We start from the raw sequence: 72,089 nt of genomic DNA, 5'->3' as shown, positions 1-72,089 counted from the left end.
GAAGATTCACCAAATCCAAGCTGACTTAGTGGTTACATTGAATTTTGTGAATGAGTTCGAAGATAAGGATGATGAGTTGTTGGCATAGAAACCTATGTAAATTGTTTTGGGCAAATTCTAATGGATTATTTAAAAATTTTCTAGAGGAAATAGATTATGGGTTAGATACAATGTATCTTACCTAATCCATGTGAGTTGAAATTGAAAAATGGAAGAATTGAGTAGGAAAAGGAACTCCAAGACTTCTATTTAAGAATTCATAGACCAAGAAGCAAGGAGTTGTTGATACTATTGTTACAAAAGTGCCAAATTTGTGAAGTGGTTGAAAGGGTGTCAAGAAGGAGACATCTAGGAGAAGGAAGAGCACAGAGGCTCTACTTCTACAAGTGGTCATGAAGAGATGATTGCACTAGTACATTGAGTATGGAGACTCAAGGAGACAAAGCTTGAAAGATAAGGCAAGCAGTTAAGAGTTGCAAAGATAGAAGACAAGGCAAGGGTATGAGCTAAGAAGTGATCTAAGGTCTACAAGATAAGTTGTATGTTGTAATCAGGTCAAGATTTTCTAATGCTCTCTAGAAATTGTATTAGTTTTGAAAATCCTATGGACTTAGGTTGGCCTAACAGTCATTTGTAAATCCTTTAATAGGGTGACATTCCAAGTGAATGTTCTAAATTCCTTTAACCAGGTCCACTTTTAATAGGGTGGTTAAATCCTCTAACAAGTTCACATTTAACAATGTGTTGTAAGCTTTTAACAGGGCAGGCCTTTCATAGGGCATCACTTTCGAAGGGTGAGAATTGAGTAGCATGTTATTGGTGGTTTTTTCCAAATTAGATTTCCACGTAAATCATTGCGTCATGTGTTGATTTCTTATGTGTTATGCGTACATGTTGATTTACAGTAACTTGTAAATTAGATAAGTTAAAGTTTGGATGAATGAATGATTGAATTGGTTCACTACACTTCAAGAAAATTTTGAATAAGACATTTGGACCTAGAATAACTGATTCACCCCCCCCCCCCCCCCCGCTAGTTATTCTAAAACAATTTTAACATTACCAACAAGGCCTCTTATGGGTGCCTTTGTTGAGATTATTTTAGGTTGCATGAGGATTCTAATTTTTTCGATTGCATAAGTTTTAAAACTCAAGTAGAACATTAGTTGTATTTTGATTTGTTTTGAATCTTTGATATGCACATGTACAACTAACATTTTCTTGTTTACATGTGCTCCCGATAGGTTAGGTTTTCTTGCATACAAATAATGGATGAGGCACTGATCAATTAATTTTAGCTTCAAGTTGATGGTTTATACAGTTGCAATATATATATAGATAGCAATCAATATCAATTTACCATGTTTGTGTAATGAAGAACTAAAATTGTTGGTCATTATTTATTTGCTTCTACCTTTTGGTTATAGCTAGCTATTGTGATCAGGAAGTTTATATGAAAATTATAGAAGAGCATTGACCATTTTCTGCTATAAGGGATAAGGTTTTAAAGAAAGATATCAATGAGCAAGTGTTTTTAAGAAGAAGATAAAATAACCTATCATAGTTATATCCCTTAAGTTTTCCCACCTTGGCCCTATAGAGTCTAAAGTGAAGGGAGTCTTGATAACTCTGTTGAAGTTGGCTAAGTGTTAAGATAAACCCAGCTAAATATAGGTTTTAGCTATTCCTCAGGCTTGGTCTTTGTCTTGTGCATCCTGGTATTGGGTTTAACTTCACCTAATATGTTCCTGACCAAAAAGAACTGTAACATGTCATCACAATTATGACATCATAAGCTCCAAGCCCACCATTGCAATTGTGACAATTGTATTATGGAAGCAACATTCATTAGTCGGGACTAGCCATCATAATTGCAATGTTATTGTGATAGATGTGTTCTACAAGTGATGGTTAGCCATCAGAAGAGGTCGTCATAATTGCAAAGGCTAGTCAAATTATTAAAAAAAAAATCTTTTAATGCTTAGGTCAACCTAATGAGTTGTTCTTGTATCCTCCTCAGCCTCTTCGTATTTTCATTTATCAGATGTTATATGTATTTTTGTCTACTTATCATGTATTTTTCTATATGTATATATATCCACTCCCACATAAGAACGAACAACGCATATTTTGAGCTCACAAAAGAGGATGTAGGACGCCATGATGTTTTTGGCAAAGCTAACATTGTTAGTACTTTTTCTTCCAACGGTGACAGAACTATGCCCGATGAATATAATCAAGGTATTGGATGCGTGTCAATGGATATTTTGGTAATTATTATTAAGATATTTATTAGATTTATATGAAGGGATCAACAACTTGATTAAAATATTGCACTTATCAACTCGTTCTTTTCTCTTACCTGATAAAAAAATAGTGGACTCCTGCATTGATGAATTAAAGGGGCACCTCATTGGTCACAAGATCGACTCTGAAATCATCACAACTTGTAAGTGTTCACCAAATAATAGAGTGGTTAACAAGACGCTCATCATGATGGCCATTCCTTCACTAGTAGTACTCATCCTCCTATTGATCATTGTTCCTTCACTAGCAATACTCTAGTTATTACTCAAAAAACTCCATCAAAAATTGGGGCAAGGGATATACATTAGAGATTGATTATTCATATTCATAAACCCCTACAAGTGGAATATTATTTGACAGAACTATCACAAATTCCCTAGACATGGACTCCAACTTGTTTGTATAGAAAGTTCAAGAGCATACTGGATGTTTTCCTATTGAGGAGGAAAGCCTGATTGAGGAGGAGAATATGGATTACTGTACTGCAATGAATACAACTCAAAAAGGATTTAGCTCATTGATAGTAAGAAAAATGTTCTCAATACCAAGAATAATCTAACAAACTCAGAAAGACATAATTCACCCATAGCTACTCCTCCAACTGGAAGTTTCTTTAAAAGGATCGTCACCAGTGCCATAGAAAAAAGACCAAATCTGATAAAAAAGAAAGCTTTGGCAAATCCCAAATTCAATTCTAAAAATCTTGCAGTGTAGACTTTTTTAAAGGAAAATCTAAGTGAGTTATAAAATAGATATGGTTCATCGGTCAGAAAGAAGGATTCAAAAAGACTCAATGTCAGAACTGGTAGCAACTTTGCAAGCCAAGTTTCACCAAGGATAAGTTAAAAACCAAGCAACATATTATGCATTTTTTTCACTTAACAGATTGCTATATTTTTGAATTGTGAGAGTCTTGAGACCAGTGCATTAGTCTTTGGGTATAGAGATCTTTGACAATTCATCATTATGTGATAGATCTATTGTCTTAAGCTTGAACAAAAAAGAATTGAAGACCCAGCTCCAAGATCCAATTCACTAATTAGTAGAAAATAAAATGTCTTAAGGGTCTCAAGATTAATCAAGTGATTGATTGATTCAAGTAAATATTTTAGTCCTATACAGCTTATCTCTAACATCTCTATGAGTCTAAGACACCCCAAAGTGTCTAGTAAATATTGTAGCTTCTAGCAACCACAAATTTTGAGTGTGGTCAAGGAAGATAGATCTCCAAGAGATGCTAGAAAGTTTTAATATAGTTTTTAAAATAATGAAGCCTATTAACTTATAATATTATTGATAGCTTAGAGCCTTCTCGAGGGTTTCTAACTCTTTTCCATTTTCTTCTCTACTGTCGTGGTGTGTGAGGGTTTTCTATGTGAGTGCTTCAAAGTTTTTTCTTCCATATCTTTTATTATTGCAATATTATTTGTATATAATTAGGCAAACACATCTTCTATTAAAAACTTAGATTTGCAACTAAAAAATTTCAACTTTCTCAATGCTATTTTTGAAATTATGAATACGTACAACCTTCACAATTGGAGATTTATGCGTGTGAGCATGTTGGGCGTAGGAAGAGGGCGTAACTACTATTTGAGTATATGAAAATTGTTCTGCTAGGGGAGATTCATGAAATCTCTACAATTTTTCACAAGATAATTAGGAATGACATTGTTGTAGACTCTAACAAATACATTAGTTTTTTTGCAGTGTTGCATACATTTGAAATCTTTGGATCATGGCAAGCTAATACATGGACATATGAACTTCACTAATTTTGAGCCCAACCTCTTCAAATAAATTTCCTTGTTAACATGTATGTTAAATTTAGAAGTATAAGGAAATGCTCGTAAAGTGTTTAATGGAAATCTCATTGAAATAAAGTTTCGTGGAGTGCATCATGACTTTCTATGTCCAATCAAAGTCACAGAGATGAAGCTTTTGAGACTTTTGTGCAATGGAAAGAACAAATGCAAAGGTTTCCTACTTTTCACTTAGGAGTGTCATGAGAGCATGCACTGATCCATAGGTTAATTTATTGGGTATGGGCTAGCAACTCCATACCTTCATTATCCAAGCGAGTTTATATCCAGGATTTATGTTCTCAACAATGTCTTAGTTCATATGAATGCAAATTATAGTAGCATAGTAAATAGAAACCAAGTGTTTGACAAAATGCTTTAGTGTAATTTGATTTCATGGAATGCCATTATTTTGATAGCACATGGCATGGGTGTAATGGTGATGCTCTTGAAAATTTTGGTGAAATGCAACTATTGAGTATGAAACCAAACCACTACACCTTTGCAAGTATTATTACAACATGTGACATTGAATCAACAAAGGAATAGGGAAAATAAGTTCACAGTACATGTATGCTAATGCAAATGTGATGTTTATAGGATCTTCTATGCATGGCCATAACAACGATGCACTAATGTTTTTTCACAAAATGTGCCAAACTCTTGTTAGACCAGATTCTATTACATATGCAAACATTTTCCCATCCTATGCACAGTTGATAGCTCTGCAATAGGGCAAGGAGATACATAAATCTATGATAAATTATAAATCAATGCCTTATAGTACTATTCTTCACTATTAGTCCAACCCAACCAACAAATATTAACACATTTTATCACTGATACAAAAACTCAAATTTGACACTTGATGACCATTCGACAGTATAAACATGGCATCTATTATTACTAAGAAATATTGTGCTCAAAAAAAAAATTAGGTCTACAAAAGACAATATTTGGAATTTAGGATGATTGTTAATTAATCCCAAAAAATGATATCATTACAACCACCAAAAGAATCTAAAATGCTAGAAGGAAATTAGTCAAAAACATTAAACTAATCTAAATAATATTTTTGATAAAATTATGCTAGATCAATTTAAAAACAATTTCTAGGACAGAGATTTTGAAAAGATTAAAACCAATTTCTAGAACAAAGAATTTTAATAGAATATGCATGCCTTTATGTGTAAGCTACAATATTTGTATCTGAATGGAAGGCATGATCTTCTCATTTTCTATTGACCACTACTCTATCTCTTCTTGGACATGAACAAACCCTCCTACACAAACCTCCAACCACCATAATCAATCAAGTGAACCCCAATCAGAAAGTAGAAATTATTAAAAATATATAAATATTTTTTAAAAGACAACAATAATTTTAAAGAAAGTGGGTATGCATCATTCAATCCCCACCCCTCCAGGTGCATTTATCCTAACGTACCCATTGTGCAGTGTAACCTACTACAGTCAAGAAAATCCAATTGCTGCTACAGAGCTTTTGTAGTAATTTCACTACATGACCTTTTCCACAATTTATTCAATCTCCTCTGTTGAAACATCGCATGCCAATCAAAGTTGTTGCATTTTCTCTAAATTTTGACTTTTTCAATGAGCTTTTCTATCTTTCTCTCCTAAGGTAGCACAACCTAGTAATAGACAAAGTAAATAAGAGACTAAATGTCAACATATGAAAGCCACGGTAAACACAAATATCAAGAAATGACATAGAAAAATAAGTCACAATATAGAAGGGGTCATGCAAGTAAAAAAGAAATAAATGATATATATAAAGTTACAACAAAGACATACAAAATCTGCTTATGTGATTTCATAGTTCAGGTTGCAATTTTTATCAGACATCTACCACATGAATCTTATGTAATTTAATACTATGCCAAGTAATCATTATTTAAATATCATTGACAAACAAAATAACCCAAGAAAAAAGGTATCTTGTCCATGTAAAAAATTGTGAAATAAAATTCTCTTAGTTTGGGGAGATGGAGTATATTATGTTGTTAAGTGAAATAGAGAAATGGGCATGTCATAAAATGAAGAGGCATGACTGGTGTACTTGATAAACATTGATCCCAGGGATAAGAGTTCAACCAAGATTTTTTTAATAAAAATAATACCAGTATTTTCTTGTTGCAGTACATAATAATAAAAACATGCATAATAGGTTTCCATAAATATTGTCTACACGGTTTAGAAATAGCTTGTCTATTATAAGAAAACAAAAATTTATCATTTTTGTTAGACAAAGAAAAAGCTATGGATGATTGCAAGACTAAAGTTGTTGATTGCAAGACTAAAGTTTTACATAGAATTGATGACTTCATTGATAATGCATCATCTTCAATATGTTCTTGAAAAAGCTATGGAAAGTGAAATCGCGTGTCTAAGTTTTACATCCTAGTTGAATCTGCAACCAATTCAAATACATAAAATGACTGAAAATTGTCATTCTTCATTTGATGTCAGCATAGCCAATTTTGGAGTAGATTGATTAGTTGCCAAAGTTGGTGAGGTCTCTATCCTCTAAAAGAATAACAACTTTTAGATGCATTTTGTGGCAAACAATGGAAGGTTTAGCATGTAGATCTTAATAATTAGAAAAGACATTTCATTCATGGTCTCCAAGTTCAAAGATTGTGATACAATTTCTGAGTGCTCAAATAATTTAGAATTAATTCTTCTATACTTGAACTTACTCATTGATATTCAAATAAGAAAAAGAAAAAAAACTAGTAGTTATATTGGATATTGAAGTTTCTTTCCACATATGGTTTACCACAATGTGAAGGTTGGAGTTGTCTAAAAATAAACTAACATTCCATAGCTTATCATCTTCAATGTTAAATTGAATAGCCTGCATTAATTATCTATTTGTTAGAGTTGCAGCAACTTGGAGCAGCAAGCACTAGAGTAGCAAAATATAATGTTAGAAAATTACCTTAATTAAAAAAAGTTGGCATAAGTTTTAGATTAAAACAATTTAAATGAGTTCTAGAAAATTTATACACTTAACCATTTCTTTTTTAGGTCATCCTTAAATTGGTCTCCATGTCTCCATATTGCAAAGACAAAAGGCCATAGAGTGTCCAAGCTAGAGGGTTCAGTGGATAATACCATCTCCCCCATAGAGGAATCATCTGTCAAGTTGTAGATGCCCAACCTACTCTGAAATCCACTCTTAATCAAGAATACACATGTGGTTGCATTTTATATGCATGGACAATAGGTGGCATTGAAAAAACCTACCACATTTACATTTATTTAATAGGTCTATTAAGTTTTTAAAATTATAGACCATCATGAATGTTAGAATGTTCGTGATGGTCTATAACTTAAAATACCTAATTAAAGGCCTCTAAAAAAATACAGATCTATTAATTTTTTCAGCTCCACTTGATGTCATATGCATATGAATTGAGATTTCATATTGAACTATGGCCTCCTACTACATTTCCTAAAATCAAGAGATTCACAAAGTTAGTTGTCATGCAATCATAGGTTAATTTTGAGCTTCACTTGGTTTTGGAAAAAATTTTAATATTCTCTACTAATCAGGGCCAACCATGTGAAGGTAGAAGCTCATTTGGCCCCACTCCTACCACCCCCACCCCCCACCCCCCCTCCCACCACCCCCCTGCCCTTCAACATCTAAATTGCTTGTTAGCATCTAAAATCCATTCATTATATTAGTAAAATGTAACATTCATGATAACATTCATTAACACATAACTTTCAATAGAACATTCACATTAACATTAAAACATAAGATTCACATTAACATTCAATAAAACATAAATAAAACATCTAGACATAAACATCAGTCATTATTAAATAAGTTACATAAGTTGACATGAATCATTTATTTTTGTTTTTTTTTTTTCCTTCCCTATATTGTTGTGTAGAGGCATATCAATGTCGTCACTGATATTTCTTCTCACCTATGGACATGATCTCGTTGTCCTTTGCAAAGGTGGGTCCTATGTAATAACAAATAAAGGGTTAAAATTTAAAAAAATTGAGACATTAAATATTTTAAAGAGCATTGTAGCAATCTTTACCTTGTCTAACCACATCATCTTGCTCGTCGACTTTAATCTCAACACGCTCATCCAGAACAACCTCTACATCCCTTGCAACTACAATACAAGATATTTTCTTAATCTTGACACATATTATAGCTAAATTTGTATTACTACACCAAATTTAATTTAAAATGTTTACTTGTATTATTAATTCAAAAATCAAAAATCGAATAGAAAATATATACCTTCAGTACTACAATCCACATTTGAATTGATGCCTCCATGGTGCTCGGTTGGTGTATCAAGATTGGCAGGCTACAATTCAATGTAAATAATTAGTGCATTTATCAACAATATATACATATAAATACAAGAAAAATAGTGAGAAATGTTAATCATTCATTTTAATACATATAAATATATTCGCTTTAAAGTTTTAAATAAATATATAATCATTGTTTCCTTACTGAAAACAAATATAACGACTTATATTTTTGGAACTTAATATCAAATACCGTAATTTCTAAAGTATTCAATTTCAAATAAAAATTAATTGACTTATTTACCTCATCGATAGATCCAACATAAAAACCTTGTGCACTCATTGTTCGAAGTCGTTCAACCATGGTTGTATAGCCTTGTCTATAGACTAGTTTATTGTCCTCTTTAGAAGTTTTTATAAACTCCATGGGCTACATTTTTGCTTGGTAACATGGTTTTTTTTTATAATCAATTTCATCAAAGACCAAATTGTTTACAGTTTATAAATATTTGCATATAATTTTTCACTTACTTATACTTACAATTCGTGCAACAAGTTTTGAATATCCACTCGAGCCAAGCTTGTGTTGCCCGTGCTTCTGTTTTCTTGCTTCAGTTTCCTTTAATGTGTTAGGAAACCTATGTGAAGTTTTAGATATGTTAGACCATAGAAGTATTAAGAGTAATTAGTACATAATTTCATTCTTAATATTATGACATACCTTCTCTCCTCAGGTGGTACTATTTCTCCACCATGTATTGTTTTTCCTCAATAGCATCCTTTTTAAGATTCTCCTACTTAATAATAGTAATATGGGAGGGGGGGGGGCTCATAACAAGGGTTGTTTTTTATTTGGTTCTTGTAGTTGTACCTAATATACTTCAAAGCTTGGCCTGCTTTCTCAAGGAACCTAAGTCTTTGAAAGATGTTGGGTCCAAAAAGCATTTTCATGGCATCAGTGAGTTGATCCTTCAACTCTTTAGTTTGTAATTTTTGCCTTTTAAGAAAAGAAAAAACTATTAGATTCATAAATGAATTGAAGCTACCTTTTAATTTACTTTAATAAATTGATCAAAGGAAACATAATCTAGCAATGAAATCAAAATACAATACCCTGTGCATATGGTCAGTCCAAATATACGCAAACATTCATCATTAAGTTTTCCATAAAATAGATTATTCCCTACAAAATAATAATAGAAATAGTAGTTATTGCAAGGGACTACATGGGAGGTTAGTGCATTTGATAATGAGTATAAGATTTTATAGTAAAATAAAGTATCAATCTTTAAGTACGTGGAATTTGGGCTACTCTCAGGGGAAGACCATCTTCATTGCTCATAAGCAATTGATCACAATTCTTTATTGTCCTCGTACATCTAACATGGGTACACCCAAGAATTTCCTCATCACCTTCTACATAAAATGAATCTAATATTACAAAATTCTCCCTAAGAAATAATAGTTCAAGTGAAATAAACATATGAAAAATGAGAGTGAAAAAGAGGAATCTATTTACCAATAGACAATGCCATCACATCTATGGCCATGTTGTGTATTGTCAAATTTGAAGTCAGCAACCTCTTCAGTTTTGTTCCTTGTAGCAAGCAGCATAGTGAACATAGGATTAATAGTAGGAGCTTAAAAATGAGATTGTTAGAGCACAATAAAACAATATTGTTAGAGCCATTAAAAAAATATTGTTCAAGCAAAACATAAGTGTAGGATAGAACATGCATTGTACTTGAACCACCTAAAGTATCATTCTTTAAGGCATCACCTTTGAACCTCTTTAGCATCCTCTATAAAAATAACAGATGTGAGCTTTATTTAATGACATAAATAAAAGAGTATACTATAAAAACCATTATTAAACTTTTTTTATAATTAAAAATTACGTTAATACTTATTTTATATGTCTCAACTAGGTGCATCAACTCATCCTCCCTCTATTGTGTTTCAGGAGTCTGATGTCGAGTTGATGCCTATTGCTTTAACCTTATTGCTACATCATGAAGCATCTTTTTCACTGCAGCCATAGGGTCAACAGTTGATGCAAAATCAATCATGAATTCATCCTTCTCATCGTGCGGCTCCTCATGGACTACTTTTTCATTTCCCTTTTCATGATCATTACTCATTTATGAGAACAATATTATTAGAACTATATTCAAAATCAATCCAAAATAGTAGTGAATAATAAAACATAATAGAAAATATGCATTTACATATTTCTTGTATCTAATTTGTACAATAACAATGAGTTTTAGCTGTTAGGAAGAAGAAGTCCCATGAGAACCATCGCCCATGTGCATATCCTATGGTTGTTGATCCATACCATAGCCCTATTTTTTTAAAATAATCATTGAGACATGTTGAAACACGTGTTATTATTCAAAGTTAGCAAAAAATATATAAAACTTTAATAGTTCATTGGATTCATAGATTGGAACTAATTTTAAATGTGCATAGTACGTACCACCCCACCCATGATAGTGGCTTTGTTTGTATCTATGTGATTCAAATTGTAATCAATAAGAATCTCTTTGCCTCCACATACTAATTTAATCGCACATACAAATATGTGATTTCCCTAACATGCCTCAAATATGCAATTGGGTCGCTTCTTAGTTGATGCAGGTCATGTACTATTTATAAAACTTGTAATATCCCCTAATTCTTTTGGCCTTCCCTTAATGTATATATCTATTCTTTTACTTTGTTCACCAACTTTTTGTTCTATATAATTTTCAGTGAGTGTATACCTACACATACTTTTTTTTTATCTAACAATTTGCATCCAACTATTGTAACCATAGCAAGGTCTGACATACTCCATCAATTCAACAACCTTATTGTAAGATGCCTTTATTTCATCCATTAAAAATAGGCCCAAACCATATATTAAGAATGGTGCTATGTGATATATTTTTTCTCCAACACAAAAATCAATGTTTATTGGAGGAAGTTCATCGAGGACCCATTGTTTCTATAGATGTTTGTACCTAAAGGGAAAATTGGAGTCACTTGCACTCTCATCATCATAAGAACATGACCCCCTTGAGAAACAAAAATTTTCATGCACTTATTGAATTTATTTTTGATATTTTGACCTCGAGTCAATCTCCTTGATTTAGACATACTAAATGTCTCACTTTCTTCTTCCATTCCTACATTTTCCTCTCTTGAGGAAGATAGATCTGACAAATACCTATTCGTTGGTACCTACACTCCACCAAATAAGAGAGATAGGTGGCAATGAGAGAGATATTTTATGAATGGGAAAAGACATTAATCTCTATGGGGTGTACTGACTTATGCCTGATGATCCATGAGACTGTGTGGGATGCTCATGAAAGGGCTTCGATTTTTTGCATATGTAAATCAATTGTCTTATGTTAGCTAAAAAATTCATGATACATATATATATATATATATGAACTATAAATAGTAAAAGGTACATGACTAGTCATTCAAATTAATCATTGATCTATCTAGAACTCAATATTTAATAGCATAGGCATTGATCAGATAATTGTACATTTCATTCTTTTCATTGATAATCAAAGCCCCCTTCAATGTTCTCTAATCAACCCCTCCCCCACCCACTATCATTGATATTATTCTTCATCCATCTCATCATCAGGATTGTCATCATCGTCAACATCATGGTCATCATCATCGTCATCATCGTCATCATCATCACCGTGATCAATAGAAGCATCATCATCATGATCAGTAGAAGCATCAGGAGCATCAAGAGCATTATTGACTAACTCTCGATCATGATCCACTTCTTCCTCTTCCTTGGTATCCTCTTCTTCCATCGCATTATACTTTATTAGCCTTCCTCTTGGATCATGTCTAACAAAAAACTACCAACCCAGTTTATGTGGAACCTCTGAGTAAAATACTTGCTCATATTGGCTTGGAAGAACATAAGTCTCATCCCCATCTAGCTCAAACAACCTTGTATTAATCATTTTTAATCCATTCTCATGCTCAATAAAAGTTCTATCAGGATCATTTTGATTGAGTTGTAGTTTGTACCATTTGATCAAGAAGAGAACTAATTTAAAGGAATTAAAGTCATAGTAAAGTATATCAACCAAAATTCCATAATATCAATTTTTAGATTCTCGAGGATGTAAGTCATTTCTAGAAGAAATAGTAGTCACCTAGAAGACAGCACTTATCCCAGAATCCCAAGTTCTCTTTATGTCATCAAAATCTTTGATGCAAATTTTATAACCATCGCATAGCATAGCCTTGTGATATTTCATCTACAACAATGTCAAATATGTATAAATTATTGCATCACAAGTTCAAAAAAATACAGTTGATTAACAAAATTATAAGTATTTGGAGATGTCTTAAACCATATGCTAAATCTATTTCCTTTTGTGTAACATTGGGATCTCCATTACAATGAGCTTGTATAACTAATGAAGACACATTTTCCCATTTTAATCTATGACCAGAATATTGACATTGTTCAACCCCTACCATCATCCAATCTTGATTGTTTTCAATAATCAAATGTATTGCATCCCACTCTGTAGCAATTGTATAAAAGTAAATAGATGACTTGCAATAGATTAATTTTGAAGATTAAGAATTAATTAACTACAATAACATCTCATAATTTATTACCTTTCACTTTCCTAAATCTATTGTTCCCCACCAAGTACTCCCCTTCAAATTATTTAATGGAGTCGATATCCCAAATGCAATCTATATGGGTCTTTGCTACAAGATTAGGAAGATATTGAGTAATGTACACCATCATCTGGTATACCATATATCCATCAACCATAGAGCCCTCAAGACATTTTCTTTGTCGAACCAAACCCTTCAAAAATTTCAAGTGTCTCTCAACCATCCACATTGACCTTGGTTGTATAGGTCCACACAATTCAATCTCCTCAACTTGGTGAATGAGGTAGTGTTCTTGTGCATTGAAAAAAGTGGAAGGTAAACACTTTTATATTTCACACATTAGTAGATGAATTCTTTTTTTCCAATATTTATATTTTTTTATGGATTTCTTTAGATGACAACCACTTACAAGGTATTTAATACACAAAAACATATAAATACAAAACTTTACAATATATTACTTGTTTGATATAATGAACAAATATCACTTCTTACCTCATGTATTTTACAAGATCATATATCACTTGTCTAATATTATTGTCGAGGTTTTCTGGGAGTGATAGGGGTAGTACATATTGCAATAATTATCAACTGATCATTTCATTCTTTTCCAACATAATACAATGAAAATTGAATGTGTTTCACAAATATACTGTAAATACAAAAGATTGTGACTTGCCTTGATGAAAGTATGTTAATCATGCATTTTCAACTGGCCCAAATTCACTTTTCTTTGATATGAGATTTCTTATATTTGCAGTAAATCTTATAGGAAATATAATTTTTTGTATGACATCTTTTATTGAATTACTTTGTTGCTCTATTAAATAATCAAGGAAGGGAACTTGCATTAATCTAGTCTCCATTTATATCTCCATCTATCGCAAAAACACAACTCCCATTTCATATTGGTTACTTATTTGGACTATCTTTCTCCCATTCATATGCCCTCACTATTGGAATTACAGATGGGAAACATATACTTATGAGATGGGGAGGTGAATCAGAAGCTCAAACTTTAGCTATTAAAACTTTTGCCATTCATTAGATGCATGTAATATATGAACTGAAAATGACATGAAAAGTAAATGCATCTAGAATATGTAAGCAATTGAGCACACACACTTAACACCAAATATAATTACCCAGAAACCCTCCAAAGAGAATGTAAAAATGGGGTGAGGATGACACCCACAAATCTTCACTACTATAGCAATAAAGTGTAGCCAATTAAGGTTATAATGGTTTGACCATGAAACATGATCTACCCTATGAAAGGCCTGCCCTATTAAAGGCTTGCAAAGATTATTTAGTCCCACCTTGTTAGAGGATTTCAACACCCTATTAGAAGTGTGCCTGGCTAAAGGACTTCAAAACATCCGTTTGGAATGTCATTCTGTTAAAGGATTTATTATAGCCTATTAGGACTACTCTACCTAGGAGATTTAACTAAAATCACCTATTAGGATGTTTCAGCATAGATCTTATGATTGGCTCTGGTTGCTTGATTAAAGATCAAATTTGTACAATGTCCTTCTTGATCCTCTTTGATCTGATATAACAATTGTTGTATCCTTCTATTCTTTGTTCTCCTGCAACTGATTCTGCTATTCACTCTCACTGCTAAGTCACCTTGAATTCTCTATGAAAAAATTCAATTATTCACCCCTTGTTATCTCCTGTAACATGATCTCTTTCACTCTCTTGATTCCTTATAATTGTTGGGGCTTCATCTTCCTTATAAAGACTTTGGTGTATTAGGGTTAGGTATGAATCCATAGCTGAGATTCATTCTTTTTGCCACTTAATCCTTCCTATTTTATGATTGGTTGCATGCAAATACATAGGGATTCTACAAATAGATTCATCCTTATCTTTAAAGAATTGAAATATAACCTTACGTCAGCTTGAAAATAGTTTACATAGTTATTTGTGCAATCACAAACAAATATGTCCAATTTGTGTTACTCGGCACTTGAATGTAATAACCCTCCTCAAATCTGCCCTCAAAAATGCTAATGAAAGCTCAAGGAATTTCATCAACCAATTCACATGCAAGGGACGTATGACTGATATAGTATTTCAGCTAGCTCCAAATGAATTTTTTTACAATTTGCATCAATGAAAATCTTGTGCTAGAAGACTACAATGGACTACACAATGACCTAACATGAGTGTGCTACTAATTTTGACAATATTCAATGCATATATATGATCTAAGCATGAGAAATGAACACCTACAGCCAACTGGCATTTTTACAAATAGTTGGTATGCAAATTAACTAGCTGATAAATAATGATATTAAATTGCTTAAATGACACCAGCAACTATTATCTTCTTAATTGCAATGAAAATTACAATGCTCATGAAATATGGCCAAGACTTTGGCATTTACATGGATTACAATATGATAATGTCGGTATAATGCACACTACAGCTGAAAGCTCATAACACAATAAAAAAACAATACTAACAAAAGAACCTGGTTGTAGATGGCTGAAATAATTTCCTTCTATGTTGCCCCTTCTGCTTTGCTTTTTTCAAACTACTTTTTTGACCTGCTTTTTTGTACCCGCTTTTTTAGCCTGCTTTTTCGGTTCTGCTTTTTTCGGATAGCTTTTTTTGTACCCGCTTTTTTAGCCTACTTTTTCGGTACCGCTTTTTCGGACTGCTGCTATGTTGAATCTCAAGACCATATCTTTCAATGGCGTCAAGATTTCCAGCTTGAAGGGATTTCGTCCTCCAAACTATTGAGACATAATCTCCAAAAAAATTCTCAATTTCTTTGATATTTCCAAGCCTGAATAAATGAGAGCTATCCTCTTTCTTTTAATCCCTTCCTCACTTGCTCCACTCTTCCGTCTTGCCAATGTGGGATAATACATGACTTTTAATATTACTTCTTTTTTTTCTTTTTACAAAGTCCATGTATGTACTCAAAAGGGGGACTCTTGATTTTTATAAAGTAACTTTATGAAACATTATAATATTTAATTTAAATAGTCATTTTACCATTGTAATTTTAAACATTAAAATAATATACCAAATAAACTCGAAATCCCACATATAATAGCTCATTAGAAAGAGCCCAACAAAATGCATTTTATCCTGTCACTGAAAATTGAAGGCACTGCATCCCCCTATTGGCTTACTAAAAATAGTAAGTCTTCCTGACAACCCAACAAATGATCTTTGTTTGGCCTGTAATTAAATTTGACTAGGCCAAATAACCTCAGGATCCCTTTTGAAGTCCTGGTTAGCCCTCAGGACCATACAAGAATGGGCTAACGACAACATACCTCCAAAATGGCTAAGTGGGGGACATTACAGTCTGCCACTCTTGAAATTGCTTGTCCCCAAGCAATCTCAAATCAGGATGCTGAATAATCTCCTCTGCCTCCCATGTTGCATCCTCAACTGGTAGGTTCCTCCACTTTACTAGGTACTCCCTGATAGTTTGCCTGCGAAGCACCCTCTCCCTGAAGTCAAGTATAGCATCAGGAATCAAGATAAGTTTTTCCTCACCATTGAGAGGTGGCAATACTACTGAAGGCACCACATTATGCCCTAATGCCTTCTTAAGGTGTGACACATGGAACACGTTATGTACTTTACTGTCTGCAGGCAGCTCCAACTCATAAGCTACCTCACCCACTCTCCTGATTACTTTGAATGGTCCATAGTAGCGTGGTTTCAATTTCTTTGCTCCACTCCTCTTGAGAGAGGACTATCTATACGGCTGTAACATGAGATACACCATGTCTCCTACCTCGAAAGATCTCTCAACCCTGTGTTGATCAGCATATTGCTTCTGCTGATTTTGTGCCCTTTTCAAATTTTCTTTCAAGGATCGCATAATGTCCTGACACTCTTGCAATATATCCTTGGCCTTAGGCACCCTACTGTCCCCAAATAACAAATCCAAAAAATTAGGAGCATCATACCCGTACAGTGCCATGAAAGGGGACATTTGAATAGACATATGGAAAGAGGTATTATAGTAGTACTCCCCTATATGCAGCCACTTCACCCAAGCCTTCTGCTCTCCTGCAATGTAGTTTCAAAGGTACCCCTCAACCCATTTATTCACTATCTCTGTCTGCCCATCAATTTGGGGGTGCTAACTGGTACTTGGAGTTAGCTCTGTTCCACACAACCTGAACAACTCCTGCCAAAAGTGGCTCATAAACCTACTATCCCTGTCGCTGACTATGTTCCGTGGCATCCCATGTAATCTAAATACCTCTCGAAAGAATAGCTCTGTTGTCTGTACTACTGAATATGTGGACGAAATCGCAAAGAAATGTGCAAATTTTGTCAATCTGTCTACCACAACAAAAATACAATCCTGACCCTGTACCTTGGGGAGGCCTATAATGAAATCCATGGAAATGTTATCCCACTTCTTCTCTGGTATGGGTAGGGGTTGTATAAACCACCTAGAAAGGAATGTTCCTATTTGTTCTGCTGACATACTGGGCACTCCCTAACAAACTGAAGCACCTCTATTTTGAGTCCTTTCCAAGTGAAGCGCTCTCTCACCTGCCGATATGTCTTAAAGAATCTGGGATGTCCTGCCAATGGTGAATCATGAAATGCCCTCAAAATCTTTTGCTTCATAGCAGACTCGGGTACTAAATAAATCCTTTCCTTGTAGATGATCAAATCATTTACAACAGTGTATCGACTATCCTGAATAGTTCCTTCAATAACACTAGATGCCCAACTATCTTTGGCATACTCTGCCAAGATCAACTCTCTCCAATCGTCCATGACTATCCCAATAGCAAGAAAATGAGGCCTTCTGGATAAAGCATCTGCGACGATATTTTTCTTCCCTTTGACATAGACTATGTCAAAATCATAAGCCTGTAACTTACTCACCCATTTCTGTTGCCTGTCATTGAGATCCTTCTGTCCAAGGAAATGTTTCAAGCTGTTATGATCTAGTTTTACTGTGAATCGGCTCCCTGCTAAGTATTGCCTAAACTTAGCTAGTGCGTGCATGATTGCTAGCATTTCTTTATCATAGATGTTGTAAGTTCTCTCAACACCTTGTAATTTCTTGCTCTCATATGCGATGGGATGTTTGTCCTGCATGAGGACAGCTCCTATGCCCTCTCCTGAGGCATCACATTGCATCTCAAAAGGCCTGGTGAAGTCTAGAATGGCTAAAACAGGGCATGTACTCATCAGCTCCTTGAACCTATCAAAACAATCCTGAGCCTTCTCTGACCACTTGAAACTATCTCTCCATGTCAAATCTATAAGTGGTGCTGCTATCTATGAAAATCCCTTCACAAATCTACAGTAGAACCTACAAAGCCCAAGAAATCTCTTGAGTAGTGAAGTGTTCCTCAGTGGTGGCCAATCAAGAATGGCCCTGATCTTGTCTAGGTCAACTCGAACACTTCCTGCACTAATAATATGCCCTAGATAGAGCAACTCTATCATCCCAAACTCGCATTTACTCATCTTGGCATATAATGACTCCCTCTCTAGAATGTTGAGCACTGCATCAATATGCTTCAAATGTTCCTCCCAAGTACGGTTGTATATCAGTATATCATCAAAAAAAATCAACACAAACTTCCTCAACTGATCTCTAAATACTCTATTCATACAGGACTGAAAAGTGGTGGGGGCATTAGTTAACCCAAAGGGCATGACTAAGAACTCAAAATGTCCATAGTGGCATCTAAAAGCTATCTTCTCCACATCCACCTCTCTAACCCGTATTTAGTGGTAACCGGATCTCAAATCAATCTTAGAGAAGTAGCAGGCACCGTGCAATTCATCAATAAGCTCATCAATGCGCGAAATAGGGTATCGGTGCTTCATGTCTTCTTTTTTAGTTCCCTATAATCAATGCACATCCTCATTGTACCATCCTTCTTCTTCACCAATACTACTGAAGAAGCGAAAGGACTCTTGCTTGGTCGTATGTGCCCTATGTCAATCAACTCCTTGATTGCCTTTTCTATTTCATCTTTATATCTCTTTGGATGGTGGTCGGGTGTGATGATGACTGGATTAGCCCCTTCCTCTAACTCAATAACATGTTCAATTCCCCTATCAGGGGGTCTCCCTGGAGGTATCTCACCAAACACCTTAGTATGTTTGGTTATTATTTTTTGTACATTAGGGGGATACTCTTGTTTATGTTGCTCTGTCACCTCAGGCATTACTCTGAACTCTATTGTCCACTACACCTAGTTGTGTCTGAAGAAACTCTGCATCCGCTTGAGTGACACCACTCGTAGTCTCCCATCTAACAAAGCTCTGAGTACTATCTTCTTACCATTTGCCTCAAACCTCATTCCCATTTTTTGGAGGTTAAATGTAAACTCTTCCAGAGATTTCATCCAATTCATCCCAAGCACCATATCCTGATCACCAATGTTGACAACAAAGAAATCTCCCACCATGTCATAATCTCCCAAACGAAGCTGCAAGTTGGAGATTTTCTTGGTATAGTTGATTTTGATGCCGTCGGCAACCATCATCTTAAATCCTCTATATTCTTCTGTATGTAGCCCTCTATGTGTCACAAACTTTTAATCAATGAAGTTATGTGTTGCCCCTGTATCAATGAGTGCCACAAATCTTTGTCCATCCAAAGTTCCCCTAACTCTGAAAGTGACAGCCTCCTGTATAATGGACAACTGAGCTATCGTGCTATCATTGTGTGCTTCCTCATGTGAAGAATTATCATCTCCATCTGATTCTAATGACTGCTCTGAATCTCCATCCACTGACTCTTCGGCTAAAAAGTACTCCATCTGCTTGGCTTTTGCTTTCAATGGACACTTATGTGACAAATCCCAAGGCTCCCTGCAATGAAAACAAAGCTTCTTCTTCCTAAGATCATTAAGTGTCTCATTGTCCAACCTCTTACTTTCCTCCTTAGGTGGCTAACCCTCTCTACGAAAAAGGTTTACTATCCTTATCTTTCCTCGAAGGGAAACTCTTTGCCTGGAATTTATTTTTAGAAGCTGAAGAGGAATCCATGTCACAAGCTTTCTTAATGGCTTCCTGCAAAGTGGGAGGGTTGAGAGCTTTAATCCACCCTCTCAACAGATCAGCTAACCCATCCATAAATAGAACCAATATCCTCCGTTCAGATACATCTGTTACTAATACTGCAAGTTTCTGAAATTTTGAAATGTATGTTTCCAATGATCCCCATTGTTTAAGCTGAGCTAACTCCTTCAAATGTAGTTATGGATCCTTCCTATCAAAATGTTCAATCAGTCTCTCTGTAAACTCCACATATGAGGTAATGTGTGCATGACCCATAGTGACCATACCATGATGCCACCACTCATGTGCTAACCCATCCAGATGAATTGCTACATACTTAATAGCTTCTTCCTCAGGCATAGGGTTCAATTGAAAGTATGTATCAAGCTTTTGAACCCAAGCTCTTGCTGTAGACTTCCCTGAGACATCATAATATGGTCATTGAAGTTTCCCTACTTTCTTACGTAGCTCATAGCTCTAGTTCTTGTCATGTCCACGTGGCATATGTTTCATCCGCACATCCATATACTCCCTAAAGGTAATTGCAGCAGTAAAATCTGGACCTCTAGCTTCCCAATCTCTTCTCAAATGGTCTTGTATATCAGTGATCTGGGGCTCTGGTACGGGCTGCTCTGGGGCTCTAGGAGGAAATGTGGGAATCATGGGCCTTGAACTCACTGTCCTAGCTTCCTGGGGTGCATGACCAAAATTATTCCCAACTTGTTCACCTCCATTATGTGTCCCATCCTGATTGTTCCCATTCTGATTGTTACCATTTTGATTATTACCATTCTAATTATTTCCTCCACCCATGTTTGCATTCAACCCTATTTGACGAGCCATCATCTACATCATAAGCTCCATTCTCTGATTTTGTTCCTGTGCCCTCTGTTCTGCTAATCGTTGTCCCTGTGCCAAGGTCTCTAATAACTGTAAGAATCTTTCCTCTCCAGGATCCCGAGCATTCCTGTCTCCCATATTGCTGCCTTGATCAAAGAATATCTCCTCTATGTCTATATGACTGGATTCTATGTCCACCTGCACGGATGAACTAGACTATTTGCTCTGCAGGTATGAAATCCTATTTTATCTTGCTCTGGTATTGCAAAAATTATAAGACTCCTGTCGCATGCTCAAACATAAATTTTTTGATTTTAGTGTTTTGATATTTCGTCAAACACTTTCCCCTCTATCTAGCTGTTCCAAATTCCCTATAAGACCTCCACAGGATGGCAGGACTTATAGCTTAGATACCACTGTAATAACCCTCCTCAAATCTGCCCTCAAAAATGCTGATGAAAGCTCAAATAATTTCATCAAACAATTTGCATGCAAGGGACGTATGACTGATATAGTATTTCAGCTAGCTTCAAATGACTTTTTTTACAATTTGCATCAATGAAAATCTTGTGCTAGAAGACTACAATGGACTACACAATGACCTAACATGAGTGTGCTACTAATTTTGACAATATTCAGTGCATATATATGATCTAAGCATGAGAAATGAACACCTACAGCCAACTGGCATTTTTACAAACAGTTGTTATGCAAATTAACTAGCTGATAAATAATGATATTAAATTGCTTAAATGACACCAGCAACTATTATCTTCTTAATTGCAATGAAAATTACAATGCTCATGAAATATGGCCAAGACTTTGGCATTTACATGGATTACAAAATGATAATGCTGGTATAATGCACACTACAACTGAAAGCTCATAACACCCTAAAAAAACAAAACTAACAAAAGAACCTGGTTGTAGATGGCTGAAATAATTTCCTTCTATGCTGCCCCTTCTGCTTTGCTTTTTTCGAACTGCTTTTTCGGCCTACTTTTTGTACCTGCTTTTTCAGCCTACTTTTTTGGTTTCGCTTTTTTTGGACAGCTTTTTTCGTACCCGCTTTTTTAGCTTGCTTTTTTGGTACCGCTTTTTCGAACTGCTGCTATGTTGAATCTCAAGACCATATCTTTCAATGGCGTCAAGATTTCCAGCTTGAAGGGATTTCATCCTCCAAACTATTGAGACATAATCTCCAAAATATTTCTCAATTTCTTTGATATTTCCAAGCCTGAATAAATGAGAGCTATCCTCTTTCTTTTAATCCCTTCTTCACTTGCTCCACGCTTCCATCTTGCCAATGTGGGATAATACATGGCTTTTAATATTACTTCTTTTTTTTCTTTTTACAAAGTCCATGTATGTACTCAAAAGGGGGACTCTTGATTTTTATAAAGTGACTTTATAAAACATTATAATATTTAATTTAAATAGTCACTTTACCATTGTAATTTCAAACATTAAAATAATATACCAAATAAACTTGAAATCCCACATATAATATCTCATTAGAAAGAGCCCAACAAAACGCATTTCATCCTATCACTAAAAATTGAAGGCACTGCATCCCCCTATTGGCTTACTAAAAATAGTAAGTCTTCCTGACAACCCAACAAACGATCTCTGTTTGGCCTGTAATTAAATTTGACTAGGCCAAATAACCTCAAGATCCCTTTTGAAGTCCTGGTTAGCCCTCGGGACCATACAAGAATGGGCTAACGACAACATACCTCCAAACTGGCTAAGTGGGGGACATTACATTGAAGTTACTGATACTCGGCACATACTGTAATTTTGTTTCTGACTTGGCACTTAAATTGCTCAGCATCTGCTATTTAATCGGCACTTGAATTACTCGACATGGTCCATTTGCTCAGAACTTGAGTGACTCAGCACATGAGTGACTCGGCACTCATTGCAACTTAGCACAGTCTTGTATTTACATATTCTACTTGGTATGCATTACTAGTTCGGCATAAACTAAGTAAATGTCTTAAGTGTGTTGACACTCAATTGTCAAAATCAATCTAAGATCAACACTCACACATTTGATCATTTGATAAAATAATATATTTGATTCCTTCTTGTATTCATGAGGAGAGTCTTATTCAATTCTATTGGTGTATGAACCGTGTGTGGAGATTTTCAATGTGCAGATCATTCGTAGAATCATCATAGATTTTTGTGTTGGAAGTTCTTTGTGTAAGTGTCTTAGTGTGCTTGTGTTTCTCAATTCTAGTATGCTAAATGTATTTATCTTCCATGACTGATGTAGGGCATAAGCTATGCAGAGCTTGTGAATTTTCCTCCCTTGATGGGACTATGAGTATTGTTATATTCAGTTCTTTTTCTATATAATTTAATCACTAACCCGACATTAATATCCACATTCCTTTCTCACCAAATCAAGTTATGCAAGTAGGTCTACTTTTGTCTAACTTTGGATCTTTGTGAACTCCATTTAAATCTTCCAAAATAATAGCTAGTACAAGAGATTTCAGAACTTACACTTGACTTTTAGTCTCCATTTACCCTAGAGAGAGTCTTTCATGAATTTTTTTATGTTTCTTTTTCTTTGTTTTAACCTTTCAATTAAATGATACATGCAAACTCTTAATTGTATGTGTATTATTGGACTAGTAAACTTTATTGTTGACATCTAATGGATAAGAATGATATGTAGGTCTAAATCATTTAGATGGATGGAAGGTTCTCATTGACATGCCTTTGTGGTTATCATAACCTACAAATCATAGAAAGATTAATAGATTGTGGTCCAATAAGTAAATAAATATAAGAAATGTAAACACACACACATATATACGTATTAACATGTGCTCACATATATAATATGAATTGATTATTATAAAATAATACATAATTTCTATTTTTTGTTTATATTTATATGAAATAACTTATTAATTTTCCTACCCATTACACAAGGAATTTATTCTATTAAAAGCATACAAAAATCTATATGTAAAGATTTTACATTACTACTTCTATTATTAAAGTTATTTATCATTAAAAAAAATTATTGATTTTCCTTTCCATTAACCAACTATTTTTTTCTATTAAAATCAATACTAAGTTCGAAGTGACATATCTCAAAATAAATTTAGCTAATTGTCTCTATTAAATTCAATACTGAATTTTGGATTTTCTTTAGATGCCTAGTTAAAGGTCAACCTAAGAGTTCCCACTTTGGAAGGTTTGTGATATGCATTGCATCAGTTATTATCTATTTTTGGTATACCCATGTAATGGTTGAACTTGAATTTAGTTATAACTTTAGCCAATCTTTGACATAACCAAAATCGTGGTGTCTTTATAATATATCAATGGTGTGACACAATTTTTTCCATGCAGAACGATCAAAGCAAGAAGCAAGGGAAGCTTTTCTTTAGGGACAAATGCAATTTACATGGATTTCACATTCAATTATCTTTGAATAAGACCCAAAGTTAATCGGAGAAATTTAGAATACCATGCTTATTTCAATGCGCACTTGAATTCACAACTAGATGGAGGATTTAATAGTTCCATTAATTCCTATAATGCTTATAAATAACATTGCCAATTAAATAGGCTAATATTAGGGCAATTCAAATTGTAAATGGAATCCTAGAGATCTGAAAGTGCTAAAGATTTAGAATAGAAATTTTTGCTGAAGAATTAGAACAGAAATTGCTTGAAAATTGTAAAATTAAATCACATTAGCGAGATAATATGGAGGGGTATGTTGTTCATTTCAATTTATGTAGGAGATCATATTAGCTACCTCACTTCAAATAGCTTATGAAAATAAATCACATTTATAATCCATCTCATGTTAGGATGAAAATATCACCAACAAAAAGACTCTTCAGTATACTGATTGTACCTGCCTTGGGGGGGGGGGGGGGGAGGGGAGGTGGGGGTAAATCATAGTTCCTATGCAAGAGGGTTAGGTTCTATTATTGACAGTAAATAAAATTTGGCCATCACTCTGCACCAAGTACTCATTTCTTGGAACTCACAAATGAAGATATTTGTACCTTTTTTCAATCTTACAGAATGCATTTTAAATGCCAAATGAGAACAAAATGCATTTTATTTCTATAATAAGCAATGAAGAACCCAAATCAAAAATTGAATTCCCTCGCCTAGCAGACATTGTCAATACATCTGTTGTAGACACATAGAAGAAAAAGACAGTCAATTTGAAGGTTATCACTAACATATGGAGTTAAATTTTGTGCAATGTTACTTGGATCTAGAATACTACATGACCCAGGAACTCAATGAGAAAATCAATGTGTATAGTTTCAGTATTGTTTTGCTAGAGTTGATTACAATACGCCTCCCCATTGAAGGAGAGAATTACATAGTTTGACTTGTGAAGGAGGCCTTGGAAAGTGGGGGTATAGAATACTTGCAAGAGGATTTAATGGACCTTGTATTGAGACAAGAGAATCTAAAAGGATTTGACAAGTTCTTAATGTTAGTCTTGAGATGTGTTGATGAAATGGCATTTGAAAGACCCAACGTGAGAGAAGTGGTGAAGGAATTGGAATTCGTTGTCGTTATGGAAGGCTCTTTTCAATCCACCAAAATTAGTCCACAAAGTGGAAATTTTGATTCCAAAGGGATTCCCTTGATTTAAAAGGGACTCCCAAGTTTTACAATGAAGATAAAGATGGAAATTCTATTGTTCTGTCTACCCAAGTTGATGAGGGTCATAAATATATGTTTGACTATATTGAGGCTTATTTGGTGACTAACACTATAGAGCCCAAGTGGCTTGTGTTGTCAAAGTTATTGTAGAGTATGATTTATTTCACTATTGATTGTTGAATTTTTGTATTGTTTTCTCATACTCTACAAAATTTAAAAGGGGATGTTGAAGTTTTACACTAAGATGGTACTCTGTGATCCTTGTTCAAGAGTTTTAGGACAAAAGATTATGAATACTGAGAAATATGTGAGCTTAGAAATGGGTGGGAGTATTTGGTTCACCTTCCTACTAAATCTTCAACATGATATAGGATTGGAATCTTTTTCCAAGTATTGGGCATTTTTAGTTTAAATAAAGTCTCCTCTTACTACTATGTAAAGTATAAAATAATAAGCTAACTGGAAATGTGCATCTAAAAGCTCATAAAGATGACCCCATTGTCCCTATTGATCTCCTTTACATTCCATTTGAAGTGATTATTTTGTTGGATTCTTCAATATTAAATATTCATTGTTCAAAAAAGGAAGATAGTGGGATTTTCTATTATATGATTCAACTATTTTGATAGAAATGTGGTGGTAAATAAAACTGGAGCTCTTTTCTCACAAATCTTTACCATTCATGCATTTTGTATAGCCATTAATTTATAGGCTATTGAGTAATCTAGCAAGATATTTGAAGCACAAAGAAGCACAAGGAAGTTGAACTTTACTTAGCTATATGATATTTCAATCTAATTTGTTCTCCTATGTTATCTCTACCTTGGATAGTATATGGTAGAAAGATGATGATGTTATTATCATGCAAAAGTACAATGCAAAACACTTGGAAAGCTACTGTATCATCTCTATGGACAACATGGACTATAAAGTTATCTCAAAAGTATTAGCATCGGGATTGAAATCTCTCTCCATAGACTAATCTCCTCATTCCAATGTGCCTTTTCCTAGGCTGCAAACTTGAGGACCACCTATCATCCTCCACGAAATAGTTCAGTTCGAACTCTCAACATCGCTTGGACATACTATTAAAATTTCATATCTATTTCATGCTTGGAAACATCATTGTGCTTTTCTTTCAAAACCATATCAAATATTAGATTTGATCATGAGTGTTTGGTTTCATGAATAACGTAGTTTTGATAGGTTTCTTGTCAATGGAAAAAGTTAAGAAATTTACATGATAAATTTATTCCCTATTTCCCAAAAACTCATGACTTTCTTAATGTATCTCCTCACTCCATCCACCTACTTCTAACCCTTCACATTCTTCTTCAAGCACATGTTGGATTTGACCAAATAAATTTTTTTCTTTCTTACACAAATCTTTAGAACTCCTACACAAGTTCAATGCCAATTCTAATAAGTTTGTATAACTCTTACTTTGTTCCCATGAAAAAATTTAGTTTATTTACATTTTATAAAATGGTATTGCAATGAGTAGTCTTGAGGTCATATATATATCCTTCAGGAAACTAAAATTATGTTATAGTCATTTTTTCCCAAGCTACTGTGTAGAGGATAAATTTGGTTCTAGTTTTCTTGGTTCACTCACATAATAATGTGCAAACTATTGATTTTCACTATTTGAGGCAATCAAAGAAGCATGCAATGGAAGTTATTTCAATCCAACAGAATACATGACAAAAACAAAGGCAGAATGATGGACCTCCAAATCAAGTTGTAATGGAAGTGCATAATGCTCCAGAAAGTGAAAACCAAGATCATAATAACAGAGATGTGGAACTTGACATAGTAGAAAATGTAGTTTTTATAAACCGAAACTAGGGTCATAATGAGAGACATGAAGGGAAAAATTTAATGCAAGAGAATGTTTAAAACCATTATTTATTGTAGACCATCTCAGAGGAGTGTGATAACAAAGGCTATTGGTATTTGTAAAATATTTGAGAAAATAACTAGTTTTTAGAGCTCAATAAGTAGGGGCATATCTAATAAAGTTTTTTTTTTTTTCTAAAATAGAAAAACCTAATAGATGGCTAAATGAAATAGGTACCTATGAATTTTTTGCCCTAGCTCTTCGTCGTCCAACCTCTTCATTGCCCTAGCTCCACAAATTTGCATGACATATAACAAATGAGAAATTATTTTTCTTTTTTTTGTTAATAATCACACGGGCATCACAATTATGACGGTATCATCAGTATTATGACAATCTTGGGAACATTTGGAAAAATATATAAAAATCACACACAAATTGCTCTCTCGTCGCAATTTTTCATCACAATTTGCTCCCAAATGTTGTAGTGCCAACACATAGGCTTCCATATTCACATAGCAACTTTTTCTACCACTAGGTGAATTTGTGTTAAAGTTATGAAGCCTTCAAAATTAAAAAAATTAAATACTAGTTTTTGACATTGTGTAATTCCTTTTCCATTTCACTGCTTTCAAATGCTTGCTTACATTTGCATCCTAGCTCTGATACCATGTTGTTGTATTAAAGATTGTTTTTTACAAATGTAATAATATTGTCATTGTTATTGGTGTGTTCCAAATGCATATTTGAAGGCTTATAAATATGAGACGAGACATGTATGGTTAATCATCATTAGCTAATAATTATATATTAATAATATAAATAACCATATATTATATATTATATATTATATAATATATATTATAATATATATTATATAATATATATTATAATATATATTATATAATATATATTATAATATATATAATATTATATATATAAGAATATTTGTCTAAATGATGATTTACCATCAGCCATGTATCTCATGATCGAATCAATCTGACTAAAGCTACAAACTTAACAAGGTCAACATTGATTAAAGGATTTCAACACTAATACAATGGTTAGAAAGTAACAGTAGGTTGATCTAACAAATACAAATCACTTTGCAAATATAGATCACAATTTGGTTCATATGTTGGATCCATTGACTGGCCTCCATTAACATCACCATCATTGATTTGCTTGGCATCCCTTCAAGCAATCACTCTTCACCTCAACTCTTCTCTGTTCACCCTTCTGCTCAAGTTTTCCAATCAACAATTGCTCCAACCTTGTTAAGTTCTTGACCTACTAGCCTCTCTAAGTTTAACCCTTGTACCTCCTTAAATAGGTAATTCTGATCTTTTTTCTCTTAAACATCACTGTATATCTTAGGGTTTGGTCAAATTCATCAAATCCTTGCATCATTTTGTCTCCTCCTTTATCTTCTAGAAAATTCTCCTTGAATTCTTGCATAGGAACACTCAAACACAATTTCCCTTGAATTAAATGCTTCAAGTCATCCTTCCTTATCTTCAACATGCATTACATATTCCAATGAATCAACTGTGTCGACTAGAAATCATGATTCCCTCATAACTAATCAAATGTTGTCCCTTGGCCAACACTATATTCTGACACTAGGTCATCACTGAATTACTCGATCGCTACTACATGTTTTGTTCAGCACATATACTAGTGCTTGATCAATACTATATTTTTTTCAGCTTATATTGTCACTCGGTCAACACTAGCATCACTCAGCTTAAACTTCAAACTCCTTAATCTTCTACTTTTTTGCTCGATCACGCCTATGCATTTAGTCTTTATTTGATCACTTCTGCTAGACTTAAGTACAACTATCTTCTGCACTTGTATTATGATTAAACAATCACTTTATCTTGTCAAAGTCCAACTGATCAAGTACCCATTATAATTCCTCATAATTCAAACTTTCCTCTAGGTTATCTTGTTATGTCTCTCATCTCAGATCCTCTCCAATAATCTCCATCTTTGGCATTGATTGCAACACCTCTAGTTACCATGCAATCTAAAACATGTAATTGCTTTGAGCATCTCCCTTTGTGTTTAGTAACAAATATTAATTAAAAATCCTTATTTTCATTTTTTATTCTTATCTCAGTGTTCAAATATCTCTCTTTTTTAGTTTCATTATGATTATCATCAATGCAACTCTGATATGAACTCCCTCTATCATATCAAATCATGAAATCAATCAGCTTTCTCTATATTGCTGGAGACACCATATTCTCCTTCTTTATAATATCTCTTCTCTTCATATGGTAACTATATATTATCTCTCCCTCTTTCATGTATCTTCATCTTTCTTATTATTGCATGGGTATCTGCTTCATGATGCAGAGCCTCACCTTGGAAAAATCAGGAGGAAAACAGTCACTCAACTGAGTTGCTTCAAGGGGCACATGCACCTTCTAGGATCAAACTAAAATCAAACTCTGCAATTAACTAACTGATTCTCTTTATACGTATTTAAATGAGAACATGCAACATGAACTTCAGGAACGATTAAAAACTCTTGCAGACTGTTAACAAACTGATTTTTTCAATACCCAGTGAAAATTGACATGAGACGGGAACTTTCTTAACCTTCTGTCACCACATTTCGATTTCCTGTAGCAATTTAGTGCAACCGGACCACTTCTTTATTTATATTAAAATGCATGGAAACTAATTACCTAGCAGCTTAAATTCATTTTCAGATTTATACCATCTTTTCTGCGTGCATTATTTTAGAACCCCATAACATGCAATTCATTAAACATGACATTCCTCATCATTTTCAAATCTGCAAATTTATGGTTCAAACTAAACTTTTCCACCATCATATATTAATCATGCAATTGTTAGCATCTTGGTGAATATATAAAGATATTCACCAAATTCAATAGCTTTCTTCCATGCGGCCACAAACATAAATGAATGAAACACAAAACATGAAAAGAGAGAACAACATATTTACACAACTCGCTGCGATTCCAGAAAGTAGATCACAGCGAATCTAAAAGACTCTCATTAACTAGTACGAATCTCAAAACAATAAATATTTACAAACAACTAAATTAGAAAATTGTATTTCTTGTAACAGATTTCAAATAGCAAATTTAACTTATATTCAAACCCATTCAATGTATTGATGTTCTAAAACAAAAGCATTGACATGTTCTTGGAGTTCAAAATATTGATTTAGGAATGAAAACAAAAAAAATCACACCCTCAAAACCATAAACTCAGAAAAAATTAGAAAAACTCCAAACTTTCTATTCTATTCCACTCAATCCGATCTCTTTTACATTCAAAAATATGCCTTTTAAAACACTTTTCCATCTCTTCTCTTGGGAATCTGAAACATCCACAATAAAACAAGAAACTGAAACCTATTTTGGAATCATGAAAAATTAGATTTCAGAATCTGCCACTAACTCTTCCAGTTGTTGGAAATTTTCCAAAGTTATCGATTTCTAGTTGGATTAATTATTTAAAACATACACACAAAACTCTTAAAGAAAACTGACTCAAACATAAAACTGAAATTACTTTGTCCTAAGTGGCTATAATTGGAGAGCTTATATGATTGCTATTCCATTTATGCCACCACATCATAGGACATTATTACAAACATCAAAATTTAAACACACTTTAAAACATGACATTTAATTTTCTGCATAACTTCTTGTAGCAGAAACTATCTGCCACTGAAACATATTTCTGCATAACTTCCTATAGCAATACAATTATGGATTAATAATTTTGCATGCCATCTTCCTGTCACCACTAAAATTCCTGTTGCAGACGTGCTCCTGCACCATACTCCCGAATTTCAAAAGTTTCCAAGTCCCTTGGAAACACTTGCAAAACAAAGCATTAGAAAACATATGGATCCCTTCATCTTGACTTTTGGTTTGCACTTTTCCTCCATTAGAAAACTTGGCCTTTCTTGAACTTGTATCATTTGAATTTTCTCTTTCTCCTTTATCTTTACCTTTGGTTTGTTTTCCATTGGTAAAATAAAAATTATTTGCTGCTTAGTATGCATCCACTCCATCATATTCTGAATTTGTATGGTTGCTACATACACTTGTAACTTCATCACATTTTGAATTTTTATTATTGTTGCATACACTTGAATTTGTATTACGAATTTTATGTCACAAAAATAATTTGTTACCTTGTCATAAACATATTCAAAATTTGATACCTTCTCATTAACACATTCAGAACTTGTTACCTTCTCATAAACATATTTAGCCTCATCTTCCTTTTCCATAACATTATTAGAAATCTCCTCTTTGGAAACTTCTTCGTGCTGAGTCTCCATACTACCACCATTCCTTTTCCATTCTTCCATGATGGTTGTGAACTCTTCCCATAAATCAGATTCTTCTTTAGAACTTTCTACTACACATTCTTTATCTTCTTCTTCTTGACATTCCTCTTGACATTTTACTTCATCATGCATATATGAGGCTTCATCATTTGCCCCCAAAATCTTGTTCATAGGAGTACCTTCCAGCATTGTACTCTTCTCTACTTTTAAAGGACACATTACTATTCCAACCATAGATTGTTCACACTCAAATCCCATAGGAATTGTCTCATTACTCCTCTCATCAATAGTTACTTGATGCACTTCTTCTTGCTGCAATTTATCTTCTTTCTACTCTTCATGTTCTTTCCCTTCCAAAGGACAACTTACATCTGTCATTGTTGAGATTTATATCCCAACTTCACATACATCTGCTCTCTTTATGGTTGCCTTCTCTGCAATTTCATTAGCCTCCACCAAAACTTCTTTCACTTCCTCTTTCACTTCATCATGCATTGGAAATGCTATCCTATCAATAAGACCTAAACTTCTTGATTCCTTCCATGTTTCATCATCCTTCAATGGAAACAAAACCATCTTCTTCCCATCCTTGTTGACGGTATATGTGTTCTCTCTACAATCATATATGGTTGACTTGTAATATTGCCATGCTCTTCCCAAAATCAAGTGACAATCTTTTAAAGGCATAATATCACATTCAATGGTATCAAAATATGGTCCAATATTAAAAGAAACATATGACTTTTCAAACACATCAATCCACTATTCATCTCCTAACCCATATGCTTTGTAAGGTAAATCATGAGGTACTCTTGGAAGATTCAATTTCTCAACCATTTCTACTGAGATTATATTTTCAAAGGAACCACTATCGACTATAACTTTGCATACCTTGTTCTTGCACATTGTCCAGAATATAGAATGTCTTTGGCTGTAGCTTTGTCTTTCTGTTTCTTCTTCCATAATGTTTTCAACTCTCATTTTCCAATCTGTAATGGCTGCCTCCAAATGTCCACTTCTCCAGTGTTGCATCTCTCACACACACAAACAACTTCTATACCTCACCTGAGAGTTCCTTCCATGCCTTTCTCCCCAAGACTTTTGGCAAACAACTTGGACCTCCTTCTAAGGTCCTCATGGTAGACCTCCATGTCCACCTCTTGCAGCAAGTGAATAAAACATCTGCAACCAATAAAAACTCTACTAACAGAAATTAAATTAGAAAACTCTTCCACTTCCCAAATCTTTTACTCGGCTCTGATACCAAAAATGATGCAGAGCCTCACCTTGGAAAACTTAGGAGGAAAACAGTCACTTAACTGAGTTGCTTCAAGGGGCAGATGCACCTTCCAAAATCAAACTAAAATAAAACTCTACAATTAACTAATTGATTCTCTTTATACATATTTAAATGAGAACGTGCAACATGAACTTCAGGAACGATTAAAAACTCTTGCAGACTGTTAACAAACTGATTTTTTCAATACCCAGTGAAAACTGACATGAGATAGGAACTTTCTTAACCTTCTGTCACCACATTTCGATTTGCTATAGCGATTTAGTGCAACCTGACCACTTCCTTATTTATATTAAAATGCATGGAGACTAATTACCTAGCAGCTTAAATCCATTTTCGAATTCATACCATCTTTTTTGCATGCATTATTTTAGAACCCGATAACATGCAATTCATTAAACATGACATTCCTCGTCATTTTCAAATCTACATATTTATGGTTCAAACTAAACTTTTCCACCATCATATATTAATCATGCAATTTTTAGCATCTTGATGAATATATAAAGATATTCACCAAATTCAATAGCTTTCTTCCGCGCAGCCACAAACATAAATGAATGAAACACAAAACATGAAAAGAGAGAACAACATATTTATACAACTCACTGCGATTCTAGAAAGTAGATCACAGTGAGTCTAATAGACTTTCATTAACTAGTACGACTGTCAAAACAATAAATATTTACAAACAACTAAATTAGAAAATCGTATTTCTTGTAATAGATTTCAAACAGCAAATTTAACTTATATTCAAACCCATTCAATGTATTGTTGTTCTAAAACAAAAGCATTGACATGTTCTTGGAGTTCAAAATATTGATTTAGGAATGAAAACAAAGAAAATCACACCCTCAAAACCATAAAACTCAAAAAAAATCAGAAAAACTCCAAACTTTCTATTCTATTCCACTCAATCCGATCTCTTTTTCATTCAAAAATCTGCCTTTTAAAACACTTTTCCATCTCTTCTCTTGGAAATCTGAAACATCCACAATAAAATAAGAAACTGAAACCTATTTTGGAATCATGAAAAATCAGATTTCAGAATCTGCCACTAACTCTTCCAGCTGTTGGAAATTTTCCACAGTTATCGATTTCTAGTTGGATTAATTATTTAAAAAACACACACAAAACTCTTAAAGAAAACTAACTCAAACATAAAATTGAAATTACTTTTTCCTAAGTGGCTATAATTGGAGAGCTTAGATGATTGCTATTCCATTTATGCCACCACATCATAGGACATTATTACAAACATCAAAATTTAAACACACTTTAAAACATGACATTTAATTTTCTGCATAACTTCCTGTAGCAATACAATTCTAGATTAATAATTTTGCATGCTATCTTCCTGTCACCACTAAACTTCCTGTTGTAGATGTGCTCTTGCACCACTTCATAATCTCCCTCTTTCACAACAATGTCAAAGACACTTCATCTTTCTCATACATCTATACCATGTAGATATCTTCATGTCAATACTTCTTATTCACCATCTGTCATCTATTTGTATGACTAATACAACATTCTATTCTTCTTCACTACTTTAAGTAGCTCCTAAAGTATGACTTTCTGCATCAACTTGTATGATAGTATGATCAACACATTGTATGTAGAGCTTCATCTAAGCTTAAGTACCCTTAGCCAAGGTAATTACCCCTAATTTACCTCTTAGATACTCATGTGCATCCTTAGGTAAAGCCTTAGTAAAAATATCAACTATTTGTTCCTTAGTGTTCACATATTCTAATCTCACTTCTTTGTCTTGAACTAACTCTCTCAAGTAATGATATTTTATAGCAATATGTTTGGTCTTTGTGTGCATTACAGAGTTCTTTGATATATTTATAGCACTTGTTTTGTCACAATAGATAACAACAAGATCAATGATCTCTTCATTCATCCCTTCCAATAATTGTTTGATCCACACGTTGTTTGAACAATTCACTAATGTTTGAACATATTCAGCTTCAGTTATTGATTGTGAAATATAGTTTTGCTTCTTACTCTTCCATCAGACTAGTCTCTTTCCTAAAAAGAAAGCTTCACCACCTATATTTTTTTGTTCATCAATATTGCCTACACAATCAACATATGTATACACTTTCAATTCAAACTTGTCATTCTTCTTGTAATATAGACCATAGTCTTTTGTTCCTTTCAAATATCTCAACATTTTTTTCACTACCATTATATGATTCTCCTTAGGGTTTGCAAAAAATCTTGCAACAATTCCAACTACCAGGGAAATATCAAGTCTAATGTGAACACCATATTGTAGTTTCTCAATCATTGATCTATACAATATCGGGTTCACATCAGTAGAATCATCATTCTTAGATAGCTTATGTCTTGTAGCCATAGGTGTGTTGATTGGTCTTGAATCTTCCATACCAAAAGATTTAAGTATCTCCTTGATATATTTTGATTGAGTAATGTAGATACCTTGTTTCATCTAATATACTTGTAAACCAACAAAGAATTTGATCTCACCAAACATAGACATTTCAAATTCTTTCTGCATTGCATTTGTAAACAATTTGCATAATGCATCTTGTCCTCCAAATATGATATCACCAACAAATATTTCAGCTAATAGTATCCCTTTACCACCTTCAGTCTTCAAGTATAGATTAATATTTCATTAGTTCTAGCAATTCCAATGTTAACCAAATAATTGTGCAGCCTTTGATATCATGCTCTCAGGGCTTGTTTCAATCCATATAGTGCTTTGTGCAGTTTACATACCGTGTTCTTCTTGCCAGGATCAACAAATCCTTATGGTTATCCAATGCAAACCTCTTCTTCTAGTATTCCATTCAGAAATGCAAATTTGAAATCCATTTGGTACACTTTAAATCCTTTGTAAGCAGAATATGAAAGTAATGTTCTAACTCCTTCTAATCTTGCAACTAGGGAAAATGTTTCTCCATGATCAATACCTTCTTCTTTTGCATATCCTTTGCATACCAATATAGCCTTATTCCTTGTGACTTCTCCTTTTTTCATGCAACTTGTTCCTGAATATCCATTTTGTTCCAATAACATTTTTGTACTTTGGTCTAGATACTAGTGACCATGTTTTATTCTTTTCTATCTGTTCAATTTCTTCATTCATTGTTTGAATTCAATCTTCATTTTCAAAAGCATCTTTCACTGATTTAGGCTCGAATTTACAAAGTATACATGTTTCACTCATTATTTTCCTAGTCATAACTCCATATTCTTTATTTCCAATGATTTGTTAAAGTGTATGGTGTCTTCTTACATATTTTTCCACTATAGGTTCTTTTTTTCTTTCTTCTTCTTTGGGTTCATCTTGAAAATTGATTTCAAGTTCATTTTGTATCTCTACTTCTAGTTCTAGTTCTAGTTTTGCTTGCTCGGCATTATCTTCCTAATGTTTGGCATCTACTTCATGTATCTCGACATCATTATGTTGATGCTCGTCTATTGCTCGACAGCTTGTTGCTGCGGCTCAACATTCACATTTTTTGTTTCTTGGTAGCTTTATTTTCTTATTCAAGTACAGTTTAGGAAACACCTTCATTGACATCTATGAATGTGTTGTAGTTTTTAGGTTATGTCTTGCACTCAACTTCATTTTTCTGCATATTCATCAACTTTCACATTTGCACTTTCCACAACTTTGTTAGTGTTAGAGTTCAAACACTTATAAGCTTTACTCTTAGTCGAATATCCTGAGAAGATGCCTTTATCACTTTTAGCATCAAGTTTTCCATTCCAATTTTCCTTCAGTGTGTAACTTTTGTTTCCAAAAACTTTAAAATATTTCACATTAGGTGCATACCCATACCATAACTCAAATGGTGTAACATTTGTACTTGTTTTGACTTGCACTTGGTTCAAAGTATAGACTGGTGTACTTACAAATTCTCTCCAATATTTATGTGACACATTCTTCTCCATCATCAATATTTTAGCACAATCTGTGATTGATCTATTTCTCCTTTCAACCATTCCATTTTGTGGAGGGATCCTAGGTTTTGACATCTATCTTTTGATTCCTCTATCACTGCATAATATGTTGAATTCATTAGAGATAAATTCTCCTCCTATGTTAGATCTCAAGCACTTTAGACTCTTACATGTTTCTTTTTCAACTCTTTCCAAATACCACTTAAACAATTGAAAAGCATCATATTTTTCTTTTAAAAACATTACAATCATCATTCTAGAATAGTCATCAACAAACATAATGAAATATTTTTCTCCATGGTAACTTTGCACTCCAATGGGTCCACAAAGGTCAATATTAACCAATTCCAAAATATCACTTAGTCATTTTTTCCCAATTGACATTGTTAACACATAGCATTATCAAGTTTCTTCAATCTTGGTTATCCTCGTACTCTTTTTATCTTACTAATGCTTACCAAATTATCAAAGTTCACATGATACAACGTTTTATGCCATAACCATGTCTTCATTTTGTGCAAACAAACATATCTCATCAGATAAATCTAGATAGAACAAGTTATCTCTTGTTTGATCACCACTTCCAATTACTTCACCAGTAGCATCAAATATCTTGGCCTTCTTGTGATGGAATTAAAATTTGTATCTTGATTTGTTCAACAGTGAAACACTCAACAACTTATAGTGTCCTTCAACCCAATAAACATTATCACTCATGATCTTCTCAGTCAATTGTATTGATCATTTACCTTTCATAAGACATGGTGCATTATTAGAAAACTTAACACAACTACCTTTATATGGTTCCATGGTTTCAAACTTACTTTTATCACCAACCATGTGATGTGAGAAGCCACTATCAATTATCCACCTATCACCTTTACTCACATATGAAATTAATGCAGTTTTCTCATCTTCATCAAAGTCTTTTTTCATAGCAATATAGACAATTTCTTCATCATTACTATCAAACTCATTATCAGTTTCTTCTTCAGCAATGTAACAAGATTTCTTACCTTTGTCTTTGTTGTCATTGTTTCTCCTATTGTCTCAAACATCTCTTTTGCCTTTGTACTTGCTTTCCCTTCTTTCATCATTATCTTCTCTATCATGACATCTTGCAGCAATATGACCGACTTTGATACATGAAAAACAGATTATAGGAAATTTATCTTTGTATTTTCCTCTGCCTCTTGGAAGTCTTCTTGCCATAAATGCTTCAAGTTCATCAAGATCGCCATCAAATACATCAGAGTCACTATTCATACACCTTCCTTTTCCTTTTTTACTAAGAACCAATTGAGACTTGAAATCAGTAAGCCTGCCAAACCTTCCAAAGTTAGATTATTACCAGGAGTACATCTCAATTCTTGTATTGCAAAAACCCTAATAGCATAGATAGGAAGTAGAGTTTCTAATGCCTTGTTGATAACAGTTTCATCATCAATATTTCCATTTGATCCTCTTATAGCATTCACCACCTCTTTGATTCTACCATTCTCATTTCATCAAAGATTTTTCTCTCAAAACATTTTTGTCTCCTTCATAAATAGTCTACAATGTATCCCCGCATTTTCTTAGCAATAGTGCACTCATTTATGTTATCAAACTCGACATAGCTTATGTTCCACATAGTGTATTGCACCATCTCCAATTTGTGCCAGATGCAACTTCATCAAACTCTATCATGCAAGGAAGTTCTCTTTATTCAAGTTTGGGACCTATCTTGATCTTTAGCTTCAAGTACCTCCAAAATTTTATGTATAAGCACCAACATCTCTAATACCAATTTTAGCATGAACGTTGATGATACTACATTGAGGGAGTATCTTAAGCATTAGAGAGCATTAGCATGTTGCATTTATGACTGTCTTTTTCGTTGATGTCAACATACCAGTAAGTCTATGAAGACTGGTAGAGTAACAGATAGAGATCATAGTTGGACGGACAAGGTTTTGTTTGTCTGGTGATGCGTCGCCATGGACATATTCAGTATAGTGTCCTAATGATATGGTTCAATGCGTAACACGTAAGTCAAAGATGTATAGAAGTTGTATATGATTTACATAAAGCAATTCAGAGACAGACTGCTTGGAAAGCAGTATCTGATGTTTGTATTATATCTTTCATCTGAGATGAAATGAGAAGATGTGCGGTCAGCAGTGATAGAGGACAGTTTGATGATGACATCAGTCGATGTGCAAGCCCTAGTATCGCACATGTGAAGTTTTTTATAGATTGTGAGCTAATAGTGCCATTGTAATTGTTATTAATTAATTATCCTATTATAATTAATTGGGAAAGCCTCAAAGTCAACTCAAGGAATTATTTTGAAGATATGGTATAAAGGAAAGATGTTTTCCTTGTTTGTAATATATATCCAGTATTGTATGAAGTGTGAAATGCGAAAAGAAGCAGAGTGTTTACTGAATGCGAGTAAGCTATCCAAGGGATTATTAGATGCGAGTTTTCTGATCTGGTTACAAGATCAGAAAGAGCAAAGGTCCGATTGACAAGACAAAGGAAGGAAGTACTATTCATTTCTATTATTTTGCAAGGAATAATACAGAGATCATTTGGATAGTGGGTTCATTGGTCTTAACCTTGAGGTTGTTTGGGCAGTGGGTCCAGCTGTCTTCCACAACTCCTAACAGGGTTGGAATCTCCTAACAGGGATTCAAAGTCTCCTAACAGGGATTAATATGTACTAAATGTTGTTATAAACTCCTAATAGGATCCATCCTCTAACAAGGAATATTTATATTAGTATATATCGTGTGGGTACCATCACCATTCGGGTTTTCTCTCTAATCAAGGGTTTTCGTAGTTAACGTATATGATGTTATTATGTATGAGTATCATGTTATGGTTTCTGATTATATTGATCATAAGATTAAAGTTTAATAAGGTTGATAATAGTGATAATAGTTGAATAATTGATTCACCCCCTCTTTCCCGTCCGCACCCCGCCCCCCCCCCCCCCCCCCCCCCCCCCACATTATATTGGTGGACTATATATTCTAACAATCAATTGTTAGAATGATTTAGAATAATTGAGAGTGGGGTGAATTAGTTATGCTCAGGTCCAAATGTACCAATGAACTTTTAAATACTTCAAATCTAAACATTCAGTAGCTCGGACTCAATAGAAAATAATCAATAACATAAACTTGCAGTCTATTGTCCTAATAAAAACAAATTTGCAGAAAGTAAAACATTAACAATAAAACATCCACACAAGTATAACACTAGGATTTAATGTGGAAACCCAATTTGGAAAAAACCACCAATAACATATCACCAATTTTTCACTCTTTTGAAGTGAGCTTTGTTAGGAGTCAACCCTGTTAAAGGTTACGGCACACACTATCAAATGTGACCTTGTTAAAGGATTTAATCACCCTATTAGGAGTGGTCTTGTTAAAGGGCTTACGAGCATTCCATTAAAATGTCACCTTGATGAAAGGATTTACATATGATTGTTAGGTCAACTTTGATTAAAAGATTTCAATACTAAAACAATGGTTAGAAGGTAATAGTAGGTTGATCTGACAAATACAAATCACTTTGCAAATACATATCACAATTTGGTTCGTATGTTGATCCATTGGTTGGCCTCCATTAACATCACCAACATTGATTCGCTCGCCATCTCTTCAAGCAATCACTCTTCAACTCAACTCGTCTCTATTCAGCCTTCTGCTCAAGTTTGCCAATCAACAAATCAACAACTGCTCCAACTGTGTTAAGGTCTTCACCAACGCTGCTAACCTCTCTAAGTTTAGCCCTTGTACCTCCTTAAACAGGTAATTCTGATCTTTTGCCGCTTAAACATCACTGTAGATCTTAGGGTTTGGTTAGATTCATTGAATCCTTCAATCATTTCGTCTCTTCTTTTCTCTTTGAGAAACTTCTCCAAACTTATCCTTGAATTCTCGCATAGAAACGCTCAAACATGATTTCCCTTGAATTAAATACTCCAGGTCATCCCTCATTATCTTCAACATGCTTTATTATTCCAAAAAATCAACTTTGTCGGCTGGAAACCACAATTTCCTCATAATCTGTCAAATGTTGTCCCTTGGCCAACATTATGTTCTGACACTCAATTATCACTTGATCACTACTAATTATTTTTTTCAACACATATATTGACACTCAGTCAATACCAATGCTAGGTTGACACTATATTTCACTCGACTTATACTATCACTCAGTCAACACTAGCATCACTCAGCTTAAACTTCACCTTCTTCAATCTTCTACTCTTTTGTTCAATCAAGCCTATGCATTTAATCTTCCTTTGATCACTTTGTGTAAGCTTTAGTACAACTCTCTTCTACACTTGTATTATGATTAAACAATCACTTTATCTTGTCAAAGTCCAACTGATCTATTGCCCATTATAATTCTTCATAACTCAACTTTTCCTTTAGGTTCTTTTGTTATGTCCCTCTTCTCAAATCCTCTTCATCAAATATCTTAATATGGCACTCCACTCAAATGGCAAATTGTCTTATCAATAAGATTTGACATCAATGACAACATAACAATTGTTCCAATTGTAGTTTTCAACAATTATCAACATGCTAAAAGTGAGCTCTTCTATCTATTATAACACTTTCTAAGGGTTCATCCACTCACCTTGTCAATGTGAGATAAACAAATTCACTATTTTTGCTTTCATCTATTTTTTTGGTATTTTTGTTTTTCTACACATGTTCTTGCATTTGTCCCTTAAATTTCACATATCATTTAACTTTATTTTCCTTCAATTTAAATTCCAAACATTGTTTTTATCGAATGTATTATAAAACTAAGGGGGCAATTTAAATTAAACAATCCTCACAAACTATAAGCAATACATTAATAAAGTTAAATAATTAAATAACTTTATAAAATATTTTTTGTTAACACAATAAATCATATCAATGATAAATAACTGTCAACTTTTTAAATTACCATCATGTCACTGCCACTTTTTAAAATTACCATCATGTCATTGCCACTCGATGTCCAATCATACCCAAAATGACTTGCTATAAATAATAGATATGTCTGAAAGAACCTCAAATCACCTCAAGAATGAAGTGCAACTGATTCTATAAGTCATATTACCTCAAAGTCCCTTAAATGTCCTAATTAGCCTACAAGTCCGCAGAAAAATAGGTTTATGACAAACTCATACAACTTGTGTTAGAAAGGAGACATTACAATCTAATTGCAAAAATGGTACTAATTAAAGAAGCATCAATAATTGCCCTCGAATTCTGTCCCATAGGCTATTTTTAGCCTCGTGGACGTTAAAATTTTATCTATCTATCTATCAAGATGGTCCAATGATACCCAAAAGAACCGAGGAAAACTTTTGCCTTGTGAGCTGACAAGGATAGCCTAAGCAAAAAAATGGTACTAATTAAAGAAGCATCAATAATTGCCCTCGAATTCAATCAAGATGGTCCAATGATACCCAAAAGAACCGAGGAAAACTTTTGCCTTGTGAGCTGACAAGGATAGCCTAAGCAAATAGGTTGCAACTCATCATCGGCCTTGTGTTCTAACAAATTATATTAACACTTTTTTGTGAATCAATGCCTCTTATAAACCTCCTGAAAAATTATTGGGCACCAAAATGAATGGTCGGAAAGGAAAATCTAAAACACAATGTTCATGCTTACATTCATTAACAATAACAATTAGAGCAATGTGATGGGTACCACAGGCTTGTATGTACATCATCCAATTGCCTAGATTGTATGAATTAAAGAAACATCAATTATTGGCCTCATGTTGCAATTAACATAAAGCAAAGGGCTTCTTTCATGTCATGCTTTAAATTGAATGTTTAATTAACAAAAATTAGAGGACGAAAACTTCTATTGAAGCTGCGACAGCTTGCTAAAATGCAGCTGCTTGGTGCATTGATGAGTTACAGCAAATGTTGCCAGTCCTATAGTTAAGAAGTGCACTAGCTAGATTAAGAAAAATAGTAATAACTATCATACCTTCCGTCCAGTATGAAACGGCACATACTTTCTCCTAATATTATTCCATCAATAAAAAAGGAACCGCTCTTAGACTTTAATCTTAATTTCCGCCCATTTTGTGATTATCATAGACAACGTAAGATCTGCAAAACTTCTACTCTAAAGATACTGCAGTTATGCAAACAATTCAGTTCCTGCATAGCGATATGGTTCTTTTCCGTCATTAATAGATGTCTTTCTTTATTTTTGAGACTCCAAGAAAGATCACAGGTGTTATCTTTGCGCAGTCCTTGGGCATATGTTCAATCACGAATAGAATAATTGCAGCATAAAATATTTACACAAGTATCTCTTTCAAAAATGACTTCAGATTCACAATAAGCAATGATAAGCAAGATCATTCAGAGCTCCAAAGCTTTCCGAATAATGTTACTCCAAGGGCAATTTCACATATAATCAATATCTAGGTTCCAAGAAATCCTCATACAAGAAGATTAAGAGCCAGAAAGGCACTAAACAATATTTCCTTCCCAAAAGGATACCAACAACTCAACTTCTAATCTCTCCAAATTAGGAGTAAACCATGCTGACAAGGCCAACATAGAATACTCCCTATACAGGGAATATATAATGCCTAACATTCCTGTGCATGTGCTGTATTTCATCAAATAAACAGCATAGCTCCCATGATAGGTTGTCCACTGGCAGATCCTGCAGATGCTGGTTTAAATAGAAGTTAAACACCGAAATAGAATATTCAATTAAAGTACTTGACAACATAAGCCCATCTTTTAGAAAGAATATTAGCATGGAAGGACCAAGTTGGCATAACCACACTAATAATAATAATAATATCAATGCAATCTTTCTAGGCAAAATCAACCTCTTACCTTATCACACAATCTCTTTCGTTAGACCGTGGATTGTATGATAACTTTATGGTATCACTCAAAAAAATTCCTTCCAAAAATTAGTCCTCAAAAATGCAGAAAGAGTGCACTGCTCATCACACGGACAACTAGACACCATTCTTCGCTTTTGTGTTCTTTACTAAGAATTCCCTGAACAAATTAAAGGTGTTTCCCATACAAATCATGCTTTCTCAGGAAACGGGTATCTAGGACAAAACAGCACACTCCAGATGGTCATCAAAACTATCCAAACATAACAGCATCCGTGAGATGATTGTGCACATCATTGAGAATGTTATTCAGCTCAATGAACCTCTCTAGAGACCATTGTCTGCACTGGCATGAGCACTGCTTAAGCTTGAAAGTCGCTTCTCTAACATGGAGTTTCCCTGGAAAGACATGATCTGCAGGTCCTTTCTATACATTTGGAACTGCATGTAAAAGCTGCAGTTAGATTACAAGGCAAAAACATTTTGTAAACACAAGCATGGAACAATTCAAAATGACTCTCTGACACAAACCTGCTCTTCAGACATATTTGTGAAGCCAAATTTATTTATCCAGAGAGACTCTGCTTCTTCAGCTGCAGGTAACACAAGGTTCTCAACATTCAAGAAACCAAGCAGCCTCTCAATGCATGAAAATAAGGTTTGAAAGTAGCCCTGGAAAAAAAAAAAGCAATCTTCAGTCTCTGTAACATGCTTCTATTTTCCAGCATAACACTTTCTGGATTCATATAACAAGAAAAACTCTTCTTTTAAGAAACGAAGGAACAAACTTTCACAACTATCATTCAAGTCAGATAACAAATGAAAACATGGTTTTTTGCTAAAGTAACAAGTTCCAAAATAATTGGGAAAACGGATCAACTCCCACTGGAAAGGGAACATTGAAATATATAACCCAATAATAGGTTACCATAACCAGATGACAAGTTAAGCACACAATTTTTCCCCATTGGTCAAAAAAAATGGGAACAGCTAAATACAAAAAAAAAAAAAAATTGGATTACATCACTAAACAGATTAAAACATCACCAGTCCTTGACTTTTGGGGGTAGTGGCAACAAGAGGCAGCTCTGCAACTTGATGTCCAAAAACTCGAAAAACTCCAGCTGAGACCACCATCGAACTACATTCACACAAAAAAAAAAATGATTGCAGTACAGATGTGTGTATCCTACAGATGATAAACCATCACAGCCTAGTAATGAATGATAACCAAGAATGTAGAGAAATAAATTATTCAACGTATAAGTACAAAACGTTTAAATACTTACTCAACAGTCAAAACTGCACAATACATCCCTCCAAATTCTTGATCCCTTATACTTTGACTGAAAGGAACACCCAAACACAGTTTTAATAAATTTGCTGAAAAATTTTGGAACTGCAAATCAATTACAAAAGAACAATTCAGACAACATCTATTCTTAAGAATCAGACAAAGAAAAATTGAGAGGGAGCTGGTTAGAAGAATGGTACAAGAAGTGGAGAGAAGGAGATTCTCAATCACCTGTAGACCATTGAAGGAATTAAGTCTCTACCTGTCACCCGATCAATTATAGGATCAAAGCATTCCTGCCACAATAACACACCATTAAGCGTACTAACCGTGTCAAAACAAACTTGATCCAAAGAGAAGATATTCTTACACTAAATATAGCAGCAGCTTCTGAAAGCAATGCAGTTTTGTCATTGTCGCCTGTTTTTCCATAAAGAAGCTGCCAGCTTATATTAGTTCCCAGCTGTTCTTCATCATTATTGATCTGCTTCTTCATCAGCTCTTTAGGTATCGTTTTGGGTCCATGTTGAACCAATTTTTTCAGTGCGTTATGTATCGTTTTACAGTCACTGGTACAGAACCACTCTCCCTCTGGTAATTCCTGTTGCAAGATAACCAAGAAACAAATTCACCCATTAATAAAAACTTGGTATGCTGTTTTGAGGGCTTGCGCATCAAAATGCAGGCCTTCGCTATTTTAAAAAGATATTATAGAAAAGCACATCCCAGAAAAAGGTCAATATATTGCACATCTAAAATATACTCGAGGACTAAGAGTAACCTTTAAATCAGCCATTCCATGGTCTCTTAAACAGCCAACATGAAACTCCTTCTCACACTGCACATGAACAAAAAAATTAGACAGATTTGGACGGTTCTATCTTCTCCTTATGCTCTCTAGCATCCTAATGATATCACGTAGTGCCATCCGAAAAAATGATAAGGAAACAAAAAACTAACACAATCAAATCCCGAAACTACTTTACCATGCACAAGGATTGTGGAAATCTAATAACTCTGAGTTTTAAAACAAACAAAACTAAAAATACAGAAGAATATGGAGCACAGATTATCTATACCTGGTCACAAAGCATCACTGTCCTATCCCCAAATCCAGATTTATTAAAATCTTCAATTCTGAATCAACATGGCAATAACAGAGATTGACAGCACTTAATTCATATTGTTTGCACGTCTCAGAAAAAGAATAAGCAATTGAGATGAAATATAATAAGCAAATGAGATCTAATCAACTATAAGCTAAACTTTTGAACTGGGATATCATCTAATTTAAAAAAATTTCATATTCATTTAAACTAAGCTCAAAAGACACTTGGAACTTGAATCTTGAAGGAGAAGTCCTACGGTGCAGTACCTTAACTGTAGTAATCAGCTATCAAGAAGAAGATTGTATGTTTTAAAGCAAAAATATGGCATTAACCTGAGGTTACAACTTCCAAAAGATTGCTCATTGATTCATAGCTCTACGGCAGCCACTATAAGAATTTAAGAATGACAACTTCTACATTTCAATTTTACTTCACAAATATTTATCATTGTAAAGAGATCGATAGCCAAGGGCATTTAAATAACTTGAGTACATTTCAATGATGCAATCCAATATTGTTCATTAAATTACTGTTTCCATGTTAAACATTTTAAAAGTAGCAAGGACAAATATATAGATAATTAAAAAGCCAATGTTTTTAAGTTATTTTGGACATGTGATCAACTAACTAATCAAAGAAGAAGAAAACACATTTTTACAAACCATGCCTATGCTGAAATCATACATGTATAGGATAACGAGAATCTAGGTAACAAGAAAAACAGTTTTTTGAAGATACTTTGGACATAATCAACTAAGTAATCAAAGAACAAGAAAAACACATTTGCTCAAACCATGCCTTAGCAGAAATAATGCGTATAGATGTTCCCTGAATGCTAGAATAGTATCTTGCAACAAATATCGAACTTGATCAAATTTCATCTTATGCATCTCATACGTATAGCATGCTGAAAGAAGCTTAACAGGTAATCAATTTTAGTCAGTTGTGGATAGTAGATACAGAAGTTGTATTCTAATTTTTTGAAAAGCTTATTTATCCTATAAAATTTTACCGTGTAGTTTTGTCAAGAAGATGCCTCCCTTCCCCCCACTGTGGAGGCAGAGAGTTGTCAGGCCTCAAGACCCTTCTCTTCCCAAGGCTTCACAACATGTAATAGATTCATTAACTTATAGTAAGGCTTGTCCTATGAGCACTAAGATGCTTATTGCTCCTTCAGTTCCTACTGTGGTTCTCCCTCAAAGCACCATGCAACAGTGTTGAGTTCCCAATCAAATCAGTTGGTGCTTGTCACATACCCAGACATCCATCCCTGGTTAAGGCTGATCATGAAGTCATGCAAGGGGGGGTAAAATTTCAAAACTAGGGCTCATTTGTAAATTGATATATTTAGTTCTTTATGCCCTATCTCTAAGAGTTGATGCGTGGGTTTCAAAAACCTAGCACTCCAAATTTACTATGTTACCAATTTGGTTTAACAATATGGCATTTTTCAGATATCGGTCATACAAAAATCAGGTACAAATATAAATCACATATGGAATAGAGGAAAGTTCAATTTCTTTGGTTTAGAATCATCTGAAAATAGAATCAAGCATACCCCAATGATTGAACGTTGGATATGATGGTTTTCATTACAATTCGAAAGGCAACAATATTTTATTTGCCTTTTCAATTATTAACTCTACGAAATCCTAAAACATCATCCAAAATGTGTTTAATCACCATTTAACATTAAAACATTGGAAGATGTTAACAATGTCAGGAAAATGTGTGCTTGCAAATGGGGTTTCAAGCAGAGTGGATTTTACCATGGAGGAAACTCTGTAGTTAAGTGCAATCAAGCTGGAGTAGCACTGGAATGGGTGACCTCCCGGGAAGTCCTGATGCTTCACTCTGTAAGCATCACCTAGATCCAATGAGTGCTAAGTGTTCCATTCATTATGATGAGAGATGGGTTTGTGTGAACCACTACTCATGAAACATGGGTCAATGAGTTCTACACAATTTAATCCTGATAGCAATATCACAATGTCAGGCTGTTTTGTTTTAAACGGCACTATGTTTCTTGTTCGAAAATGTTTCTGATCACCATGAAACATTAAAACCCTGGAAGATACTGCAAATGTCAGGCTGTTTTGTTCTGAGCTGCAATCTGTTTCTTGTTAACATTCCTTAAGAAGCTAAAATAACAGTAATGTTCAGAGTCTTAGATCCCTATATAATAATAATTAATCTGTGCATCATTTGAAATGCTTTGAACAGAAGGGTTTGAAGTTATGAAAACTTCCTTGCCAGATAATATGCTTAAATGTTCAAATCAATCAGGCTTTTTTGAGAGTCGAACAATCTTTCAATTACTTTTTCAAATGAGATATATTGTACGCGACAATATATATGCATGCCAAACCCTACGCAGTGCAATCCTCTTTGGATTGAATCTGCATCACATTTGGAAATTTCTACATCTTCAAATAATTGTGTTGTAAATAGCCCATGTAAGCCATTCCCTACAAAGGTAATGAGATTTTAAAACAAAATTTATAAGTTTATTATATTATATACCAAAGGAAATTTTTTGTTTTAAATATATTTTTTTGTATAATTAAAGTGAAAGGTAAGGACCTCTCCCATTATTCAATTGAAACTGTATTGCACAGGTTGTTTGATAAGAGACTAGAAGATGGATAAGGGTAAGGGCCTCTCCCATCATACTATTATGTTGAAAATATATTGCAGAGGCCATTAAGATACCAAAAGATGGATACAGTGTACACCTTAAATGACAAAATGGGCAATGCTACTTGCTGATAGTATAGACCCCAAACACTGATAACCTTTGCAGGATAATTAGACTGACTATACCTGGCTAAATGTGTACAATTAAAACAGAGTTTCATTAAAATCCTACCATACACCAACTATGAAATGGTAATCATCACTAACTGCAGACTGACATTATATTAATCCAAAGGAAATACTGGATCTACTTGAGAACACAGATTTAACCAAATAACATAATTAGAAACCATCCAACTCTAGGGAATAAGATCCATTATTTTGCTATAAAGTGATACTCTAGAAAACTCTAGGGATTGTACAAATAGTATTTGATGTAAAGTGAGGCTTGCCTCACTCTTCAACCACACTACCAATCCCCTACCAATCTGATAGCCTATCACTTGAAAGTTGAAATTATGAATTTTGGCTGCTCTGCCCCATAGTTTGATAAGTAATCTATAAGAATATTTACCTCCATATAGCAATAGAAAGTGGAATATCCTTTAATGAAGCAAGCAGCTCCCAGAATTCTATAGACCTAAACGTGTCCATATCTAACCATACTTGAGTTTACCCTATTCTAGCCCTCTATTAAACAAATATTTAATACTTATTCAATTAATGTATCCTCCCACATCACTCTACTCATATAAATAATTGAATAATTTTATTATTATAGAAATAATTATGGAGTGGCGTGACTATGACTTTGACTAGATTCATTGAACCTAGACACTTGCCAAGACTCAAACTGACTTTGCATCTTATCCATCCATTCCATACTGCATCCCCAAAACCTAGCCACTCAGATAAGAATTGGCCCTTCATGTGGCACTTGTGACATGCCTATTCTAATTTTAAACACTAATACTCTATCAATCCTAACCTTCCATTAACCAATGCATCTTGGCCGATTTCCCTCTTGAAATTTCTATAAATTAGAGGCTTCTCATCCCATTCGCATATCTACCATCATGTTGTCAGTTTCATAAGCAACCACGTTTTGTACAGAAAGGAGTAAAACCAAAGAGCATTGGGTGCAAGTCTTCTTCAGCTCTAAGGATAAAGAAAGGTTTTAGATGAAAGTATTGTGTGCATTGCATTTATCTTCTCTGTTATTTACTTTTAATATTTCCTTGCCCTCAACTTCTTTTGAGATGTTTTAGAGCATGTGCAGTGAATTATTACAAGCAAATTGCCTATTGACCACAATGCTAGCACAATGCAAAGGTTGGAAGAATCAGAACAAATTTCATCATATCTAAATGACCCAGGTCCATATCAATAATCTCCTGGTTCTTGTTCACTAGCTTGGCTGGTATGAGGTAGCCCTTGAAATTGTAATTCATTGGTGCTGCAATTGTCATACTTCTCCAAAGCACGAGTTAAAACCATCAAATAGACTTATTCATCTGGCTATTTGCAAAAAAATAATCAAAATGCACCAAAAGGTCAAGCATACACACCAAAACTTCATTTCATTTACCTTTATTCATCATTAATCATTTACCAAAGCTCTTGGGGTTTGAGGGTGGAGATACCCACAAAAATATTGAGCCCTAATTAGCTCAAATGTTAATGCCCAAGCTTCAAAGAAATAACCCCTTTCAAGGCTTGGGGATATCGCCATCCCCGATTTTTCAAGGGTGTTTACACCCCCAAAAGATATTAGGTTTCAAAGTTTAGGGACGGGCTCTTTAGTAAGAACCATCATTTCAAAGTTGGGGCAATTGACATCCCCAATCAACAACCCCCAAAAGATATTAGGTTTCAAAGTTCATGGATAGGCTTCTTAGTAGGAACCATCATTTCGAAGTCGGGGCAATTCACATCCTGGATCCTTCGAGGATCAGGGATGTAACATCCCCAACATGTTAACATCCTCAACAAGACCTTTGGGCCCAATTATTAAAGACCAGCCCTTCTTTTGATATAAACCTTTTCCATTGATTTTTCAAGGGATCGAGTGTTGGGGATCCCCAACTTCTTTTGGGTACTTGGATCCCCTGAACCCTTAATTAGTAAAAGATCAAAGATCTTTAGGGGATCATGGATCAAGGGTGTAAAATTCAAAAATCCAGCACTATGACTTTCTGATTTGAAAGCTAGGGTTTTCACAAGTCGAGTTTTTGAAGGTTCTTTAGTTGGTTTTCAGACTCAAATAGGGTTCTTATACTTTGTCTTGATTTTGTCAAAGCGGATGAATTTGACTAGGTTTTGCAGTGTCTTAGGTTGCTGACAAGACCAAATTGGTCCTTATTGAAAACCAAAAACTAAAGCTATTAGGCCAAATTTGAAAGCTAGGGTTTTCAAGTTTTCACAATTCGAGTTTTTGAAGATTATTTAGTTGATTTTCAGGCTCGAGTAGGGTTCTTATACTCTGTCTCGATTTTGTCCAAGGGTGATGGGTTTGACTAGGTTTTGCAGTGCCCTAGGTTGCTAAGAAGACCGAATTGGTTCTTGTTGAAAACCAAAAACTAAAGCTACTAGGCCTGATTCTATTGCTAAACTACTACTAGCCTACAATGCCAAATGGCGAAAAAACTCAAGAACACAAACAAAAATGAGAAAATAGAAAATCCACGGGTGTGGACACAAACCCTACCTAAAAGTGATGAAGTAGAGGTTCAATCGATGGAGTGGGCTACAAGTTCTACTAGCTAAAGGTAGTACTTGCTCTATGGTTGCTTAGAGTTTGCTAGTGGCAAGGTGTGCAAACGAGTAGCAGAACGTCCTCTACATACAGGTGCCAACATACAACAGCGATAAAGGTAGTTTCTAGGATTTGAATGGGTGCAGCCTTGTAGGGCAGATGAGCTTTTGGAGGTGCATGTCTCCGTGGTGATGGAGCCCAAATTTGTATCTCCATGTGTGAAATTATGTTGGAAAGTTTTTTTTGTGAAAAAGAGATGATAATCAGGAAATTATAAGATCCAATCATGGAATGAAGAATACTGGACTAAAGACATCCACGTGTGCAAATACTTTTGAAGAATTCATTGCAAATTTACAGCAGACATTATGCTGGATGCAGAGCAGGTTTGAGTCAGAATTTGGAACAATCATAAAATGACATTCATCTCATCAATTTGATTGCAGACTTTGATAAGGTTCGTATGGAAAATGTTGAGTATTCTAATATAGCGGATATGAGCCAAATAATGAGGTACCGATTACCAGATTTATCAGAGTCTTCAAGGCAGAATTCTGAAGAGTGTTTGAGCAGATAAGAGGCCTTTTGATCAGAGTTGAGGAAGCTTCACCCAACGTGTAAAATCTCGAAATAATTAGAATATTTTTTAACATAGTTGTAAGAAAATATGCAGGCTATTTGACAGAAGATATGTTACTGTATTTGCAAAAGAAGATGGGTAAATCTCTAATTATACTGGAACCAGTGTTCTGGAGACCAAGCCACACACTATCTTATACTACAGCAAAGGAGATGAAAAGAAGGCAAAAGCCACATATCAGAATAATATACTCACGTATAAGTGATACAAAGAATGCTTAACCATGTGGAACAAGAACAAGCATATCTTGTGGAACTCTACGATTTTGTTGCACATAAAATGGAAGAAACATCAGACTTTGAAGACGGGAATGATTGTCATCATTCAGTATGACAAGATGTTTCCTTTGCAAAGGCCTACATAATGGTTTCATGGTGATAAGATTTCAGCGATATCCTCCATGAGACTCACCCACAATTCCAAATCTGCATGAATGTATACGGCAGAGTCAAATAGAAAGACTATTATCTTAACATTCAACATCTCCATTTAAATACACATGTATGTAACAGGACAACAATATGTTCATCCACGGGAAAATATTTATTAAGGCAACAGTATAATATTAGTGGAAATCACTATATAACTGAGGCCCGATAAAAGAGTGCGTTCAGAAATTATCTACCTATATCTTTGCCGTGAGGCTCCAGATTCAGAAGGGACGTGAATATTTGGATTATAATCATTAGTAACTTTAATGATAAAATCAGACAGTGTTCAATTGCTATTAAAATTGCAGATGTTTGGAGGCTATAAAAGGAGTTATATCGTTGGGAATGTGTGGCAGTCTGAGGAACAATGAAGACAAGCGGGTGGTTGTTTGCCGCTCAGGAGGAACAGAGCCACTTGAGCAAGGAGATTTGCATCGATAGTTAAGGAGCTTTGATTAATATTTTACATCTCTAATGTTATTCTGTTTTGGTTGCAGGTCTATGTGATGTGCCATGAAGGAGAAAGCTTGCACACATTTGGAACATGGAGACTCGAAGTATATTCATATTTTGAATCAACGTGATTTCCAAAATGGGAGATGCATCATCACTATTTCCATCATAGTCGGAGATGTGTGCGTGAGCGTGGAGTCTCTATTTTCTCCAAAAGATCACATCCGATTCTGCAAGCACCAAGGAAATTAGAACATACATTTCATGAACCGATGGATACATATTCAAGCGATGGACGCAAAGGTCATGGGTTAACACCAATGAAGGATATAAGGTACAAGAATCATTAGGCTGCCAGTTTTATTTCAATATAATTAAAATCATATCAAGTATTAAATATTGGTTAGTTTTTTATGAAGAGGTGCAAAGTTTGGGAAGGCAACCGATGCCTTTTGATCCTCTATAAATATAAGATGTAAAATCTTACATTGGATATACATATTCATATATACTTTCCAAAATTTCATACTATACATGCCCATTTGATGTATTATATTCTTTCATTGGCAAATGAATGAATTTTTGAACCAAGTTCGTGAATTCCGGATTATTGAATAACTATGTTACCCCAGGTTTTCAGGATGGGGGGACGTGGGGACAGGGAAACGGGTTTCCAGGACGGTTTTTTTTCCTCGGAGCAAGGGACGGCAGGGGACGGCAGTGGGAACAGCTATATAAAAAGTAGGGAAAATTTTAAATATATAGGAAAATTTTAAATATTCATATAAAAACATGGATAACGCATGCTTATATAAATTATAGAACCTTAACATATAATGTTTGTGTTAAATAATTTAACTTTAGAGTTCACATGAGAGTGGAAATCAAACAAATTATCAAAACTGAAACATTAATTTTATGGGACAGCCAAGGGAAAGGTTTCTAGAAGTTTCCGAGTTTCCGAGACGGCAGGACGTGGGGACAGGGTCAATTTTTGCCGGAAACGCGTCCCCGGGTAACATAGTTGAATAAATATATTTATATGCTATTCTGGAGTCAAATTGCATTGGATGGATCATCCGTAAGGAGTGTCTCCAGTGCAATTTTATTTTCAGCATTATCAGTAAAAAAATATTTATTTTATTTGCATGAAGCTTTAGAATTAAAATATTATACAGTCTCGTCCTTTATAATTATTATTTTAATTTTATAAATAATTTATATGATAGATAAGTGGGCAGGATCAATTATAGCATTTTAAAATCGAACATCATAGATATTGAGAAATATTTAATTGTTCCCGAATCTATGTATCCAGGTGTGCTATCTCAAGAGTGTATCCTAGATCTTTCCTGTGAGCCCGGATTGCCAAAGTTCTGATGACATGCTTGCGATCTGACCAGCTGCAGTTATCTGGGCCGGTTGTTCCATCCCCTAGCCAATAATAGGCAGAAGTCTGCTATGGTTTCAGCAATGTGTGATTAAACAGCAAGCAGCAATACACTCACTGGCCCCCCCTTCTTTATATGGCGTTCAGATGTCTGCTATGCCTCAGCAAAGTGTCTATTCACTTATTTTAAACCCCTGCCCAGTAGGATTATCAGAAATGAAGACGCTTCTCCGACCCCTATAGAATTGTAGGCAAGTGGTCTAGTTTGTCTCCAAACCATAGGAGCTAAAATACATTCTAGACTATTTTAAAATTGCGTCCATATATTTGATCTGTCGCATCTTGATTACTAAATTGTTTATAATTAATGTGCATAGAATTTTATAAAGTTGTATGTTTTTAACTTATAATACTGACTCTATCGCCCTTCGGCACTGGTCTTTATATCTTCTATAATTCGTAATCCATACAGTGGCAATTATTTCATATCTTTCCTTTAAAGAGTTGATATATTCATTTGTTGCACTAATCTATACTTATTCTTATTTTAAAAACATTCATACAATCATATACTTTTATTCTTCATTCGTAATTTGCAAATTTGAAGTTTTTCATATACTTTTATTCTTCATTCATAATTTGCAAATTTGAAGTTTTCTATAATTCTTGCCATTTGGAAAACTTTCATTGTATTTGTGTTTTAACCAATCTGCTTTAAAAATCTTGGATTTAACGTTGCTGTTGAGGATCAAGTACACCGGCCTTGGTTTTGCAGAGCCAAAAGTGCAGGAGATTTGGATCGCATCGATCAATCCTGTCAAGTTGGCCATAACCAATTGGATATCCCAGCATCAAGTTGGCAAGACTCGTGGGATTCCAATCTGCAGTTTTGGGAACCAACACATGGCATCCCCAATTTCCCCATTGTCGATCCCCAATAACAAGAAAAAAACAGAGAAAAACAAAAAGGTACGAGGGGCAGGCTTTCAAGGGTCCCATGCCATGACACCTCCCATTCCCAAACATTCAGATCAGCAGAAGACAAGAAAAAACAAAAGGAAAAAACAAAACGCAATGAGGGGTTTCAAGTGTCAGGCTTTCAGGCATATAAAGAATCATCAAGAAGCCTGAAAGTCTGATCAGCAAGTGCCCAAAAAGACAAAATGGAAAAGAGAACAAGGCAAAAACAGAAAGGGGGGTCCCCATTCAAGTTGCCCTAGAAAATCACCTTATTTAGAGGACATGTTTTGAGCAGCTGTACATCTAGTAAAATGCCTCAATCTCTGCCTCTTTAATAGTCCTCGTGGATAGTTTCTTTGAGGTGACTTAGATTAAATTGCCATTAGTGTCTCAAATGTGCAACCAGCTCCTGAAGGACCAGGATTTCTTTGAAATACCATCAAAAGTCATCTTCCATGTTCCTATCAAAGATCATTTGATTATTGAACTATATATAAAAATTGGAATCAATGACATCCCATTAGCGATATTAAATTTCAACAATTTTGTATCTGATTTGAGGTTAGTATTTTCAAATTTATATTAATTCTAAAACATTGAATTTAGAAAGATCAGATTTCCACAATCCATTAAAATTGTTCGTAATTGCTTCCGGCTTAAGATTGTGTTGAAATTTTTACCATCAAAATTTCGAATCACACTACGTGATTTATCAAATCACATAGTGTAATTTGAAATGTTGATGGTACGAACAATTGAATTTAGAAGTTAATATTAATTTTTTTATATAAATATAGAATTGTTGATTCATATTGTTCGAATTTATTTAATTTTTTATATAAATATAGAATTGTTGATTCATATTGTTTGAATTTAATAATGAATTAGGTGACAATCTTATTCAAATGTGGTTTTTAAATTTAAGTCTTATTAATTAGGCTGCAAATATGTACATATTTATGATTTTTACATTTTTTGGTAGACATGCCCAAAATGTATCCAACCCCCTCCCATAAAAATTGTCATATGGCAATCCATGTCCCAATTCATCAATTAGGAAATTTATCCCAGAGCTCAAGAGCTTTTAGCTATTTTGTTCCCTTTTGTCGATCAAGTAAAGATTGATCTTAATTGGGAGAAGGCCGACAGTTCAGAGATAAACATATTGCTAATAAAGCCCATGGTTCCCTGCACTTAACCCCTTGATGGTGAATTTTTACGTTATACTGGCTTGGATGCATTTGCCATACATTCCTCTTCAATTGTTGATTAACTTGCATTTTCAAAGTATTGTAAACTTGTAAGACAGATTTTAGGCATTGGACCTGAAACTTATAGTTCTCTACATTCACACAGATAAGTGGGAAATGGATATTTTGATGGATGAGATATGACTCCAAATGGACAACCATGTGCAGAAGTATAGGTTCTGCATAATGAAAATGAAAATGATGCTTAAAGATGGATCATGTAGCACAGTAGTGCTTGTTAGTCAGACTAAATAGTTCTAAAATGACAAAAAGGTAGAAGGGTGTATGTTTATTTCACTTATCAGCAAAGAGGGCAGAGCCTGAATCTTCTGATAAATTTAATAGATCCTCTTCAACTGCAACTTACAAGCAATCTCTTGAAGAAAGTGAAGTAACGAGTTGTGCAATCAAATGGTGCAAATGACGCTCCTTCACCCCATGCCAGGTACATGGTAGTAGTTTGTTCCCCTGTCATAGAGGCTTTACAGGCTGTGGTTTGCCCTAAATCTATTCAATGCAGGAGGATAGAATGATGAATGCAAAGAGTACCAAACCTGCAAATTCACAACTTACTATACCTTCTTATTTAAAACCGGTATGCTTATTGGTCATCATGATTGGCTGACGATAGCTCAGGGGGAATAGGATAAAACATCCAGACTATATTTTAGATACCAAATATTAATCTTTATCGGCATCTCCGAAATTGTCAGATTACAAGAAGGATACAGTGGGCTGTACTCATATAAATGATGGAGAAGCATCCCCTAGAAAGCCGTCTGAGAAAAATGGCTTTACGTTCTCATGAGAAAAAGGGAATGACCTGCCTCTGCAGCCTTGGTGTTTATATTTTGCCTGTTTTGCCCCTGCATGATTTGTTTATTGAAGATTTTCATGTCTTTATGGTACCATTTCATGTTCGTATTTTGGGCTGGGGCTCCCCAATAGAACCCTATTACTTTTTTTTTTAAAGTAATATGTAACATTAATACTTTATCAGAAAAAGCAGTTTATCTGGCCATCATTCAGAAAAAATTACATTAAGATTATATCAATACCAAAATGAATACACCAAACAGACATTAAATAGAATAAAAGATACCTGCACAGTACACAACCACCAATTGTTTTCTCTGGTGCCTTGACAACACGTGTACAGCGGTTGGAAGGTCTTTCCAGAGATGACTTTCTTATGGTTCCGGACTGGTATCGACAGTAAAAGCAATACCAAATATTTCCATTTGGAATGCCAGGCAGTCGTGCGCAATCTGTCAAGTAGATAATGATAGAATTTAACAATCGGATTCAGTACCAGATTAGGAAAATAAAGAGATGAGATGCAAGAAGTTAGCTGAAACCTGAAATAAAAGACAATGTTAAGTCATCAAAGTTCATGTATCAAAATAAACATGTTTAAATATTCAAAGTTAACAAATTCCTTACTTAGCATAAAAGGACCATACTTGATGCCTGTAGATAGTCTATCAAGATGTTAGCAACAAAAATATAGTCCAACAAAAAAGGAACAAATAATTATTGCATTGAAAAGATTAAAGCATGCTAATTTTTTGGTTCATGTGAATTGATGAATCATGTAACCATAAATGACACAGTATCAAAATGACTGTAACAACTTGACCCAGATAACAATTTATCCAAGATTTCTAAATATATAGTGTATGATGGAAGGCATATGGAAGAGATCAGAAAAAGCTAGAAGATAAATTAAAAAATTTGAAGAAATATCACCAGTATCCAGGCCTTCAAATTATAAGTGCTGATATCTTCTGACTAATAATTTGTTGTGGGGCTCAAAAATAGAGTTGGCAGATAATTCAAGAATGAATGTGTTAGATTCATATCCTAAGAAAGATCAAGTCAATAACCAGAGAGTATAGAAGACATTACTCCAGTTTCCTTAAAAGAGCTGTCTATGAAAGTACACCGCCGAACAGTGGAAGTCAAAAAATAGACTTCAGCGACTTGGAAGGATCTACTAGTAACCAAATTACAATAAAGCACGAATAAGAGGATACAAGAGACCCTCTTAAATCACCAATATGAAGTTTCCATTTTTGGCATGCTTAAAAGGTCATGAGTCATCCAACAAATAAGCGCAGGACAACATACATTACCTCTACAATGTGAACAGAAAAGAAATAGAAATTACTACAGAACAAGAGAATGCATGTAGGCTCAGATTCCTTGTGATTTATTCATGACCCTCAACCATTGCAAACCACAGAGTTACACAGCAGTCAAACCCAAAGCTTAACTCCAAAATGCTTTGAAATATTGAAGTTTTAAAGAAGTGAATAAATGGTATGTTTTTCAAAAACCAGTGAATAAACTCACAGAAATAGTTCGATACATCAATTGTTTGGAATAAAACATTTGATTTGTGAATAATATTTATGCTTTCACACAAGCAGAAAAAACAGCATTAACTTCACAAATTGGCACCAGCATTCTGTAGTATCAATTTATGTACATCTCCTTCCATTGCCAAAATTGCATTTTCTGCTGTTTCCCAGTTTCCCTCAATATTATTTTCTATAAAATATTATAATTGCCACCTTAGGACAAAGATGATTTTGATGTATCTCTGCCCACTACATTTTCCAATAAATAAGAAAATCAGCATACTGTTTTGCTACTTTTATAAATGCTATAGCATTTCATACTTTAACAAGAATTTCCCATGTCAAACCTGATTGACTGAACTCCATTTTAAAATTTTGTAAAACTCTGTAACATGCATATTAATCTTTGTTAAATGGCTCAGAAATAACAATGACCGTCGCATTCACCTGTGTGAAAGGCCCTTGGACAGCCATCACAACAGAGCAGGTCTCCTCCATCTCCACATTCTGTACAATAGTCTTCATTATCATCAACGCATCTTTGGCTTGTCAGAGAAACAGCAACTTCATGCAGAGAACGCCCATCGGAAAGATAGACACAATTGTACCTGTCAATTCAAGTTTCAGCACAGGTCTACTATTTCAAAGTTCAAACACAGGATAGTTAAGCAGTGAATCCATACTTACGGATTCCGCCTTGAAGCAAATCCAGCGTGTGCTTCAAACTGAGAAGAACTAATCTGCTTGCAAAACAGAATCAAAACTTAGAGTTGTCAACAATAAAAAATAAGAATCTATTGATTAAACAAACAAATTTTCATACACACCACAGTATTGCAGCAACTGCAGCATATACCAGGTCCTTGTTTATACCCATCTAATATGCGCTGTTGAAATTTAAAAACCACATCACAGAGATTTTTTCAGTATCAAAAAAAGAAAATGAATAAAACAGCCATGAAAACACCAAAATGCAACTAATCCAGACAAGTATACCTGTCCTTTTACATAATAGGCCAGCTTAGTTCCATCTGCCAAACCATTTGGTTTGAAAATTATCTTATGCAAAGTCATGTCTCTGCAAAAAAGAAATTGAATTCAAAGCAAACAAATTTAAATCACTGTGCCAATTACTTATTAGGTGACCTCTGTCATTAAATGCCCTAATCAACTAAAATCGATAGTTTAATAATGTGGTCAAACTAGCAGAAGCACACACAATTTTGTCTAAGTGTCTGTTACCAAAGATAAAGCAAAAACACACGAGAAATGAGATCCTCAAACAAAACACGATATTTACTTCTGCTGCATCCTAGCCTTAACATTTTGTTTATCCCGCACTTTGACATCTGAAACACTAGGAGAGCGCCTGCATTTCAAATTTCATTTCACTGTTAGCTGAGAAAAATAGAAAGTTCTTGGAAACCAAATCAAAGAAGCAATAGTTACTTGATGAGCAGCCTTGTGTTTGGTTTGTCTTTCACTTTCCGTTCCAAAATTCTAGGACTAGGCCTGCATCATGATGTTTTAAGTAGTATTATGTTAAACCATAATTGCGTCCATAGAGAGAAATGTAAGATCAGGCTACAATAGTTGCTTTTGTACCATACCTTACACGAACAGTTAGTGCCTTCTGATTTTCTTGTGCCTCATCACAGATTCGACAGATTGAACTAGATTTCCCTTTATTAGATTCATCAATAGGTGCTACAGGCAGTTTAAACAACAAAATATATCAATACCACTACAAATGTGACTTAAATGGACAAACCACACTGCTTAAATGTCAAGGTATGACAATAAACTTTTTTGCACAAAAAACTAATTAAACCGTAAATTATAAGCACATTACCTCTACATTTCCGACAAGCATGGAATCCTCTATTTGACGAGCAGTCTATAGCTTTGCTAATAACTTCACTAAAGTTTTCAGGTGAAACACTCTTGGCTTCTTCAAAGACATCACGCAAAGACCTTCCATTCTCAAGAATAATAAAATCACTGGCATGCCTTGCTGTACTGCCAGCATGAACTTCAAATTGGCAAATACTGACAACCTTTAATTCAGGCAACATATTGAATGAGTGACAAGCAGCACCACATAATAAAAATAGTGCAAAAAAGATATACATATATATATATATATACTGAAAACCATCAGTGTTATGTTCACCTTTTTTCCTTTGCATGCGCTGCAATTGCACAATACTCCTGTGCCTCTTAAAATGCCACTGAGCAATTCCTGAACAAAAAGACAAGCTATTAAAAATCTTAGTTACATTATTGGTGCAACGGAGAGCATTTGATGTGTACCTGTTCTCCCCGGCCCACATATCGAACAACATGACCTTCAAGTAAACCTGTTGAAAGAAGCAATTTAACAGTTGATGGGACAGAATTGAACACTGTTTTTTCTGGCATTTTGATCTTAAGCTTGATTTTAGTTGAATTCCATAGTGGCTGATTTCTGGATACAGAAACATCTCGTTGCATGCTTTCTAACTGGGTTGCAACATTTTCTGGAGATACACCCAACTTCCCAGTCTTGGAACGTAGCATTCTACTATTTGGAGATAATGTATCATCACTTGGTAATGCAAATTGTTGGTTGGGCTGAGCTTCATGAAAGACTGAGCTTTCTCGATTACATTTGGACTCGTGATCTTCATTTCTTTCACATTCCTCCATAGACCCCATGGAACTCTTCTCTGTGTTCTTTCCTTCAGATTCTTTATTTTCTTCCTTCTTGTACTCGGAATACTCAGCTATTGTACCATTTTCATGAGAAGAAGCCTCACCCACCCTGGTAGACAATGGCCTATCAGAAGGTTCACAACCATTTGGAAGGAAAATTTGCTTGTGATCCGCTTCCTCATATTCCATAATATCTTGATGTTTTGTCAATCTTGCAGGATCTCTTTCCTGAACTTTTTCTTCAGATGCCTGAGACATCAACTTCTCCAAACTAGCTCCTGATTGATTCTGGGTAAAGTTTGGGGAGTTCATATTAATCGATTCAAGGTGTTTTCCATCTTTATATCTTGATTTTCTGAGTCTACTTGCAATAGAATCAGCTTCTGCAAAAGTCATTTCACCCCGACAAGGTGATACAGTACAAGGCCTTGAATGAGATGAGTCATCACCAAACCCTTCTGCAATCAAAATATCATTGTCACCATTTTCAGTAAAGCTTCTACAAAAGGTAACACCATTTTTTTTGGTATTCATAGGTGTTAAAGCTTTCTGTGGAGTTGATGGATATGCATGATCACTAGAGCTACGTTCAATGGTAGAAGAGGTAGTATGAAGACTTGCATGATTGTTGGCAATAGGCTCCATCATGTCATATGGGACTAACAATCCAACCTTGGGCAAATTCATTTCAGATTGACCTGGATGCATTTGAATGCAATTATCATGTGGTGAATCTGGAAGACACCGTTTACCATGCTTATGACTACCTCTTCCTCCAATTGGCAATTCCATATAGTCTGTGAGCTTTCCCATACTCCTCAAATATCGAGTTTTCCAATTATCTGCCTTTTTTTCACTTCCAAACAGGCGGCGCTTAAACTCTCCCTTCCGAGGGCTGCAAGCCTCATCAATTGAATAGATACAACCTTCTGAATTGCAATTTGCTGGATTGCTGTCTAGGCTTTGCCTTTTAGTTAATGGAGTTGAAGGGTCATTTTTTTCATTCTCATCGTTTTCAAGCCTGTGCTTCAAAAAGGTTCTAGGGTTCTCCTGCATGTTTAAATTTTCCATGATCTGGTTCCTACCCTTGCCAGATTTACCATGAATTTTCCCCCTGGCCATTTAACAGGTCATGTACCGTGGGCATATAACAATTGGTAAATTCCCTCTTTATAGAGTTGGAGAAAGGAAACTGCAAAACTAAAAAAAACGAGTACAATTATCAGCTTTTCAGGCCAATACACCGAATGATAATGAATAACATGGAATATATAAAAACAAGAATTTAGATTATACAAAAGCACAAGAAAAATGAAACAAAATTAAAACAATAAAATTTCCAACACGCCTAAGGACTACAATGTCTTGCATGTTTGATATCCTTGTGTTTGAATTTTAGTGACACTTAATTCTTTGAATTGTGTTACTGTGGTTCAAACATTCTAATATGTCCCACATTTATAATTCTTGGATGCATTCTTAATGGTGCAAGTATTGCCATAACACGACAAGGGGACCATACCAAAATACCTATGCTCCACGGGGACGCGTTTCCTGGGGTTTTACCGTCGTACCCGTACCAGGTACGAAACGGGTACACAGGTACCCTTTTTGGCCATCCCATGTGTCGTGCCAAATGGGCAATTTCAGGTACTGTCCCCGAAATGCCATTTCCTGTTCCGCTGGAAACTTGGGCATGGAAATCTGTATGAGGGACGCCATTCCTGTCCCTCGAGCATCCCCAAAACCCCACCCCGTCCCCTTTTTCCCAGCACACGGTCAGCATTGAATAAAGTTTAAAAAAATGTTTTTTTTGGCTTTGACTCCCATCCGCACGAGGCCCACATGGATGTTAGGTATTTATAAAGTATTGTAAACCCTACTTTGGCTTTAAAACACAAAAGAGTCAAGTCTTTTGTTCGAGTTATTTGGAAGTTGGGAAGAGGAAGAGGAAAACAGTAGCCTTGCAGATACTCAGATACATTATTGCTTTTGATTATTATGGAGTTGGACATCTCATTTACACTTCTAGTATTTACTTTCATTATGTCATTTTGATTTCATGCATGATAATGATACATTGATACTTGGAGCCTTTGGGCATTTTTGCTAATTGTATGCAATATTCGGATATATATTCTCATTTTGATTTTAATCTTGATAGTTTTCAATTTCCATGCATTCTATGGTGAATGATTTATCAATGATATGATATGCATACTTGAAATTTATCTCTAAAATCTAATACTCCATATATAAAAATTTAAAAATACCCTATATTTTATAGCCCTCTTGTAAGGTCCCGTCCCCTAAATTTTGGCTTCAACCTATACCCATACCGGAAACACGTTCCCGTCCCCTAAAACACCCCCTTCCCGGAAACTACATGGAGCATAGCAAAATACTTTTAAGTAACAACAGAAGGGAGATAATTTAATATACCAAAATCCACAAAGAACTTTCAAGACAGATCTCACCTATAACTCTCCCAAAATGAGCTTCAAACCAAACCCAGTAAGTCAGCCTAGACAGTTAGATGTCAAACTCCTGAATAGAATTCACAATGTTTTTTTAAATTAAATTAATAAACTTAAATATTGCCAAAATAGAATTTTTCTACTGTTATTCTCTATCCCTGTTATTATCTCTGTACAAACAGCGGATTCAAAAAACATCATAATCTAACCTTCACATATTCTACTTCATAATGCTGAGCATCAATCCCTACCTAGATTCACTTCAGAACTTCAGAATCTATCTCCATCTAGCCTCTAGGGATAGGCATCATGGTATTCCTTAGGTTTAGAATCACTTGGTGACATGATTTCAGCATAAGACCAATGGTTATCACAATTTCTGAAGTCTGTGATGGTGGGAATATTGACGCTAAGAGCAACATTGTAGTAGATATACTGTGATGGGGAAATGATTTCCCTCCGAGGCAGTCAATGCCAATAATAAATCATCCATCTATCAAGGCCGATTAGTTCTAAAGTCATTCTTTCGTAATCAAATTGTTGAAAACTTGAAGCTGCATGCATAGGTCAATCCCATTATTTATTTATTTTGAAGTTACAGTGCTAAAATCCTTGATTAAATGATAATTTCCTTGTAAGCTGTAAAGAACATTTAAGATTAATTGATTAGATCTTTGTGAATCCTCTAATCTATGCAAATCCGAATTTACTGAACAAGCTTATCTCATGCAGCTAGTCCAGTTATAGAGAAACTCGTCTGTGGATGCAAAAACAAACTTTGTCTAGCACGAATCATAATTCTAAATTGAGATCTGGGTTCAAAATACAAAACTTGGAATTGCCCCCGACAAGGACAATAATAATTAGCAGCATTCTCAATATGTAATTATGTATCGCAATGAAAATGTCTTACTAAAAAGGCTAAATATCTAAAGGAAGAAGAAACCCATTGGATTAGCTTAGGAACACGTGTCCACAAATCTCACAGCTTATGGACAAAGTTCAATCAATAAGCTACTGTAGATAACCAATGTTTTGAGCAACATTGCGGCAATATTACAATGTTGCCATAAGGAAAGTATTTCCCACCAAAGTTCTCATGAAACTTGTCTGCTAAGGCCAACTGATCCTAGTTTTAGTGTTTACTGTTTCAAAGTTCCCTTCTTGGAAATCACAGATGTCACTCAAGCTGTCACAAAGTTTAATTACCAAACAGTTAGAAAAATAGCAACTCCCACAATGGAAAACATAAACTAAATGAGTCAAGCTGTTACCAGATTGCACTAAAATAGATATGAATGCAACACACATTAGGGTATCACTGTTTTTTAATGCAAAGGCCCAAAACCTGAAAAAGGGCAAGACTGGAAGCAACTCCTCAGTTGATAAGGTGATTTACCCCTTATACTTTGGCAGGTTGAGTCAAAGGTGATCAGCTGTTTCATCTTCGAAAAAAATGCTGAAAGTGAGAATGTTTAACATGCCAGAGAGAAATATCTAGTATATAATAACTTACAAACAGGGCCCTTGTGAATTGCATAGGTTATGGGAGCCAGAATTTAACAAAAAAGCCTAGCTCGTGTCTATAGTATATTTAAATGGAGAGGTATGATGTACAATTTTCATGTACCGTCTAGGACTCACAATCTTTGGACCTCCAATTAGCTTTTAGAATGCAATACCACTACGCTACATGTTGCCATTGAGTTTCAGAATACAAATTGCTTTGAATACTCTTGTTCTCTTTCATCCCATTTAACTTTTTAAGCCACATTTCTGTCCTCCAGTTTCATAACCTGGCTCTAATACCCATACTTAAGTCATAAAGCTGTCTGCATATGTTGACTGAACATTGATCAGAGGCAAACATAAATCTCTATATTTAATTGCCACTATTCCAACCTAATTGAGGAGACCAACATCAGGTACCCCTATTTTGTCCCTCCAATCTTCAATTAGACTCTTACTAGGGCATTAAAAGGTGATATTTCTCGATTTATCCACAAGCAGCTCCCAAAACATCAATAAATCCTCCCAGAACAAAACCTCATGAAGACCTTATAAAAATCTCATCCCTAGTAACTAACCCTAATCTGCCCAATAAAAATGCTGCATAAATAACCAAATCAAACACCACTAGGCACTAAGTTGCAACCCCCTCACTCCTGAATTCCAACAAATGAAAGGGGAAAGACACAAAAACTCCCCTTAACACTGCTTAAAAACCAAAAAAATTCCCAACACAAACCCTAAATTCACATCCAATGGTTGAAATTAACAGATCAGACCAGGCATACCTGCAAAGGAGACCGCAAATCCTCACCAGGCCATTAAATCTCTCAAAATTTTCCCAGTGGCTGTGAAACAATCACTGATATAAACTCACCTCTGATGACTCTTTGTTCTAATCGGACTAATAATTACTCCTGCTGCGATCACATACAAAGACATCGAAATGAAATGTCGAAGTATAATGGTGAGTTTAAATAAGAATTAAGATTTATTTCTGCAGGTCCTGTCTTGGATTAATTACTGGCAGGGAGACATAATTGGTTGACCTACTCTCGTTATATTCTCTAATTAAGATTTTCATATTTTCTTATGATTCTGGTCAGAGTTTGAGATTTTCAACATGGCTGAACTTCCTGTGTACTCATAGTCTGGCGTGGCTAATCTTTGAATAGTATTTTTGCCATATGTACGAGTAGAGACGCGTATTGGAATTTTCTTATTGGTTTCTACATTTGAGTTTAGCATAAAATTCTGTGGACAATTAACATCAAATATTTCCTTTTTCTCATTCTACAGAATGAAAGAGGTTTTAGCTAGTTTGAACATAAGATTCAAGTTGTGAGGAACAATGATTGAATGAATGAATGATTTTAATGAATGTATGCGAGTGAATGCTTTAATAATCTAAAGAACAATAGTTGTTTTAATGTGTTTAAAGAAGAACAAATTTTGGGAATCAATGATTGAATAAATGAATGATTTTAATGATGTGTAATAGAGTGAAAAGTCTAAAGAATCAAGAACAATAGCTTTGGGTTATCTTCAATATCAGATTTCTTACTATGAATCTTTACCAGTGAATGTTTGGAAGGGATGGGGTGATAAATTAGGTCCGATGATGATTGTTTTCAAGAGGAATTTTATCAAATGGTTAAGGGTAAGGAGATGATAAGTTTGTCTTCAAGTGATTGTTGTTGTTTTAATTGAGGTTTTATATGGTTGTAAATCTAAAACTTAATCTTGGCCAATCAAATTAAATGCACACATTTTATCTTTAATCAAACTAGATTAAAGTAACGATAATTGTCTATCATAGAAATATTAGATTAGGAATTCAAATGTAAAGGAGGTTAAGCAACTTATCTTTGGAAATAATGTGAAAGAGTGTATAGTATCCTAAAATAAACAATAAAATTTTCATTACACCTAAGGACTACAATATGTCTTGCATGTTTGTAATCCTTGTGCTTGAATTTCAGTGACACTTGATTCTTAGAATTGTGTTGCTGTGGTTCAAGCATCCTAATATGTCCTATATTTATTATTCTTGGATGCATGCTTAATGGTGCAAGTATTGCCATGAAAAGGCAAGGGGACCATGCCAGAATACTTTTAAGTAACAAATGAAATGGGCTAATTTAATAAACCAACATCCACAAAGAACTTTCAAGACTGATCTCACTTATGACTCTCCAACAATTCATTTCAAACAAAACCAAGTAAGTCAGCTTGGACAGTTAAGATATTGAACTCCTGAATAGAATTTGCAATGTTTTTTTAAAATTAAATACTGAACTTTTATATTGCCAAAATCAAAATTCTATTCTTATTCTCTAACCATGTTATCATCTCTGTACAAACATCAGAATCTGACCTTCAAATCATTCTACTTCGGAATACTGGGCATTGAATCCTACCTAGATTTACTTCAGAATCTACCTTCATCTAGCCTCAAGGGATATGCATCATAGTATTCCCTAAGTTTAGAATCACTTAGTGACTTGATTTTTGAACTTTGTTGTTCAGTGAAGTTAAACATTCTCCACTATACGGTTCAAAAATTTCTCATTGTCACTTTGATAGCACATATCTCATCATCATAACCCAAAACACACCATACTTCTGTGTATAACATTCAGCGCACTCTCATGCAGCAAACTTTGCAATACCTCTAATATAATTCAATGACTGGTTGAATATATTGGCAAATAACATGTCGTTTATTGGAATCCCACATAATCAACCAAAGATTATCACATTTTCCAAATTTTCCCCTTCCCTTTGATGGTGAGAATAACCAAGGCTGAGAGCAACATTGTAGTAGATATAAGCTATTGCTGTGGAGAAATGATTTCCCTTCTAGGAAGTCAATGGTAATAGGGAAGTCAATGGTAATAATAAAGAAGTCCATCTACTAAGACTAATTAGTCCTCTTTCATCATCTAATTGTTGAAAACTTGAAGCTGCATGCATTGTTTAATTCCCTTCTGTTTTTTAAAGTAATATGGGTATACCCTTATAAGTTGTAAAGAATGTTGAAAGATTAATTGATTAGGTCCTAGTGAATACTCACTGAACAAGCTTGGTCCATGCAGCTAGTCCAGTTATAGAGAAACCCATCTGTAGATGAGAAAATAAACTTTGTCTAGAGCTAATCATAATTCTAAATTGAAATATGTGTTCAAAATACAAAACTTAGAGGAGGACAAAAAAAATAGCAGCATTCTTAATATATAATTATGTATTGCATGGAAATGTCTTTCTAAAAAGATCAAAAGCCTAATGAAAAAGAAAATCATTGGATTTGCCTAGGAACAGATTCCCACAAGCCTCAGAACTTATGGAAAGCCAAAGTTAAATCAACAAGTATAGTACATTACCAATTAGCCTCCCACACATTTCTTAGGTGTGGATACCCAATAAATCTCATTAATCACTGGAAGCTTAATTTCAATCAACAATATGGCACATTGCCAATTTGCCTCTCACAATTTGGTACTGTGGATAAACAATGTTTGAGCAACATTGCAACAATATTCCAGTGTTACCATGGGGAGAATATTTCCCACCAAGGTTCTAATGAAACTTGTCTGATAGATCCTAGTTTCAGTGTTTACTGTTTCAAATTTTCATTCCTGGAATTCACAGGTGTCACTTAAGCTGTCACAATGTTTAATTACCAAACAATTGAAAAAATGGCAAATCCCACAGTGAAAAACAAACTAAATGAATTAATCTGTTACCAGATTGCACTAAATATATATGAATACAACGCAATGAGGATTTCAATGTTGCTAAATACAAGGGGCCAATGACCAAAAAAAGGGCAAGAACAGAAGCAACTACAAAGTTGATCTAGTAATTTACCTATTGACGTTGGCAGGTTGGGTCAAAGTTGATCAGCTATTTCGTATCAGCAAAAAATGTTGAAAGTGAGATTGTCTAAAATGGCAGAAAAATATCTAATATTATATAATAACTTACAAACATGGCCCTTCTGAATCTCATAAGTTATGTGAGATAGAATTTTACAAACAAGCCTAGCTCATGTCCATAATATAGTTAAATACGGGAGGTATAATGGACAACTTTCATGGATCAACTAGGACTCGTGATCGTAGGACCTCAAGTAAGCTATATGAATGCAATACCACTGAAGTACATGTTGCCATTGGGTTTCGGAGTACAAATTGCTTTTAATACTCTCGTCCCCATCCCTCCCATTAAAGCCACATTTCTGTCCTCCAGTTTAATAACCTGACTCTAATACCCATACTGAAGTCATAAAGTTGTCTGCATATGTTGACTGAACGTTGCTCAGAGTTTAACATAAATCTCAATATTTATGTTGCTGCTAGTCCAACAAAAATGTGGAAAGCAATATCAAGTACCCCTATTTTCTCCCTCCAATTCTCGAATAGGCTGTAATGAGGTGTTAAATGGTGATATTTCCCGAATTCTACACAACATGCTCTCGAAACAGCAATAAATCCTCCGAAAAAACCCCCAAAACGAAACTTCACGAGGACCTTGTAAAATCTCATCCCTAACACATAACCCTAATCCGCCCCTGAATAAATGCTCCGTAAATAACCAATTCAAACACCAAAAACACAAAAGTTAATAGTAAAGAAAATCCACCGCTTCATCCTGATCACGCCTCCCGAATTCCAACAAATCTAGGGATAAAGAACACAAAAACCCCCCTTAATACCCCTAAAAAACATAAATTTTCCCCAACACAAACCCTAAATTCACATATACCGGTCAAAATAAACAGATCAGATCGGGGGATACCTGCAAACGAGACCGGAAATCCTCACAGGACCATTAAATTTCTCAACATTTTCCCGGGGGCCGTGAAACGATCGCTGGTGCGAACTCCCATCCGACGCCTCGTTGTTATGATCAAACTAATAATAATTACTCCTGCTGCAGATCACATACAAAGGGATCGAAATGGAATTAAGTATAATGGCGAGAGATTTAATTAAGAATTAGGATTTATTTCTGCAGGTCATCTCTTACATTAATCACTGGCGGGGAGGCATGATTGGTTGACCTACTCAAGTTATATTCTCTAATTGAGGTTTTTATATTTTCTTATGATTCCCGGTCGGATTTGTTTGAAATTTCCAACACAGCTGGACTTCGTGTGTACTCGTACTCTGACGTGGCTAATCTTTGAATTATATTTTTGTGTTACGTGGACAAGTTGAGACGCGTATTGGAATCTTCCCGTTACTTTCTACATTTGAGCGTAGCATAAAATTCTGTGGATAATTTAACATAGGATATTTCCTTTTTCTCATTCTACGAATGAGAGTGGGTTTTAACTAGTTTTAGCGTAATACTCAAATTTTGAGGACAATGATTGAATGGATGAATGATTTTAATTGCTAGTACTTGGAGAACAAGGCAATTTAGTTTAGATGTATTTGGTTTTTTTTTTTTTTAAGTTTTTATAAATTTTAATTAATTTAAAAGTTTTTTAAATGACAATATTAATTAATCTATATTTGTTTCAAATCTAAATTTATATTAATATTGTAGTTTGCATTTTTGTATTATAGTATAAAGTATGTGTTGAAGTATATTTTATTATTGATTTAAATTGATGTTGTAGTAAAAATATATTTATATAACAAGTGCCACATAGTGGCTAGTATTTATTGATTAAAAATTTAAATATAATATAAATATATAAATTACATTTACTTAAAATCTAAATATATGCAGAAATAGTAAAAAGCAAAAAGTAATAATTAACTTTGTATTAATATCTAAATTTATGTATAAATGATAAAAAGTAAAAAGTAATAATTAAATTTACAAATAATAAATAACATTTATCAATCTTAAATTAGTGTAATTTTTAAGTGTTAATATTTGTGGGTTTTTACCCTTTTTAATTATAAGTGTTTATGTTTGCATACATGTCAAATTAGTAGATATTATTAGTTGCTGCCTATGGTAGGAATACTTATGCATTCATGTCACTCTAATATGAAATCAAATCAAAGAATTTAAAACATTATATGAAATTTCAAATGCTTATATCATTTTCTAATTTTTCATTATTTTATAAATCACATTTTTCATCCATTCTATTGGTCCATACTATTTTTGGTGGGGGAGAAAATTAATTTTCTTCCACAAAAACACAAATATTTTCTAACTTCATCTTGCATTAATGAATGCATT

The 72,089-nt window shown here is 34.4% G+C and overlaps 1 protein-coding gene across 3 annotated transcripts; it reads right to left on the bottom strand.

Moving 5' to 3' along the window:
• Positions 1-43,369: 43,369 nt before the first annotated feature.
• Positions 43,370-71,044, bottom strand: LOC149578258 (uncharacterized). Of its 3 annotated transcripts, none has more exons than XM_089827968.1 (21): positions 70,683-71,044; positions 61,516-63,096; positions 61,376-61,444; positions 61,055-61,259; positions 60,813-60,909; positions 60,652-60,714; positions 60,503-60,571; positions 60,199-60,280; positions 60,030-60,089; positions 59,890-59,942; positions 59,650-59,810; positions 57,942-58,107; positions 46,294-46,351; positions 45,996-46,052; positions 45,585-45,815; positions 45,446-45,510; positions 45,210-45,266; positions 44,968-45,061; positions 44,452-44,592; positions 43,910-44,361; positions 43,370-43,739 (listed from the first exon to the last, which is right to left on the bottom strand). In XM_089827968.1, the coding sequence occupies exons 2-20, from the start codon at positions 63,016-63,018 to the stop codon at positions 44,248-44,250; spliced, it is 3,345 nt and encodes a 1,114-aa protein (XP_089684094.1). In that variant the 5' UTR covers positions 63,019-63,096; positions 70,683-71,044; the 3' UTR covers positions 43,370-43,739; positions 43,910-44,247. The 3 variants fall into 3 exon arrangements, with proteins under 3 accessions (XP_089684094.1, XP_089684098.1, XP_089684095.1); XM_089827972.1 differs by having other exon boundaries at positions 43,370-43,730; XM_089827969.1 differs by having other exon boundaries at positions 61,516-63,088; positions 70,683-70,949.
• Positions 71,045-72,089: the final 1,045 nt, after the last annotated feature.

Source organism: Cupressus sempervirens, chromosome 1 (genome assembly GCF_028749045.1).
Source record: "Cupressus sempervirens isolate cs-2001-9-10 chromosome 1, ASM2874904v1, whole genome shotgun sequence".
In the NCBI taxonomy this organism is placed as follows: domain Eukaryota; kingdom Viridiplantae; phylum Streptophyta; class Pinopsida; order Cupressales; family Cupressaceae; genus Cupressus; species Cupressus sempervirens.
This window is presented reverse-complemented; position numbering and strand designations above follow the sequence as displayed.

What these genes read in the sequence shown, in the direction of transcription:
- LOC149578258 (XM_089827968.1), bottom strand. Translation starts at nt 63,018, where the DNA reads ATGGCCAGGGGGAAAATTCATGGTAAATCTGGCAAGGGTAGGAACCAG. An exon ending in AACACAAGGCTGCTCATCAA is followed by an intron (nt 60,572 to 60,651) that starts GTAACTATTGCT and finishes TTTGAAATGCAG; the next exon opens with GCGCTCTCCTAGTGTTTCAG. An exon ending in AAGGCTAGGATGCAGCAGAA is followed by an intron (nt 60,281 to 60,502) that starts GTAAATATCGTG and finishes TCTTTTTTGCAG; the next exon opens with AGACATGACTTTGCATAAGA.